Here is a 72,089-nt window from a genome sequence, read left to right as displayed (position 1 = left end):
TCATGGAACAATGTGGTATACACACACACACACACCTTCTCGAAACTATTCATGGAACAATGTGGTATACACACACACACACACAACCAACAAACGTATAATCCTTCTCGAAATTATTCATGGAACAATGTGGTATATACAACAACACCTTCTCGAAACTATTCATGGAACAATGTGGTATACACACACACACCTTCTCGATATATATATATATTCCGTCTTTGCCTCCACCACTACCACAACACCTCCACCACTTCATTGCCACCACCACACACGCGCCCACCATTTTCACCACACACAGTCACACACCACCAACCCGGGACATGAGTAGGAATTTTGTTAATGGAGGCCGATAGACTTTGAGTCACAAAAATAAATTTTACTACCAAAAAATATGAAAATAATTGTACCCCCGCCCTACTTTTATAATTTATTCATTAATTTAATGATAGCTTAAAAAATACTTCAAAGGTTGCTAAATCCTATTAAGACAGCGAGTCTGAAGTGCATCCATTATGCATAGATAAAATGATAGTGTGCCTTACAGTCAGTTCAATTTTGTGCCGACGGTCAACCAAACTATCATGTACGGTTCCTAAATTTTCCTTAAATGCATTTTAACTTTGACAGGTCGTTTGCATCTTTCATACTAATGACTCAACACATTAATATGTTTATGACGGTCTCAAACAATCCCATGAAATAGAAAACAAAATAGCGGCAAGGTTACAAATTACTCGGCCAGAGTTTTTTATGCGTGATTGACGACTATAGACACTATGTAACTAATAGTGATAAGCGATGAGAGATAAATTGCAGATACTATACGACTGATATGTTTAACTAGAAAGAAAATAACCTGCACATTTTTAAACGAAGCTTGCCTTTTTGACCATCCAATTTCTTCCCCCCTTCACCTCAATAATCATGTTATCATGCAATTCAATATCAGAAAAGCATCATATTTTGTCAGATGTTATATGAACTTTTTACTTTTTCTTTAGAAATAACTAATCTATACGTCATAAGAAATCCAACTATAAAATTGAAAAACTAACACATAGGAGGAGTAGTCAAAACTCAAGAAGAAAAATCTATAAAGATGCTCTGTCAATTCCACTCAATCTTTCAAGAGCAAACTGAGATCGGATATTCTTGTTCAAGCGGTTAATTGATGAACAACTGCAGGCAGGTCTTAGGTGTCTAGTCAATATTTCAAGTTATTAGTGTTGACTACAACTTGGATGAACTTTTACACCCGAGCGCCATTGATTTTATTTGCCGACCTGTGCAGGTACAGTCTAGATAAGGCTTCCGGTTACCGCGACTGTGAAGGATTTGGCACAATCTGGTTCAGGCTGAAACCCCCACCCCCTCTAACTATAATTCTATTTAAAACCATAAAGTCGAGTAAACAAATTTCTAGAAACACAAAATAGCAAATAACAAAAATGGAATTTGGGATAATTATCAGTAAAAGTAGAATTTCGCAAGAAGAATCCAACTTCATCAATTATTGTGAATGCATCTACCTGGATAAGCTACGTGACTTGTAACCAAAGAGACATTAGGCGATAAGCTTGTGCTATGGAAGGGTTACAGCAAATAAACAAATATTTGGTTAGGTTAGTCCCAGTATGAGGAGCCAACTACCGTAATGTAACATAGTATTGTTGAGCAGCTTGAGGCTTAGAGTTGATATAATTGGAATATTCACGACCTCAATAGACCACTACCCGTCTCTAGCAATTTATTCTTCTATTTAGAAATCAGAAAGGATTGGTAACGAAATAAATTTCAGTTCCAACTTCCAAACTAATGAGCAAACCTCGTAGTGGAGTTCCGCAGTGGAAAACTTATGGGCCACACTATTTTACGAGTGATGGATCCCAATCCCCAGGCATATATCTTTAACCTTGAGCAGTTGAAAAGCAAAACTAGAATAAATGGTAGATACTATACCATTAATCTTAGCTTACTAGGTAATACGATTCAACTAAACAGAGAACTCACCTTTGATTTGTGAGGTGTTATTTTTGTCTGCTTTTTGTTTTTTTGTGCATTTTTGCGGTTCCCTTTGTGTTTGTTTGAGCTTGTGAGTCTGTTTGTGTATCACATATTTTGGTTTGTAATTGTGTTTCTCTTATTGTTTGGTTTTGTTATTTTATAGTTATAGCTATTGTTATCGCTATTGCTATGTTGTTCTTGTTCATATTCGTGTTTGTATTTGTCATGGTGTTTGTGTTTGTGTTTGTTATTTGTCTTTGTGTAAGCTTTTGTTTTTGTGTTTGAGTTTGGAGTTTATTGTTTGTTGGTTGTATTTGGTTGTGTATTATCTTGTATCTGTTCGTAGGTGAGGTGCATGCATATCTGTGTTATTGTACTGCTTGGTAGTGTATTTTCTTGCCGACATGGTCATGCACGAGCGGTTTTGGTTCTTGTTGAGAGTCGCCCACTATTATTTTCTTTCGGCGCACATGCATTCATTAACACACTCATGCACGAAAACACATTGTAATGTCTGTTGCGCTTCCTGATAGCAAAATCCTAAAAGGAAATAGATTGGATTGCATAGCTCTGCGATCCACATTCATTGATTAACTGCATAGCTTTGAAGGTCAACTCTAGTGATTGACTGCATAACTTGACATCCACTTTATTGTTAACGCCTTAGGTGAATTTTTTTAATTTAAGCATTTTGGCAGATCCGACTCCTTGCAACTCTTGCTGAGAAGGTATGCTTCCATTTTGTGGAATTTTTATGGGGTTTCCTACACAAGTCGCTGTACTAGATTTTTTTTACTGAAATAGTATTTTTCTTTGTAAAGCATCTGGAAAGGTTCTTTGATACAAGTAAATGGTGGTTTGAAGGTGCAAGCTCCAAAAAGATGCATTATTGATATGGGGATTTGCTGCGACTGTGGTTTCGTCATTTGCTGAAATATGAGTAGCAAGAATTCATGAACAAAATCTCTAAAGTCACCAAGACCTGCTTATTAGACCATGTAAATTCACACCCAGAATAGGCACAATCAAATAAATTAGTCTCATGAACAAAATCTCTAAAGTCACCAAGACCTCCTTCTCTAACAGCAGCTCCACCCACCTTATCCTTTACCTCAAGAATGTTATTAAAGTCCCCCAGAACAGTCCAAGGACCCTGAATCAAACTGGCCACCTGAGATAAAGAACTCCAAAGGACTTTCCTAACATAAACATCATTACTAGCATATACAAAACTAAGAGAAAAAGACTTCCTATCCACAAAAGCAGCCTTAACAGAAATGTGTTGAGCATTCATATCAATAACATGAAAACCATCAAAGCATCAAAAAGCTATAGATGGGTCACAATAGGGTTCTTGCACCTAGGATGGAGCTGAAAAGTACCAGAACTATGCTTCCTAAGGAGGAGGACAGCAAAAACCTCCATCACCATCACAAAGAGATAAGGGGATATGGGACACCCCTGTCTGAGCCCCCTCTTCCCTCCAAAATACCCATTGGCAGCACCATTGACAACCACAAAAAACTTAGAAGTTGTGATACATACCTCAATCCAATGGACAAATCTATCAGGTAAGCCAAACTTCTTAAGAATCTTGAGAAGAGAGCTCCACCTAACAGTATCATAAGCCTTTTGCAAGTCTATCTTAACAGTGCACCTAGGCTGGCCATCCTTCCTACCATAAGCCCTCACAAGCTCATGGGCAAGCATAATATTATCTTGAATGGATCTCCCTAAGATAAAAGCTGATTGATTCTCACTGACTAAGGTCTTAACTACACTTTTGAGCCTCACAGTTAAGATCTTAGTGATAGTTTTATAGATAACATTACAACAAGCAATGGATCTAAAATCAGACATGGTATTCACATTAGGAACTTTTGGAACCAAAGATAAAAGAGTAGCATTCACCTCACCCAACAACTTCCATGACTTAAAGAAGCTTAGGATAGCTCAAGTGAAATCATCACCCACCACAGACCAGCATCTCTTGAAGAAATAAGAAGAAAACCCATCAGGACCAGGAGCTTTGTCAGAACCAATTGTAGAGAGAGCAAAAGTAACTTCATCTCTAGTCACTAGAGCCACAAGGACCTGCTCATCACAAGGAGAAAGAGAATTAGCAAAAGAAAAAGAATAAAGAATTTCATCCTCTCCCTCCCCTCCATCCTCCTGACCAAAGAAAGACCTATAGAATGAGACACATTCATCAACCACAAGCTGCTGCTCCTCCAACACCACCCCCTCACTGTTGGTAATCTTGAAGATACTGTTCCTGGCCCTTCTTTCTTTATAGTATGATGAAAGAACTTAGTATTGCTATCATCCTCAGTTAACCATTGGATTCTAGCTTTCTGCCTCAAGCGGGAAGCCTCGACACCAACCAAATGAGAGAGATCAGAAACAGCTTGCCTCTCAATTCTCCTAAGCTCAACATTCTGTGGACTAGAGTGAAGCTGCTCCTGCACTTCCTCCACCACCCTCCTAGCCTCAGAAACTTTACCAGAAACATTCAAATAATTGGCAACCTTCCATTGAACAAGTCTAGCCTTAACCCTCTTCAATTTAGAGACAAGCTGAAACATTGGAGTGCCCTGAATCTTCCTTCCCCACTCCTCTTTCACAAGATCAAGGAAGCCAGGCTCATCACACCAAAAATTGAAGAACTTGAAAGGTCTCCTCCCAATACAAACCACATCCTCTAAAGATAAGATAGTAGGAGAGTGATCCACCATCCCAGGAGGGAGGAAACACACTCTAGAAGCAGGGAAGAGGCTCAGTCAATCAACATTAATCAGAACTCTGTCTAATTTACAATATACACTTGCATTCCCCTCTTGTAAGTTGTACCAATTAATAAATTTTCACAGTCACGAATCTCATCCTCAAATTCTTCTAACACAATCTCAGGAAGTTCTCCATTCTTAATAGTCGAAGGTGGAGAATACGCTAGCTTCGTCCGACATCTCCTCTCGTCAGGACGAAAGAGGAAAGCCCAACTAGAATCTTTCTTCTGTTCAGATGAACCACCAGATTGAACCGAGGACCCCTCACCAAAACCACTCTGTTTTGGTAGAGATTCAGATCCCAAAGAATATGAACCTCCACCACCAGGGGGAGGAAGGAGAAACTTTGCCTCCCTATCAGCTAACATTTCTTTCGAAAAAGAATATGCTGGCTACAGGGAAACACTCGGACACGGAAAACAAGTCGGAGAGTGATCCAAGAAAAACGGAGAAGAAAGGAAAAAAGGAAGCGGCGCCGCCAAACCCTTAATGGTGAGAAGGTTGCTCTGGTTTCTATGTTAGTCTAACCGCACCCACTCTATGTTGATCGAAGCTTTATCAAGCTTTTTAGTCACAGCTCCATCACCCACTCTATGTTGATCGAAGCTTTATCAAGCTTTTTAGTCACAGCTCCATCACCCACTCAATTAATACGAATATTGTAGCCCATTAACGGGTATATTCGGGATCTTCAATAATCATAACGTCTCCCAACGGATATGCGAAGGGAGGTCTGCTGGAGAGGACGGACCTCTTCTTCCAGGGCTGGAAGTGGTTACGTATTTCAGCCTGGTGAGGAGGCGACGACAGACCTCTTCCTCCAGGACTGGAAGTGCTTCTTTACTTTGGCGTTGCTTTGGGGTTCCTGAAGATAAATGGGTTGGGCCCATTAGTCATTAATTCGCGGGCTCGGTCACCGTGTAGGCCCACTAAAGGTGAGTAACTTTCGGAACTCGACACTTAAGGGTGTAACAGAAATCGACATGCTCTTTCCTCTCGATCACTAAGAACCGCGAATACCTCCATCATTAACACAAATAGGTATGGAGAAATCGGATAACCATGGGCTTCACCATTAACCATAATCGAGAACATAGACGCTGTAACACAGGCCCGTATCCATTCTATGAATATCCTTGGAACATGAAACTTACCAAGGACTGAGAATAGAGAAGACCAACGAACTGTGTCATACGCCTCCTTAAGGTCAATCTTAATCGTACACCTAGCCGAGATGTCTGGTCAGTGGTAATTCCGAACAATTTCATGGACTAGCATGATATTGTCCTGAATAATATAGCCAGATATAAAGGCTGATTGGTTCGGACTGATCATCGAATAAATAACTCCCTTCAGCCATATAGTAAGAATCTTGGTAATGCATTTATACAACACATTACAACAAGATATCGGTCTGAAATCTGACACTGAAGAAGCATTATTTATTTTAGGAATAAGAGTCACAAAAGTAGAGTTTACCTCTTTGAGAAGTTTTCCTGAGCTGAAGAACCTCTGGATAGCGTCCAGAAAGTCATCTCCCACGATGTCCCAACACACCTTAAAAAAATGGGAAGAGAACCCATCCGGCCCCGGCGATCGATCAGAACCAATAGTCTGTAAGGCAGCAAAGATCTCATCTCTCGTCACCCTCGTAATGAGAAGAGCTCCTTCAGCTTCCGTTAGCGAGCATGAGAACTCCACATTAGATATGGGATCTAATGCTTCATTATCCTCATCCTCTCGACCAAATAAGTCTCGATAGAAGTCCATACTCGTATTAGCTATCTTCGCTGGATCCTGGGCCACCGAACCATCCTCCTTGGTGAGTCGAGTAGTAGCATTCCTAGACTTCCGCTCTTTGATAGAGTTGTGAAAATAAGTTGTATTATCGTCATCAAGAGTAAGACATCCAACTTTAGCACGTTGTCGGAGAATTGCTGTTTCAGCCTGAACAACGTTGCTATAGTTTCCAGTAGCTTCTCTCTCTTGCCTCCGTGGATCTCCCTGCAATCGGACCTGCACTGAATGTAAGAAATTCCGGTTAATGGTTACCTGATTCGTCACCCCATTGAACCAAACTTTCTTCCATTCATTCAACCGAGATTTTAAAGCCTTGAGTTTTGTCACCATTCGAAACATCGGGTTACCCCGTACTGACTCCTTCCATACATCAGCAACAAGAGCTTTAAACGTGGGAACCTCCGTCCAGGCATTAAAGAACCAAAACAGAGTTCGCTGGTGTATGTTAGGTGCAGCAAGCGGTATCATAATAGGAGAGTGATCTGAGTCCCCAGCCGGTAGAAAGTCTGCATTAGCCAGAGGAAAACAGGTCAGCCACCCACTATTAATAAGAGCCCGATCAATCTTGGAACTGATGTTCGCCACTCTCATCTGCCTGTTAGACCAACTATAGAAACAATCTGTATACAAGCAGTCAAACAGTCCCAAATCGGTAACACAGTCAAACATCTCATTCGAACCTTGAGATGGTGAGTTGTTACCAACTCTCTTCTCATTGGCCAACATCGTGGTGTTAAAGTCACATAGGACCAGCCACGGAGCCTCAAACCCGTCATAAGAAACTGAAGGTCTCTCCAAAGCTCCCAGCGATGAATAATACTATTACTTCTGTGCACCACTGCCAAATGAAAACCCGAACCATCTGTAAACCTAACACCACTTTCAATAACTTGCCCTCCAATATGGGACACAGTAAAATCGACCCTACCAGGGTCCCAGCCAATCCAAATCCAGCCTCCTGAAACAGCCGCATAGTTATCATAAAGGTCCAGTTGGAAAAGACTTCGCTGAGTACGAGTCTTTTTAACCTCCTGAACATGAGTTTCTAACAATCCACACAAACCAATTCTATTCAATCGCACAAAATCACGCACACTCTTCATACGGAGAGCGTCATTAAAACCTCTCACGTTCCAACAAGCTAGATTAATCATAAAAACTATTGGGAGGTTGTGTCGACCTCCATGGAGGTCTCGACACGACTATCCATACACATAGTAATCCGGTTAGGTCCAGTCTCTTCATTAGGCCGAGTCAATAGAGATTCCCGGTTCGGCTCATAGTCATTATCTTCAACCATATCATCGGAATTAGAAAGTAGCGAAAAAGAATTACCTGTTAGTGCTCCATTCAGACCTGGTTTATCATTGAGAATAATTCCCTTTTTAGCTAACTTCCTTCGTGGCTGATCTGATTTCTCTGGTCGGCTGACTCTCTTCATGAATTTGTTGGTCTTTGAAAGCACCACTGACCAACCGCCATTTATTGGCATGTTCCTCCTCCGAGTTATTTTGGACTAGATCTCGGTTAGGCAACATTGCTGGCCGTTTCCTCCCTCCTTTCTGTCTATTAGTGTCAAGTCCCCTAGCACGTTGTGAACCCATTTGCTGACCAGAATTTTTATTCACATTCGCCACCAAAACTGTTGCCCCCTATCCAGCCCGAGTCCCTTTTGAATTGTTTAAGTTGCCATTCACCCTCACTTACCTATTATTTTCGAGTGGGACAACACCTTGGTTAACTTGTTTCGGCCGATTAGGACACACCGAATCCATGTGACCAAATACCTTACACGCCCGTACATCTTTCCGGTTTCCACGAAAACTCCACTTGTTTTTTAACCATGTGTTCAAGAAGTCCATCTTTGACCCGGATAGAGATTTCATTGGGTAAGCTTTTATCGGCTTTGACTTCTGCACAGACACGTGCGAATGCTATTCGTTCTTCCGATTCTGTACGACCGTCTTGCATGAGGGGAACACCCAACACACTAGCAATGTGTGAAATTCCTTTGGAGTTCCAGAATAGAAGAGGTATATTTCTCAAAGTAACCCAGATCGGCATAGTCTTCATCTCCTGCAAATCCTGTTCCACGTTAAGTTTCCAAGGTCGCACAATGAAGAGCCTTCCTGTAATGAAAATGGGTTCGTGTTCCAAAGATAGGCGTCTATCTTCCGATGACAAAAATGAAATGACATAAGCTGAGTTACCATGTACTGTGAGCTTGAATTCTCCTTTAGGTCTCCACTGTTTTGTAAGCACACTATACACAAGTCCATACCCCAATCTCTCACCTACAAAGCTGCCGATGAGTATGTTCTCAAAAGATTCAATTTCAGGAAAAAAAATCAGAGGTGTCCAGTTCAGCTATGGTGCAGCCCTCGAACTCTTTTGGTGGGATATAGGTTAGTGTTGCTCCATTACCAACTTTCTAGGAGTTAAAGAGTGTTGTCCATTTTGAAGAACTATTTGCACACCCCCCCCCCCTGAGTACTAGGGCCACCAAGAGAAGACGCACCAATTCCCTGTTGTTGCCGACTCGCTTAAACCCCAATTGACGCCGGAACCCTAGCTGCATCAGGTGACAATTTTTGTTGTTCAGTCGATCTGTTGGTGTTCATGGTTAACCCAACAGTAGGGTTATGAAGAACCTTTTCAAACAGGTTGGTTCTGATATCATCGGCCAGTGGATTTGGACCAAAACTCGTCTTCCTCCCTTGCCCATTACCTCCATTAAATGCACAATCATAACTTTGTATTTTCCCATTCAAAATACGACCAGAACTTTGTACTGTAGCTTCAGCACTCAACTGAGTTGTTGTTGTTGTTGTTCTTGTTGCCTGAAACATAAGACCGACAGAGTTTAGGGTTCCCTTACCTATGTTCGGTTGATCTTTATTAACCACTGACGGGTTCTCCTCTACCATCTCTTCTTCCTCATCTTCACTTAATAATTGATTCCCAGCCAGCAAAAAACGACCTTCGCCTATTTCTCCTTCATCCCTTAGAACTTGCTTGCCGTGGGGAAGCTCCTCCATGGCCGAAGAGAAAGAACCAATCCGGACAGCAAGATTTCCGATCAAAAACCTAGAAGACAAACAGCAAAACCCTAGAAAAACACCACTTTCTCTCTCCTCGTATTAGTGTTTCAAACAAGAAGGTTACCAAATGAGCTACACCTAAGTTATCAAAAAATAATAGTAATAATACTAAGAGCATAACAGCTCACTGAAACTCTATCAGTTGCCACCAACACATTATCAAACCCATGAGCCAAGGCAAAGCTAAGACCCACCTCAATACCCTGCAATTCATGATGAAGAACACTAACAGGAACATCACCTCCTTGAACAACCATAATAACAGAACCTGTAAAGTCTCTCAAAACACAACCAAAGCCAGCATGGTCTATGGTATATGAACCATCATTATTAATCAAAATAACCCCAGGTTTAGGAGCAACCCAAACACAAGGAGTAAGTTTAGGAGGAGAAATATCAAATTGCATATTCCAATAACTAGCAATTCTATCCAACCTAAGACTTCTAACAGTACAACACTTCAACCCAGCCAACTTCATTCTAACTTCTTCAATAATTAGTCTCAACAGATTCTCCTTGCTCTTAGAATGGCCAGAAAAAAAATCCTTCTGTTCCTCTCACACCAAATGTGGTAGATAAAGGCATTGAAAGTTAGCTTCCCAAGAATGGCAACCTTGTCCTTACCACTGAAAAGCCTCACACACCAGCTTATCATATCAGCCCAGGAAGAGCAAAAAGGTTGCCTAAGGACCAACATCTTCAATAATTCCTTCAGGATACCTCTAGAGTAGCTGTATTTGGAGAAGAGATGAACATCATCCTCCTCCCCTTGAGAACATAGGCAACAATTGACATCAATATTCATGCCCCATTTATAAAGTTTCATCTTAGTTTTAACTGCTCTGTGCAAAACCACCCAAGTAATGAAACTATACCTAGGGATGTTATGACTGAACCAGACTAAGGAGACCAAGGAACAGGAGGCAACTCCCCTCTCAAAGCCTCATAAGAGCATTTCAAGTTAAAATCACCCTTATCATGGGCCACCCAGATTTTAGAGTCCTCATAACTCTCTGCCACCCTCACCTCCTGGAGTCTACTAGCCACAGGACCCAAATAAATGGACTGTAAGGTAGATGACTCCCAATTACCATCCACCAAACAGTCACTTACCCTTGCATTCAAATGAAACTTCCTGTCATACCTAAGATGCTCAGAAAAGAAAAGCATAAGAATACCCATAGGGTGCCAAAGATCCTTCCAAAACCAGGTATCCTGCCCATTCCCAATCAAGACAGAACAGAACTTCAACCCATAATGCATGTTCTGTAAAATCCTGCGCCAGCACCAAGAAGCATCACATTTAACTGACATGAGCCAAAAACACTTATCCTTAATCAAGTTCAGCTCAACCCACTGGACTCAGAGAGTGTTTTTATGGATAAAAAACTCTCAAATATGTCTATGAGTGCAAGCAACATTCAAAGTAGATAAGTCTCTTAAGTTGAGACCCCCCCCCCCCCTTAAAAGGGTGGCAGACCACTAACCAGCTAACAAGGGCTCCTTTAGCAGACATCTTTGGCCCATCCTAAAGGAATCTCATAAATATTCTATCAAGATCCTGAATAACCCTTTTAGGAAGAAAGAAGACACTAAATCAGAAAATAACCATACCATTGAGAACAGATCTAAGAAGAGTTAACCTCCCAGCATAGGACAAAAACCTCATCTTCCAAGATTGAATCCTGCTCAAAACCTTATCAACAAGAGGCTGGCAATCATTGTAACTAAATCTAGAAGAAATAAGGGGAACACCCAAATATTTAACAGGAAGGGAAACACAGTTAAAGCCAAGACACCCATGTAACTCCTGGGTCCTTTCATCAGAAAGGCCAGCAGTAAACAGAGAGCTTTTTGCGCTATTCATTTTCAGGCCAGTGCAATCAGCAAATAAGTCCAGCACTCTAGAAAGGGCCTTAGCTGAACCTAAGTCACCCTCTAGGGTGGAGAAGGAACCTGTCAAAAGCTTGCTCAACATCAACTAACCTGTCAAAAGTAATAGAATCAAGCATAATTAAACCATCCTCAGACAATAAAGAAGTTCCAAACAGCTTGCTATAGAAGTCCACACTCATTTGCCACATCATGAATATGAACCAACTTCACACCCTCATCATTGTAAAGGAATGGAATATTTGTACAAAGAGATATCATCGTATTTTTCGGGTGCAACAAGCACATGGCAGATACTTCTTAAGGTGATTTGTAGTGAGGTCAAATTAAAGGTAGCATCATGGAAGAAGAGGCCCAGTTCGGCAGGTGGGGGTCAGCAGATTCTCAAGAATCGGAACATTACTATACTGTTTTCTCTACAAACACCCAAAATGTGTAAATGGCAAGGCCCATCGCCAGGTTAAATACTAATTAATACTGATGATGCGTTTGCTGACTTAGCAGGAGGATATGGTGCTATACTCAGGGACTCGAATGGGGACCCGATAGTTGCGGCAGCATCTCGGATTGAAACAGAGTCGGTGTTGAAACATGAACTTCAGGGTGTCAAGTTAGGACTGAGGTGATGACCAAAGGAGGAGAGAGAAAGAGTCGGGCGGAGGGATTTTGTGGGTTCTTTTTCCGACAGCTTTTCTCCTTGGTTTTAGGGTTTGACGGCGGTGCTTCCTATCTTTTGGGGTGGCGATTGTCTGATTTCAGGGAACTTTTCTCTGGTTTCTTCTTTCTGTTTTCATCTTCTCTCCTGGTAGCTTCACTAATTCCTGGGTTTACTTCTTTGGAGTAGATCTGGAGGTTAGAGAGGCGAAAGTTTATCTCCCAAACTCTGGTGATGGAGTCTTTGGACCTGGTTCCGGAGCTTCATCGAAACAGAGTATGAGTGAGGGAAAATTAGGAAATCTGTGGTTTGCTGCTGCTTCGTCTGATGGAGCAGAGGGTAAGGGTCGCTGGGGCCCTTATCGGGTGTTGGTCCCTGAAGGAAATGTTAACGCAGAGATTTCTAGATCTGGTATTCATACAGAACTCCCTTCAAACCAGATGATCTCTGATGCTGAGATTAGAGATACTTTGGATGCTAGGATAGATGTTTCATCTGCTAACATAGAGAAGGGAAGCTCGAGTTATGAAGAAGTTGATACTGGTGCTCGGTTGGGTGGTAAGGTTGCTAATTGGGCAAATTTGTTTAAACAAAAAACTGCACAGGGTCGAAAGGGCAAAAACTAGATTCACTAAATATTAACCAGTAATAAGGATCCCAAGTAAATTGCAGCACATCATTTCCATCAGGCCCTGGGGCTTTGACAGATCCAATAGAAGAAAGGGCAAAAACAATTTCATCCCTAGTCACTGGCCTTTCCAGCTCCTCTCTTCCATCCAGCAAAGGGGCAGGAAATTGGAAAGACCCTAACACCTCATCCTCCTCAGGGCAAGGCTGATCAGATCCTAACAGATCCTCAAAAAACCCCACACATTCATCAATTATATCCTGCTGGTCCTCCAGCTTATTCCCATTACCATCCATCAAAGAATAAATACTATTTCTAGCTCTCCTTTCTTTGGTAGAACAATGAAAGAAAGAAGTATTGTGATCATCTAGAGTGAGCCACTTCACCCTTGATTTTTGATGCAACTGAGAAGCCTCAGCCTTGGCCAAATGAGCATAAGACTTAATAGCCTCTCTTTCTGCCTTTCTGAAATCTACATTCTGAGGATCAGCCTGAAAAACAACCTGGACATCCTCAAGATTTCTCCTAGCTTGCTCTACCTGGCTAGGCAAGTCTACAACCATGTCTTTCCTCCACTGCACCAACCTAGCTTTCACTGCCGTCAGCTTTGTAACCAATCTAAACATAGGGTTCCCCACAACCTTTTCACTCCAAACCTCCTCAATCATATCCATAAATCTAGGCTCATCCAGCCACCAATTGAAGAACTTGAAAGGTTTCCTACCTCTACAAATTGGTCCCATAAGAGAAGTCACAGCAGGAGAGTGGTCTGATGTACCAGGGAGCAAAAAATCAGTTTTAGCCTCAGGAAAAAGGAGTAGCCACTCCATGTTAACAAGTACCCTATCAAGTTTAGCACAAACATTAGCAGAATCACTCTGCTTATTGGTCCAGGTATAGTAACAGCCAGTAAAAGCACAATCAAAGAGCTGAGAATCTTGTGTGCATTCCAAAAAATCAATGAAATGGTCAGTCCTCACTTGCTCTCCTCCTAATTTCTCTTCAGCAACTAAGGATGGCATTGAAATCCCCAAGGAACATCCAAGGGCAATCAAAATTAAAAGTGAGTCTTCTCATGTCATTCCACATTTCTCTCCTTAGAATAGCCTCATTCTTAGCATAGACCATGCCAAGCATGAACTTCTAGCCAGAACCCAGAAGAATACTAACTACCACACATTGGCTAGACCTATACATAAGGTCAACAGTAGCAAGATGGGGGTCCCACCCAACCCAAATTCTTCCCCCTTCATCTTCATCATAATTATCAAGATAGTGCCAAAATGGATTTATGCTCCTCTGGACTCTATCCTTATTCTTTCTCAAAACTCTAGTCTCCACTAAACCACACATGCTAAGTTTATTAATTCTTATGAGGTCTCTGACCTCCTTTATTCTAAGGGATCTATTAAGCCCCCTCACATTCCAACAAGCAATCTTATCAATCTAAGGTGTGTGGAGAGGATCCCCCCTCCATAATATCACTGACCTGATCCCTACTCAAGCTCCCTTGGTTTTCTCTCAAAGCCTTGCCCAGAGCACTAAACATGGCTATCTTGCCAGCAATGCCTTTAGGACCACCCTCTGCTTCAACTCTACTCACCTGCAAATCCATCTTGACAGGTTGAGGTTGTCCACCAACACCTTTGCCTGGACATGGGCTACCATGAGCAGCACCAGAACAATGCCTTTTACTAGCAGACAATGGCTCACCCTCCTGGGCATCCCCCAACATATGTAAAGAGTTAGCCTTACCCTTCTTCTTCTTATAACTAACCACTGACCAATCTCCTTCCCCTCCTTGACTAGTCATGGGAGGGTCAGGATCAAGCATTAGCTGATCTTCTGAACCTGTACCCATACTCCCAAGACTAATCAGCTTAGTACTCACAATGGTCTGGGGAGCCTGCACATCCCTTTTGACCTCCACTACCTTACTAGTATTGCCCTTTTCTTGAGTCCTACCTTTAGGCTCAATAGGCCACTGGCCTTGCTGAGCACGACTTGCTCTTCTCTGTCGAGCATTATCTCGAACAGTTTGAGGGCATCTGTTACTCGAGTGGCCAAATACATCACAAGTAGAGCACCGACCAGGCTTCCACAAGTATTCCACAACTACATCAATAACCTTATCCTCATCAATCATGAGCTTCACTGAATTAGGCATAGGGTGGTCAAGCTCCATCTCTATACAAACCCTGGCAAACGACATCCTAGTCTGTTTCTCAGTAGGTTCATCAAAAATAATCGGGACCCCCAAAATACTAGCTACCATGCTAATACCCTTAGCATTAAACATCACATAGGGAAGATTCCTGAGGTTAACCCAAATGGGGACTGTAGCCAACTCCTCAATTTCCTCCTCGATATTCAACTTCCAAGGAGGAACAACAAAGAGCCTGTTAGCAATATACACTGGTCCAAACTCCAGCACCATCTTCCTATCTTCCTCCAAATCAAATTTCATCACAAAAGCTGAAGCTCCATGAGCAGTAAGGGTCATTTCTCCCTTCAAACGCCACACCCTCCTCAATGTACTATTGACAACAGGGAACGATAACCTATCTCCCAAGAAGTACCAAATAAAACCTTCTCACATTCATGAATCTGCTCTGTGAAATCCCTCATAGACACCATCGCCACCTTCTCACCATTAATAACCACTGGGGGAGAGTATATCAGCTTAGCCTTTGTAGAAGACTTGCCTCGTCGGAATAGATGAGCCCAGCTCGAACCCCTAGAGCTGAGTGGGTTCAAGGATTCTGTTCTGCTAGAGCTGAGTTTCTTAACAGAGGAATATCTGATCATTCCCCTTGTGTTATTAGTTTATATGAGGTTAGTGATGTGGGTCCTAGACCATTCAAGTTTTTTAATTGCTGGACTGAGGAAGAGGGATTCATGAAGCTAGTGGATAAGGCTTGGAGCATTAAGGTCACTGGTAATCCTATGTTTAGGTTGGTTTGTAAGTTGAAGAGAGTGAAAGCTGATCTTTTATTGTGGAAAAAGGAGAGTTTTAGGGACTATTCTCTTCAAGTGCAGGAGGCTAGGCAGGAGATGGAAGTGCTTCAAACTAAACTTCAAGAAACACCACTCTGTGAGAATACTAGAGTTGCTGAGAGAAGAGCTGTAGCTGCTTTTTCTGCTAAAGCTAGAATGGAAGAGTCTATGTTGAAGCAGAAATCTAGAATGCAAAAGATTGATCTTGGAGACAGTAATACTAAGTTTTTTCATGCATCCTTGAGGGAAAGGACTTCTGACTTGTGTTGATTATTATCAAAACTTGTTTGGTGTTTCAGATTTCCAGGGAAGGACTTCTGACTTGTTGGAGTAGATGGAGTTTAGTACTGTGCTGGATGAGCAAGATGCTGAACAGCTAGTGAGGGGAGTCACTAGAGAGGAGGTTGTTCATGCTCTATCCACCATTGGTTCTGATAAATCCCCAACCCTGATGGTTTCACTGCCCATTTCTTCAAGTCTTGTTGGAAGATTGTTGGAGATGATTTCACCAAGGCTGTGTTGAGATTCTTCTCCTCTGGAAAGCTTTTAGGTGAGGTCAACTCTACTTTGGTGACTTTGGTTCCAAAGTGTAAGGATTCTTCTAAGGTAAGTGAGTTTAGACCTATATCCTGTTGCAATGTTATATATAAATGCATCTCTAAAATTCTTACCTTAAGGATGAAGGATTGTATTTTTAAGTTGGTTAGTCCTTGTCAATCTGGGTTCATATCTGGCAGATGTATTCAGGACAACATTCTTTTAGCTCATGAGTTGGCTAGGGATTATCATAAAACTTTGGGCCCTTCTAGGTGTGCTTTTAAGATTGATTTGCAAAAAGCATACGATACTATAGAGTGGGATGCCTTGCTGATGGTAATGGAAAGAATGGGGTTTCCTAATACATTCGGAAGGTGGGTGTACACCTGTATTGCTTCCTCCAGGTTTTCTATAATGGTCAATGGTAGTTTTTATGGATATTTCAGTGGTAAGAGGGGAATTAGACAAGGTTGTCCCATGTCCTCTTACTTATTTGTTCTTGTTATGGAGGTATTCAATTTGTTGTTGCTGGACATGGTGAAGAATGGAAGGTTTCAGGTGCATCCTAAGTGCTCTAAATCCTTGATTACTCATCTTGCTTTTGCAGATGATGTCCTTGTCTTTTCAAAAGGTGACATTGATTCAGCTCTAGCTTTAGCTGAGGTACTGGAGATGTTTTATAGGTGTACTGGGTTGAAGGTTAATCAGAGGAAGATTTCTATGTTTTTGGCAGGTGTCTCTGATGATGTTGGGAGTGTTATCACAGAATGTCTTGGCTTTCCTCAAGATGCTCTTCCAAGTTGCTGTTAGAATTCACTCCTGGAAGGCTAAATTTTTTTTATTTGTTGGGAGACTCACTATTATCAAGTCTATCTTTCAGGGCATGGTTCTTTTTTGGCTTAGTGTTTTTGATCTTCCTAAAAGGGTTCTCAAGGAGCTGCAATCTTTATTCAACAAGTTTCTGTGGACAGGGTCTGATACTAGTTTGAAGAAGGCTGCAGTTGGTTGGGTTCATGTGTGCTTCCCCTTTGCAGAAGGAGGGTTGGGTATTAGGGACTTCAAGGTTTTAAATGTGTCATGCTGTCTTAGACACATATGGGACATTTTTTGTGAAAAGGATACTCTATGGGTTCAATGGGTGCAGGTCAATTTGATCAAAAAGAAGAATTTTTGGGACATGGGAGTGCCTAGTAATGCTTCTTGGATTTGGAGGAGACTTCTTTATATCAGAGACATTGGTGTTCAATTTGCTTTTCATGTAGTAGGTAATGGTGAGACTACTAAGTTTTGGTTAGATAATTGGCATCCCTTGGGTCCTCTTTCTAAGTTCTTTACTCAGATGTTTAGATATGATAGCACTCTTCATCTCAATACCAATGTTAGTTCCTGTATTAAGAATGGAGTTTGGCACATTCCTTCTCATCTTGCTGTTTTCATTCCTTCAATTCTTGATGGATTGAATGAAGTTCTTATAGATATTGCTAAGGAGGATTTGAAAGTGTGGAAGGTCAGTGAAAAAGGGGAGTTCACTCTGAAAAGTACTTATGATGCCTTAAGAAAGACAAAGACTATTATATCATGGCATGGGTTAGTGTGGTTTGCTCATAACATTCCTAGACAAAGTTTCATTGCTTGGGTTGCTCTTAAAGAAGGACTTAAAACTAAGTGAAAGCTTCTCTTTTGGGGTATAGAAGTGGATCCTTGTTGTTTGTTGTGTAATGGGGAGAGTGAAGATGAGTTGCATCTGTTCTTTCATTGCCCTTATTCTAAGTTTATTTGGGACAACATTCTTCATATGCTTGGATTGATTAAGGTCTCTAAAGCTGATTGGGATAAGGAGATTGAGTGGTGTTTCAAAATGTTTCAAGGCAGAGAGGGTATTGGGCTGTTAGGGAGGTTAGCTTTCAATGTTATCTTCTATCATTTATGGTGGGAAAGGAACAAAAGGCTTCATGATAATTGTTGTCAAAGTAGAGAGGGAGTGTTAGCTCTTATTATTCAGGATGTTAGAATGAAAGTGCTGGCCTCTCATGCAAAATTTTCTGCTTGTGTCAAGAATAGGAAGTTGGCCAGTGTGTGGAATGTTGATTTTCCGTATTCTTTAAAGGCTTCTGTGAATTGTGTGTGGCAAAAGCCTGAGCTGGGGGCTGATTCTTATCAATACTGATGGTGCTTATTCTTTAGCCGGTGGAGGATATGGGTGTGTTCTAAGAAATCATCAAGGTTCTGTTATAGCTGCAGCTAGAGGGAGATCTCTTTCCAAATCAGTGTTGTGGCATGAGCTTCAAGGTATTGAGGTCGGTTTAAGACTTGCTAGAGATCTTCATTTGCCTAGGGTGAGTATAGCTACTGACTCTATGAATTCTTATGCTCTACTTAGCTCGGATAGGGTGGTTCCTCCTTGGAGAGTGGTGTTTCTTTGCCAGAAAATCAAGCAGCTTATGAGTGGGTTTGCTTCTTGCACTATTCATCATGTGTTTAGGGAAACAAATCGAGTTGCAGATTGGCTCTCTAAGCATTGGCCGGATGTTGAGGAAGAAGTGTTGCTCCCTGGCTCCTTGGATTCAAGGTTGGAGCAGCTTATTGATGAGGATAGGTGTGGAATTGTTCACACTAGATGTACATAATGAGTGTTATTTCTTTTTTGATGTCCCTCTTGGGAATGGGGTTATATGTTTTTCTGATGTATTTCCTTTTGGTGTATTTTTTTGCTACCCTGTTAAAGGGTTGGGGTGGGCTTGCTCCGACTGGCGTCGGCTAAGTTGTCTTGTTTGTCTTTGTTTTTTGGTCTGGCGCCTTTAGCCTGCTTATTCATGCAAAAAAAAAAAAAAATTGATCCGCACTTCGTCACAAATAGTGTGGATAGTCAGCCCCGGTGACATGACATCGCTTCTAAACACCCTGTTATTCTGCTCCTTCCAAATATGATAAACAAAGGCATTTAAAAGCAAATGACCCACTTGAGCAGCAATAGAGAGTCCACCTAAGTGATTAATACACCACTGTAATTCCTCTTCTCAATTAACAGCACATACTCTCTGAAATTCCATCTTGAGTAATAGCGATTCCCATATGTTCTTTGTTACCGAACACCCAAAGAGTAAGGGGAAATCCGTTTCTTCATCTCCCCCACAGAATACACAGGAAGTGTCTATAACCATACCCCAACTAGCCAGAAAAGCTCTGGTTATGAGACGTCGTCGAAAAGCAAGCCACGTTATGAAGCAATGTTTGGGTATATGATGCACCCGAAAAGGTTGCACACCCAAGCGGAGGTATCAAGTAGTAACCGGTAAAACCGGGATCGATCCAAGGATAGGAAGGTAGCTTGGATATTGTAGGGTCTTATCCCTCGGTCTAGATATTACAAGCTAACTTAGACTAAAAAGGAAAGAAACAAAGATAAATGGGGGTTTTGATCGAAAGAGTAGCAAAAGAAGAAAACAAGTAAAGCTAAACTAAACAATCAAAGTAAACGGGCGAGAGAGATTCGAGAAAAGAGTCGAAGGAACAAGAGTCGGGAGACGGTAAGACTCGATTCGGGCAACAAATAGGTCAGAGAGGTGTCGAAGTCCGGGAATCCATAATGATAAACCTATGACTATGTATAGTCCGATTTGATGTGTCGAGGTACAATCGATATTCGACTCCTAAAGTAGATGTCTCTAAGTACTATGTATATCCGGATATCATACTTAGTCAAACAAACGTCTAAATCGGTTAATCCCGAGTCATCGAAAGTGTTGTCTAGTCGCCTAACTATGTGAAGTGCATGACAAGACACATGAAATTATGACTTAGACTACGATCGATATCGAATACTTCGTTTCGTCTATTAACTATGCCAAGTGCTTGACAAGACACATGAAAATACGATCAAAACGATAATCGAAATAAATGAACATCAATTTATAATCAAAACATCAAATCATATTAAACATAGTCACAAATTCATCACATTTCATCTCATATAATCGACAAACTAAAGTTAGCTAAACATGGTAATTGAATAAGAAATGGAAAGGAAATGGTGAGAGAATCCTCCTTTTTCGATGTGGTTCGAGGCTAAGATCGTCGGAAAATATGAGTTTTTAGTTGCAGCCGATCTCCCCTTAGCAATTTTATGGGTTCCCCATAGCGACCACCATCATCTTCTCCATTTATCACAAACCTCCATTAAAGCTAAACCCTAGCTTTCTCTCTCTACAAATTTCTAACCCAAAATCAAATCAAACCAAATGAGAAGCAAGATCATGGCATGGGGAGTAAAAGCCCTAAGATTTCCGGCCAAGAAGGTGGCCGGAATCCTAGAAATCCGGCAAAATAACTTCCGGCCAAGAAAGAAGGTGACTAAATCCGGCCAAGAGATGTACTGTTCCGAGCCGAGTGCAGCCGTCCCGTGCTTGTGAGCTTCGTCCCGAGCAAGATAGCTTCCAGCCGAGCTCACCAATGCCCGTCCCGAGCAGGTACACTTCATCCCGAGCTCATGAAGAAACCCGAGCTGCTGTCCCTCCACACGAGCAACTGTCCCGAGCCTTGGAATGTGCACAACCGAGCTCAGACGCGTCCCGTGGAAGCTGCTGCTGCTGAGGACGCGTCTTGCTCGTGCTTCATGCTTTCCCGAGCAGCTCGAGCTGCTGCCGTGCAACCCGAGCTGCTGCCGGCCAAGGCTAGGCCGGCCTTGCCTTGGCCGGCACTCCTCCTTCTCCTTCTTCTCTTTTTCTCTCTCTCAAGCTCTACTTGTTGATGAAAAACCCTAACCCTCTTGCCTCTTTTTCTCTCTCCTCTCTTGGTTCCCTTTTCAAGCTTGAAGATGATTGAAGAGTAGCCTTTGACCCCTTTCTCAAACTTGAGTCAAACCCTAGACTTAGTCAAACTTGACTAAGTCTTTAGACCACAAATGGGTGCCCATAAAATCTCTACACAATTCTTCTTATCTTAATATTTCTTGTGCTTGGACTTGGTTTTGGGCTTTGATTTAGAAACCAAGAGGGTGCCTCCATCCTTGTCCCTACATCTTCAAATTCTCACAAAGGACTAAAATACCCTCAGACTTCTTTCTTCCATAACTTTCCCATCCGAACTCGGAATTGACTTCCGTTTTCACCGTCGGACTCGTCATTGCCTCCACTTGTAATTTGATTTGCTTGAAGTCTTTTTCTCTCGTTTTCGGCACATGAAATGATAGTGACAATTCGTTCCCTTTATTCCGATTTACATCTTTATCTCAAAAAATGATACCTAACAAGAAAAACACATAAAATATTATTGATAACACTCGATAAAGACTAATTAGTCTAAGTTAGGCTGTCCAAATGTGACATTTTCATGTCACATCAGTATACCACCCGGTGACCACACTAAAGAAATCCAGCTCAGGCGAGGAGGTCCTCGGGGTCGAATTGCTTCATACGTCTCTTTGAGAGTAAAACTCTCCATTCTGACTAGGCATCCAGATTACCTCGTCCTTGAGCGTACTATCTACCACCACCTCTCTAGCCTCGACCTCGATAGTCCCTAACATGGCTGCAATATGAGTGGGAAAAACCCAGCCTGACTACCCAATAAACTGAGAAACACGTGCTTGTAAATGAAGGTGAAAATCATATCTATGTGTCTCATCAAAAGCATCATAAAAAAAGACCGCGAGGATGCCATAAATAGGTCCAGAATTTAGTATCCTGGCCATCTCCCAAAGAAGTAAGTACACATGAGTCGCTGAGCCGTGGGTTTACTGGCTAGAATCCTACGCCAACACCAAGAACTTCTACTCGGAGCTAAAAGAGTCCAGAAATGATGATCTTAGATAAGATTATTTCTCACCCAGTCAGCCCACAAAGTCCTCTTACCACTGACCAAATCCGATATATGACGAAGGTTTGATGCCTCAAACAACACCTCGATGTTGCGAAAACCTAGTCCCCCTTCATCTGTAGGGTAACATAGGCTTTCCCAGCCAATGGGAGCTCTCTTACACCCCATATCCACATCAGACCATAGGAACTTGCTAAAGATGGAGTTGATATCATTTATACTCTCTTGGGAATAACAAACACTGTTGCCCAATATAGTAACATATTGTTCAAAACTACCTTGATAAGGAGAACTCGTCCCGCAAACGATAAAAATCGACTCTTCCAAGATCGGATTCGTCCCTTGATTTTATCAATCAGCGGAATACAATGACTATAGGTGAGACAAGACGATATAAGAGGTAAACCCAAGTACCGGATAGGCAGAGAACCAATACCGAATTCTAGAATGGTAGTGATATCACTCTGACCTTGAGCCGAAAGACCCACAAAGAAAACAGTGCTCTTGAGCACATTGGCCTGCAACCCCGTCGCCCGATGAAAGCCAGTTAACACATCTTTTGAGATTGGGCCGAACCCGCGTCTCCTCGAAAGATTGGGCAAGCATTATGTTATCTTGTATTGATCTACCAGATATAAATGCAGACTGATTTTCACTAACTAAAGTCTTAACCACCCTCTTGAGTCTGACAGTCAAGATTTTAGTAAAGGTCTTGTATATCACATTACAACAGGCAATAGGTCTAAGATTGAGCTATTCAAGGGGCCAAACCTTGATGTGCTATGTTGGGCATTAGGTAGCTTATTAGAGATGGATGCTACTATGCCCAATGTCCGGATGGTAAGCCGAGATGTAAGGTGCCGGATGCTTGAGACTAGATGGCAAGATCCGCATATGCGGCTTGGGAACGACCCTCATATTACCATGGTGAGGCGTGCGTCGTGCTAGCATATACCATGTAGTAGCTCACATTAGGAACTTTAGGGACTAATGATAATAAGGTGGCATTCACCTCTCCCAACAACTTCCCTGATTTGAAGAAGCTGATAATAGCTCTAGTGAAATCATCTCCCACCACTGACCAACACTTCTTGAAGAAGTTACTCGGAAAAGAATAGGAGAGAGAAAGAGCCGGGTGGTGGGTCTTTTGAGGGGATATTTTCCAACAACTTTCTTCCTTGTTTTTAGGGTTTGTGGCGGAGGCTCCTTGTTTCCCGGTGACATTTGTTGCTGGTGGACTGGCGGCGACGCTCCAAAGTTCTGGGAGAAGCTCCTTTCTGATTGGTAGTTGATAGTATCCGTGATTTTCTAGCTTCCTTCTTCCCTTTTGTTCGTGTTTTGATCCCTGGTAACTTCTCCCATGTCTGGATATTCTCATTTTGAGTGGATTGGCGGAAAGAGAAGTGAAGGTTCCTCTCCACACTTCTGGTGATGGAGCTTCGGGGCTGGTCCCTGAAGCTTCTTCGAAACAGTTGTTGAGTGAGAGGGAATCAGGTACTAGTTTAATGATGGATGTTCGTAAAGTTTTGTCTGATGAAGCAGGTAAGACGGGTCGTCAATGGGGGCCATCGAGGGTGTTACACTTTGTACTGACTCCTGAGCTGAAGGGTATGGCTGGTGTTAGGAGACATGAAGGGACAAGTGTAGGCAAGGTGTTTGAGGGAATGCCTAAGCCAGAGTTTCCTTCAAACCAACAGAGCAGTGGTTCGAATGGAGCTGTCAACTGGGCTGGTCTTTTCACTCGACACTCTGTAGCAGGTAGGAAGACATTATCCTATATTCCTCATGTTGATATTAATGGTGTTCATGGGGTTCATTTTATGACTGATAAGCTTCAGGCTAGAATTTTTGAATGTGAGACTTGGGTTGTGGGTTGTTTTATGGGTAGTAAGCTAGAATTTTTTTTTATTGATCGAGAGGAAAGGGCAGGTCGGTTTTTGCTACACCCACATTGTCTAGGCCCGAAGGTTACTCACCTCTGTTTTGCAGACGATCTTATGGTCTTCTTTCGAGGGGACACAGGGTCGGCTCAATCCCTAAAAGGTGTGCTAACTGGTTTTCATCGGGCGACGGGGTTGCAGGCCAACGTGCTTAAGAGTACTATCTTCTTCGCTGGACTTTCGGCTCAGGGGCAGAGTGATATTACTACCATCCTGGAATTCAGTACTGGTTCTTTGCCTATTAGATACTTGGGATTGCCTCTTATATCTTCTCGTCTTACCTATAGTCACTGTACCTCGCTGATTGATAAAATCAAGGTACGAATACAGTCTTGGAAGAGTCGTTTTTTATCTTTCGCGGGACGTGTTCTTCTCATCAAGGTGGTGTTGAACAACATGTTCCTATACTGGGCAGCGGTGTTTGTTATTCCCAAACGAGTTATGAATGACATCAACTCTATCTTTAGTAAGTTTCTTTGGTCTGGCGCTGATATGGGATGTAAGCGAGCTCCTATTGGTTGGGAAAGCTTATGTTACCCAACCGACGAAGGAGGACTTGGATTTCGCAATATCGAGAGGCTCTTCGAGGCGTCCAATCTTCGTCATATATGGGACTTGGTTAGTGGTAAGACGACTCTATGGGCTGATTGGGTGAGAAATAATCTCATCAAAGATCAGCATTTCTGGACTCTTTCAGCTACGAGCAGGAGTTCGTGGTGTTGGCATCGGATTCTAGCCAGCAGGCCGACGGCTCGGCGACTTATTGGTACTTCTTTGGGGGATGGTCGTGATACCAAATTTTGGACTAACTTATGGCATCCTCGTGGTCTTCTGTATGATGTTTTCGAGGAGGTTTATAGATATTATTCTCACCTTCATCTAGATGCCCGGGTTTCTCAATTTATAGAGCAGTCAGGCTGGGTCTTTCCTAACCATGTTGCAGCTATGTTAGGGTCTATTGAGGTTGAGGCAAGAGAGGTGGGGGTAGATAGTACTCTCAGAGACGAGGTGATCTGGATGCCTAGCAACAATGGTGATTTCACTCTCAAAGAGACGTATGAAGCAATTCGACCTAGAGGACCCCGATTGAGCTGGACTTCATTAGTATGGTCATCGGGTGGTATACCCAAGCATTGCTTTATCACGTGGCTTGCTTTTCGAAGACGCCTCAAAACTAGATCGTTACTGGCTAGTTGGGGTATGAGTATAGACACTACATGCATATTCTGTGGGGAAGATGAAGAAACGGATTTCCATTTGTTCTTTGGCTGTTCAGTCACAAAGATTATATGGGAATCGCTATTACTCAAGATGGGATTTCAGAGAGTATGTGCTGCTGATTGGGAAGGGGAGCTACAGTGGTGTATTAATCACTTTGGTGGGTTTTCTATTGCTGCCCGAGTGGGTCGTCTGCTTTTAAGTGCCTATATCTATCATGTTTGGAAGGAGCGGAACAACAGGGTATTTAGAAGTAATGTCATGTCACCGGGGCTGATTATACACACTATTTGTGATGAAGTGAGGATAAAGCTAAATACAGTTACCAAACGATTCGAAGATACAGAGGAGAATCAGAGAACCATTAATCGATGGAATCTTACTATCTCGCTCCAAAAGCCGGTCTATACTTCATGTAAATGGACTCGGCCGATGGCAGGGAGATATATGATTAACACGGATGGAGCGCTGAATGAGGTGGAGGCGGGGTATGGAGTCATTATTCGAGACTCGGAGGGGCATGTTGTAAGAGCAGCCACAGGTCAGGTTGATGGGCAGACTATCTTCATACACGAGCTACAGGGTGTCGAGTTGGGTTTAGAGTTAGCACTTAGTGCCGGATTGCAGGAAGTTGAGCTTGGTCTTGACTCGATGAATATCAAGTTACTTCTTGCAAAACCAAATCAGAAATTACCATGGAGGGCGAGGCGGTTGTGGCATAGAATTCAGAGGCTGCGTAGCCAATTTCGGAGTTTTCGGGTTTTCCATGTCTATAAAGAAGCCAATCAGGCTGCTGATTTCTTGTCAAAGATGAAGCTTGGACCGGGTGTCACTCAGTTGAATATTAGTCAACTCCCGGTGGAATTAGTCAACATTGTCAATGCGGATTCTAGAGGAACAGTGAGAATGAGGAAGGCTTGGGGCTAATGAAATGATGTAAATTTGAATTCTTTGCTGTTTTTTGACTTCTTTTTTCCTTGTTTTTGATTCGGGCTTCTCCCGCTTATCATTATAAAAAAAAAAGGTGCCATGATCTGATCTAGCTTTAGAAAGGAGATCAGCCACTCCATTAACCTCCCGATACACATGCTTTACAGTGCATTCCTGAAACTGTTTCATAAGATTACATCACCTTCCTCCAAAGAAATAAGGATCACCAAGGGGGTACCACTCCAAGTTTAGTAAGAAGACTAAGCACATATTTGGAATCAGTGGCAATGACCACTTTCAATGCTCCATAATTAATAGCCTGCTCCAACCCTGCTTTAACACCCCCCAGCTCATGGTGAATAAGGACTCTAAAAATAGCTATTGAGAAAGAGCTGGGTGGTGGGATTTTGTGTTTTCTTTTTCCGACAGTTTTTTTCCTCTTTTTTAGGGTTTGGCGGCGGCTCCTCCTACTTTTTGGGGGTGGCGGCGGTGGTGGTTCTGGTTTTTTCGGGGATTCGCAAGAACTATTAGTCTCCATTGAAGCTCTCTGTCTTCCTTGAAGTATATGCGAGCTTCTAAGGGGACGAATGTCCCTCTTCTTCCTTCTGGTAAGGAGAATCTGGTTTCGTTTGAAGCTGGAAAAGCCTTAAAACAGGGGATGAGTGAGAGGGAAATGGTTCTTCCCCAACCTTTTTGTGGTCGTCTTCGTGGCCCTAGTAGAGTTCTTAATGATATTGAGATTAGTGAGAAGGAAGAGGGTCAGATGGATGATTTGAGGTCGGGTGGAGGTCCTGAAGTGGTATGTGAATCTGAGAAGAACAGAGGAGGTTCTCCGAATGGTAAGCTAGGCAGTACTGGTGAGGGAAGGAAGGGTACTGATACTACTATGGAAGATTTTCCTGAGCTTCCTAGGTCTGATGGGGAGACTGTGAGGAGTAATAGTGGACCAAATTGGGCAGATCTGTTTGCTCGAAGGGAGGTTCCTGGTCGTAAGGCTCTGTTTTCGACCCCTCCTATTAATGTTAATGGGAAATTGGTGGTTCGAATTCCTAGCAATTCAGCTGCTTATCAAAAGCATCTAGAGGAATGTAAGGATCTTATTGTAGGGTGCTTTGTTGGGGGAAAGGTTACTTTTGGTTTTGCTACCAGTACTCTTATGAAGATTTGGAAGCTAAGAGGTAATGTTCGATTCACTTTATTTAGAGATTCGATTTTCATTATTCGTGCTGACCTTGAGGAGGACAGAGAGCTCATCCTAGGCCATGAACCAATTTATGTAGCTAGTAAATTGTTTATAACCCGGCCTTGGCATCCTCATTTTGAGAAGGAGGTTAATCAATTGAAAACCATTCCTATTTGGGTTACATTGAAAGATATTCCTTATAGGCTTTGGTATGAAGAAGGTATTGCTATGTTTGCTAGTTTTATTGGTAAACCTTTATTTGTGGATGGTCCTACTGCTACTAAGAGCAGGATGTCATATGCTAGGGTGTGTGTAGAGGTGGAGGTGGAGAAGGACCTTCCTGATACTGTCCCTGTGGTGGAGGATGATGGAGAGGAGTGTGTTGTGCAGGTTCAATATGCCTGGAAGCCGAGATATTGTCATAAATGTTGCAAATTAGGCCATACATCTGCTAATTGTGTTGTTGGGGCTCCTAAGAGGGTATGGGTTCCTAAACAGAAGCAGGGAGAAACTTCTGGTCAGGCTGCCAATAGTAATGGTCAGAACTTTGAGATTGGTGGGTCAGTAATAGGTCAGGTTAAGGAATCTGCTAGTGTAGTTCAATCTGCTAGTGGTAGTGGTAAGGATAAGATTGTGCTTGGGGAGGCTATGGTAGAGAAGGTAGAGGAATCTGTTAGGAAAGAGAACTCTATGGAGGAGGAAGGGTGGACTGAAGTTAGGAGGAAAGGTGCACTTAAAAGGAAGGAGCAGGATAGAGGGGGTGGGAACTCTGTGTTTCATTTTCATGCTTTTGGTAGTGAGGAGGTAGCTAGAGGTGGTATGTCTTCAGATTCTAACAGAGGTGGTGATTTGAAGAGGGACAGACCAGGTTCTGCTGTGCCTAAATTTAAGAATATGACAGGAAAACCTGGAGAGGTGAACTCAGAAGGGTGGGTACAGAAACATGGTTCAGATGTTGATAGTGGGGCTTTGGTCCCTTATGAACCAAGTCCAGTTTCTACTAATGTTCAAGTGTTTGAGGCTAAGATTCAAGAGGATAGGAGGGCTCTGAAGCTAAAGAGGTTCTCTTATACTGGGTCTAATGATTAATATGGGATGTTGGAACATTAGGGGTTTGAACTCTCCCCCTAAAACAATAGAGGTCACTAGGTTTATTAAAACTAATAAGTTGGGTATTTGTGGTATTTTAGAGACTCAAGTAGATGTTAGAAAAAAGGAGTTGATTAGGCAGAGGCTTATGCCTACTTGGAGTTGGCTTCACAACTATACTAGTGATGTGGGAGGAAGGATATGGATTCTTTGGGACCCTGGTTTGGTTCAGCTTACAGTTGTGGCTGAATCCAAACAAATGATTGTTACTATGGCTTGCTTGAGGGATGGGAGAAGTTTTTTGCTGTGTGTGGTATATGTTAGCTATGATGGTGTTGAGAGAAGAAGGATATGGGCTTATCTCACATCCCTGGGGGCTGTTTATGATTGTCCTTGGGTGGTTATGGGTGACTTTAATGTAGTTTTGGAAGCTAGAGATTTTATGGGAGGTGTTGTGGCTAGGCCTAACTATGTTCTGGAATTCAAGGAGTGCTTGGAGCAGACCAAGCTCTTTGATTGTCCTTTCACTGGGCATCACTACACCTGGTCCAATAAGCAGGAGGGTGAGGGTGCCATAGCTAAGAAGCTAGATAGAGCTTTGATTAATATAGAATGGGTGGATATGTTCACAAATGCAAAAGCAGAGTTTTTTAATATGGGGGTATCTGATCATTCCCCTTGTGTTGTCTGTTTGTTTGAGCATAGTGGGGGTGGTCCTAGGCCTTTTAAATTTTTCAACTGCTGGACTGAAGAGGAGGGGTTCTATAAAATAGTTGACAAGGCTTGGAGTATACAAGTTATGGGGAATCCCATGTACAGACTTGTAACTAAATTAAAGAATGTTAAGTCTGCCTTAAACAAATGGAAGAAAGAGAAGTTTGTGCACTTTCCCTCACAGGTTCAGGAGGCTAGAAGGGTCATGGATGAAGTTCAGGTTGAGCTACAACACAGGCCTTTATGTCCCTTTGCTAGAGCCAGAGAGAAGGAATCTGTTTCTGATTTCTCTTATAAAGCCAGAATGGAGGAGTCCATGCTTAAGCAAAAATCAAGAGTTCAATTTGTTGACTTGGGTGACAGTAACTCTAAGTTTTTCCATAATTCTATTAAGGAGAGGAGGTCTAGGAATAATATTCCTTATCTTTATAATAATGAGGGTGTTAAGTTGTTGCAGGTTCAGGACATAGCTGCTGAATGTGTTGGTTACTACCAACAAATGTTTGGAACTTCTAACTTTGGAGGTGAGGGCCTTGAGGCCTTGGATGGTATTCTTCTTGGAGGCAGGGTGTCAGCTGATCAGGCTTTGGAGTTGACCAGAAAGGTTACAAGGGAGGAAATCACTTATGCTCTTTCTACCATTCTCTCTGATAAAGCTCCTGGCCCTGATGGGTTTTCCTCTCATTTTTTCAAAAGCTGTTGGAAGGTGGTTGGAGATGATTTTGTGGCAGCTGTCTCCAGATTTTTCTCTTCAGGCAAGCTTCTAGGTGAAGTTAACTCCACTCTTATTACTTTGGTTCCTAAGAGTGCTAATGCTGATAAAGTTTCTGAGTTCAGACCCATTGCTTGTTGTAATGTGATTTACTGTATCACAAAGATTCTTACCTTGAGGATGAAGGAGGTAGTTGTGGGCTTGGTTAGCCCTTGTCAATCAGCTTTCATTTCAGGAAGGGCTATACAAGATAATATACTTTTAGCCCATGAGCTCACTAGGAACTACCACAGAGATAAAGGTCCCCCTAGATGTGCTATCAAGATAGATTTACAATAAGCATATGATACTGTGGAGTGGGATGCCCTCTTTAAGGTTCTTGAGAAGTTTGAATTCCCTCCACAGTTCAGGTCAAATTCCTTTCTTATGCTGGTAGATTGACTTTGATTGCTACTGTAGTGTATGGTATGGTGCAATTCTGGTTCAGTGTGTTTGTTCTTCCTCTCAGGGCTATTGATGAACTCAATAGGATTATTATGAGATTTTTGTGGAGTGGTCCTGATTTGAAGATTGGCAATTCAATAGTGAAATGGAGTTCAGTTTGTCATCCTTATGCTGAAGGGGGTCTGAATCTCAGGAATCTTAGGAAGCTCAATGTTGCAGCCAATCTAAGATTGCTTTGGGACATTGTGAGAGGTAAGGACACTATCTGGGTGGCTTGGGTGGAGAGTCATCTTATCAGGGTAGATGTTTCTGGTCTATTGCTGTTCCTGATAATGCCTCTTGGAGTTGGAGGAGAATCTTGCAGTTTAGGAACTTGGGGATGAAGTTTGCAGTCTTTCTTGTGGGAAATGGTCAGAATATCAGGTTCTGGGCTGACAACTGGCATCCTTTGGGGGTGTTGGAATGCTACTTGAATGACTTTCTCAGAATGGATAGTAGGTTGCACAAGGATGCTAAAGTGGAATGCTGCATTACCCATGGTACTTGGAAGATCCCTATAATGGTTGCTGGTGAGCTTGGGCCTATAGCAGAGAGACTATCTGAAGTTGAAATTGGGGGAGGAGATGATATTCTTGTGTGGGCTGCTGGTGAGAGTGGAGATTATACTTTGAAAAGCACTTACTTGGCTCTGAGGGAGGTGTCAAGTGTTGTACCCTGGCATGGTCTAGTCTGGTTTAGCCACAACATTCCAAGACACAGCTTCATCTCATGGGTTTGCATGAATAGAGCTTTGAGAACAAAAGTTAAGCTGCAGGGATGGGGATTGGCAATCAATGTCACTTGTCCTTTGTGTTGTGCCTATGAGGAGGATGATTATCATATATTATTTGGTTGTGAATTCTCTAGAGCCATTTGGGCTAAGCTTCTGGGTATGTTGAACATCTCAAAGCTTAGCTGGAATAGCTGGGATGATGAGATTGCTTGGTTTGTGGCTGTTTTTGCAGGTAGGGGGCCTCTTGGGACTTTATATAAGCTTGTGTTCAATGCCTGCATTTGCCATTTATGGGGTGAAAGAAATAAAAGGGTCTTCTCTGGCCAAGTTAGTAAATGGGAAGATGTCTGTCTCCATATAACCTCTGTGGTGAAGATGAAGATGTCCAGGGTTGATAAAAAGGTAAGGGATTGTGGTGCAGCTAGATTGGTCTCTTTGAATTGGAATTTGGGTTGGGTTTTTATCCCCCAGAAGGCTGTCTTCTGTCATTGGCAGAAAACTGAGAGAGGCTCCTTCATGATTAATACAGATGGGTCTTTTGGCCAGAGTACAGCTGGGTATGGTTGTGTGATCAGGGACTGCCATGGTGATGTGGTTGTGGCTGCCTGTGGAGAATCTGCTCCTATTAGTGTTCTCCACCATGAGTTTGAGGGAGTGTTGGCTGGATTGGAATTGGTTGTTGAGTATGGGTTATCCAAAATTGTCCTAGCTACTGATTCTATGCTGGTTTGGGGTTTTCTTACTAAGAAGGGGGTGGTTCCTCCATGGAAGTCCCTTTTTATTTGGCGAAAAATTAAGAAGATCATGGAGTCCCTAGAGACATGTGATGTCAAGCATATATTTAGAGAGACAAACCAGGTTGCTGATCTGCTCTCCAAAGCCAGGACTCACATAGGCAGGCAGGTTGTTATGGCTCTAGAGTTGGGCCCTATCATAGGGAAGGTGGTTAGAGAGGATAAGCATGGTGTGTTGAGGAAAAGAGTGAAATAGGTGTTTTTTTGTTGTTGTTTGTTTTGATTCTTGTGTAAGTCGCCTATTTTTAGGGACTGCTCTTTTTTTCTTTCTTGTTGTTCGGGTCTGGCGCCCTTTAGCCTGCTGATCTTTGCAAATAAAAAAAAAAAGCTCATGGTGAATAACACTCACAGGAACTGAACCACCACAAGATGCAACCATAACATCACCATGATGGTCCCTCAGCACACAACCAAACCCAGCTCTTTGCTGCCCATATGAACCATCAGAATTGATTTGAATATAACCAGCAGTAGGAGGAAGCCACTTGCAAACAGTAACCTATTGAGAAACAAAAACCCAAGGGAGATTCCAATTGAGAGCAACAACTATGTTTCTACTGCAGTCAATAGATTTCATATCCACCCTAGACATTTTAAGCTTCACATCATGAATAATATGGTAAAAACCCTCATCCCTGCTCCCTATAGCCCCAGAGAAGACCCTCTTGTTCCTCTCCCTCCAGATGTGGCATAAGAACCCATTGAAGACCAGCTTACCAAGGATAGCCAAGTTATCCTTCCCAGCAAACACAGAGATACACCAAGAGATTTCATCTTCCCAAGTATGCCACCCTTCCCTATGTAAATTTAGCATATCCAAAAGTCTCTTCCAAATAGCCCTAGAGAAATCACATCTGAAAAACAAATGGAGATCATCCTCCTCAAACTCACAGCAAAGGGAACAGCTCACCTCCAAAACCATACTCCACCCCTGAAGTTTCTTTTTGGTCTTTAGAGCTCTATGCATACCCAACCAAGAGATGAAGCTATGTCTAGGGATATTATGGCTAAACCAGACCAGCTTATGCCAAGAGACCTCACAAGTAGCATCTCTAATAGCAAAATAAGTGCTTTTAACAGAAAATTCAACTGTCTCACTAGGAACCCACACCAGCTTATCATGACCACCACCAATAGGCACCTCAGAAAGCCTAGCAGTAATGGGTTCCATAGGTCCAGCAACCATGGAAGGAATCTCCCACTTCCCATCAACAATACAGCTCACCTTGCCTTCCTTATGCATTCTACTATCATACCTGAAAAAAGCACTCTGAAATTGGTCCAGGACACCAAGAGGATGCCAATTATCCATCCAAAAGTTGATGCTCTGACCATCCCCAACCAAGTACAATGCAAACTTCTGCCCATGATGTCTAAATTGAAGAATTCTTCTCCAACTCCAGGAAACATCACTAGGAATACTTAAAGACCAGAAACACCTCCCTCTTATGAGATGTTTCTTAACCCAGGCTACCCACACTGTTTGCTTATCAGAGACAATGTTCCAAAGATGCCTAAGGACAGCAGCAACATTCAGAAGTCTTAAGTTTCTCAACTGTAACCCACCCTCAGCAAAAGGAGAGCAGACCACAGTCCATTTAACAGCAGCATTGCCAATCCTCAAATCTGCACCACTCCAAAGGAATCCCATAATAATTCTATTAAGTTCATCAATAGCCTTCATAGGGATAGTGAACACACTAAGCCAAAATTGAATCATGCCATACAACACAGAAGTAACCAAGGTGAGCCTTCCAGCATAGGAGGGGAACTTCACCTTCCAAGATTTAACCCTGAGAAGGACTCTATCAATAAGAGGAAGGCAATCAGAGTATTTAAGCTTGGTGGAAAGCAAGGGGAAACCAAGGTACCTAACAGGAAGTTTACTGCAATCAAACTGCAGTAAAGATTTGATCAGAGCAAGGGTCCCATCATCAATACCAGAGGCAAATATAGTGCTTTTATTCTGATTCACTCTGAGGCCAGTACAGATATGAAACTGCTTCAACACCTGAGTAAGAGCTATAGCAGACTTCACATCACCCTTCATAAACACCAGGAGATCATCTGCAAAACAGAGATGAGTAATAAGAGGATTAGAGCAGTTAGTATGGAGATGAAAATCTCCATTCCTCACTTTATCCAAGAGCAGGACATTTAGCACCTCCATCAAAAGCACAAAGAGACAGGGAGACATAGGACAGCCTTGTCTAATACCCCTCTTCCCCTCAAAATAACCATAAGAGCTACCATTCACCATATTAGAGTACTTGGGAGAGGTCACACAAACAAACACCCGATCAATGAAGAGTTTAGGGAACACAAAGAGCTCCAAAACCTTCCTTAGAGCACCCCACTCCACTGTATCATAAGCTTTTTGAAGATCAATCTTCACAGCACATCTAGGAGGGCCCCTCAGCTTATGGTAATTCCTTGTAAGTTCATGAGCCAAGAGAATATTGTCCTGGATAGTTCTACCAGAGATGAAGGCTGACTGGCAAGGACTCACCAAGCTATCAATAATTCCTTTCATCCTAAGAGTCAGGATCTTAGTGATGCACTTATACACCACATTACAACAAGCAATAGGCCTAAACTCTTGAATTCTAGAGGCAGTAGGGGTTTTAGGAACCAAACTAACCAATGTAGAATTGACCTCTCCAAGAAGCTTCCTAGAAGAGAAAAATCTAGAAACAGCAGCCACAAAATCATCCCCCACTATACTCCAACAAGACTTAAAAAAGTGTGAGGAGAATCCATCAGGACCAGGAGCTTTATCAGAGTGTATGGTGGAAAGAGCATAAACTATCTCCTCCCTAGTGACCTTCCTAATCAAATCAGCAGCTTGAATATCAGTAACTTTGCTGCTAAAATTGATCCTGTCAAGAGCATTGAGACCATCTTGGGAATAATTAGAAACCCCAAACATAAGCTTGTAATAACCAACACACTCCTCAGCAACCTCAGAAGGTTTAAGAAGTTTTTCCCCTTGCTCATTAAAGAGGAAAGGAATATTATTCCTGCTCCTTTTCTCCTTAAGAGAGTTATGGAAAAATTTAGTATTACTGTCCCCCAGATCAATGTACTGAACTCTTGATTTTTGCCTCATAGACTCCTCAAGACCAGCTTTATAAACAAAGTCCTCAGCAGCTTCCTTCTCCCTGAGCCTAGTTTGAGCACACAAAGGATTAGTTCTCAATTCAGTCTGAACAGCTTCAAGCACCACTCTAGCAGCCTGCACCTGAGAAGGAAATGAGGATAACTTTTCATTCTTCCACCCTACCAGAGAGGACTTCAATTTTTTAAGCTTAGTAACCAGCCTAAACATAGGAGACCCCATAACTATAGTAAGCCATACCTTTTTGACAGTGGGAAGGAAGTCCACATCCTCAGTCCAACAGTTAAAAAAACTTGAAAGGCCTAGGACCCACACTAGCCAACTCAAACAAAGAAACAACACAAGGGGAATGGTCTGAAACTCCCATATTCTGAAATTAAGCCTTAGCATTAGTGTAGAATTCTACCCATTCAATGTTAACTAAGGCTCTGTCTAGCTTCTTAGCAATGGCACCCTCACCCACCTGCTTATTAGTCCAAGTGAAATGGCAACCTGAGAAGGGGCAATCAAAAAGTTTACAATCATCTAAGCATTCCTTAAACTCAAAAACATTATTTTGTTTAGCAACCACCCCACCCAATTGGTCTCTAGCTTCCAACACCACATTGAAATCCCCCAAAACAAGCCAAGGTAAGGTATAGTTACTAGCCAATGTACTGAGTTCCTGCCAAAGTTCTCTTCTAAGCACACCATTATTGCTGGCATACACAAAACAAACCAAAAAACATCTCTGATCCCTCAAAAAAGGCAATAGCTGAAATCATCTGAGCAGACTCACCTATCTTACATAAAGTAAGAAGCCCAGCATCCCACAACACCCAAATCCTACCATTCCCATTACTATCATAATTATGAAACCAGTCCCAAGAAGGCATAACTTTCCTTCTAATAATATTCTTATTCACAACAGCAACCTGAGTCTCAATAACACCACAAATCCCCAAATTATTATGCTTAACAAACCTAGTAACTTCACCCAACTTATGGGGGGAGTTCATGCCCCTAATATTCCAACAGCCCACACTAATCATTGGAGCCAGAATAGGTAACCCTCTTAACCTTGGCACCCCTCTTGCCTTCAAGAATCTTTGCCTCAAAAGTTTGTACATTGGTAGCAACAGGCCTGCTCCCATAAGGAATAAGAGCATTACATCCATCTTTATCCCCTTGCACTCCCACCCAAGGACCTGGATCCTCTTGAATGAATACACTCTTAGAATTAGACTACTCAAGAATAGAATCTTCCTTCACTTCAGAACTCCCAGGACAAGAATTCTTAGAAATGAGGCCATCATTTGTCCCAAGAATATGGGACTGAGAACTTCCATTATCCCTATCTTTCCCTTTCCTTTTCAAAGATCCCTTCCTTTTAACCTCAGTCCAACCATCATCCTCAGACATAAGCCCAACCTTGCTTCCATCCTCCTCTAAACCTTTCTCCAAGGGAGTCTCCTCAGCATCCATTGTGCCCATAGTAGCATCACCTCCCTTAGCTTGAACTGTACCAGGTTGTTGTTTAGGAACCCACACCTGCTTAGGTTTAGGTACTGCCTTAGAACATCTACCAATGGAATGTCCCAAGACCTTGCAATTAGAACAGTACAGAGGCTTCCAAGCATACTCCACCCTAACCACCAATTCTTCCTCATCATCCACCACAACAGGTATAAGAGTAGGCAGCTCAACACCCACCTCCACCTCCACACAAACTCTAGCATAGGACATCCTAGATCTAGAAGCAGTAGGACCATCCATAAACAGGGGTTTACCAACAAAACTGGCTATATGAGCAATACCCTCCTCATACCATAGATAAGTAGGTAAATCCTTCAACACAATCCAAATAGGAATAGAAGAAAGGTGATTACCTCCCTTTCAATTCCTGGTTGCCATTGTCTAGCAATAAACAATTTACTAGCCACATACACTGGCTCATGACCCAGAATAAGCTCTCTATCTTCCATCAAATCAGCCCTAATAATAAAGATAGAGTCTCCATACAAAGTAAACTTAACACTACCCTTAGGCTTCTAGATACGTAAAAGGGAGGTAGTAGCATAACCAAAAGGAACCCTACCTCCAACAAAATTACCAACTATCCAATTCTGACATTCTTTAAGATGATCTTGATGTGTACGAGTAGAACTCACAACACGAGCAACTAATTTACCATTAACATCAACAGGAGGAGTTCTGTATGAATACCAGATCTAGGGCAAAAACATCATTTGTCGAAAGGGCAAAAACATCATTTGTCGCATACTAACACCAGATGATCTTGAAAGTAAATTGGGCAAATTTACTTTCAGTTTTTTTATCATCACTAAATATTAACCAGTAATAAGGATCCCAATTAAATTAGGGTTTCTAATTTTAAAACTAGATTCACTTTCTGTTTTTTATTACTTTGAATTTTTTGGTTTAGATTCACTTGGATAAATTTACGTATTTATGACTTTGGGATACAACCAAGTAGTTTTAGATTTACCGACCTTACTCTATGTCTATAAATACATGCATGTAAACTTGACTTATTGTTTCAATGAGAAATTTCTATTTATCTCTTAGGTCTCGGTTATTCCCTCTGGGTCACCATACCATCCCTCCATTATTGGAACAATCAAGCTCGGGTATTTATATTCTACACTTCCTAAAAAGTACTTACTGTGATTTTATTACATGTCATTAGGAAGACTAGTACACCACATTAAAATTTCATTTCTTAAGCATCACAACCACAATTATATAATCCTTCCCCCGACTTTGATGGAAAAATATACCACGTTAGAGTTATGTTTTTTAGGCATCACTACACAGGTATGTAAAATCTTTCCCTCGATTATTGATGGAAATATATGGTAAACCACATCAAAGTTCAATTTCTTAATCATCACAACTGACAAATGTATATTCTTTCCTAAAACTATTGATGAAACAATGTGGTATACCATATTAAAGTTTCATTCCTTAGGCATCACAACCAACAAATGTATAAGCCTTCCCGAAAAATATTGATGGAGCAATGTGGTATTCCACATTAAAGTTTCATTTGTTAGGCTCATAACCGACAAATATATGACCCTTCCCTGGATTACTGACTGATATATATATATATATATAGTATACCACATTAAAGTTCCTTTTCTCAAGCATCACAACCGACAAATGTATAATCATTTCCTCGAATATTGAAGGAAATATATAGTATACCACATTAAAGTTCCATTTCAAGCATCAATACCAACAAATGTATAATTCTTCCTGAAAGTATTGATTGAACAATGTGGTAGACTACATTAAAGTTCCTTTTCTTAGGCATCACAATCGACAAATGTATAATCCTTCACTAAATTATTTATGAAAACATATGGTATACTACATTGAAGTTCCATTCTTAACAAACATAACTGACAAATGTATAGTCCTTCCCTCGATTATCAATAGAACAAAGTGGTATACAAAATTAGAGTTCAATATCTTAGGCATCACAACCGACAAAATTTACAAGTCATAACCTTTCTCAAGAATATTGATGGAACAATGGGGTATGCGTATGCCATGTTAAAGTTTCATTTCTTACGTATCACAACCAACAAAAGTATAATTCTTCCCGAAAATGTTGATGGAACAATGTGGTATATACCACATTAAATTTCCATTTCTTAGGCATCACAACAGATAAATGTATATTCCTTTCCACAAAATATTGATGACATAAGGTGGTATACCACATAAAAGTTCCATTTCCTACGCATCACAACAGACAAATGTATAAGCCTTCTGAAAATATTGATGGAACAATGCAGTATACCACATTAAAGTTCCATTTCCTAGGCACCACAACCGACATATGTATAATTCTTCTCGAGAATATACCGACAAATGAATAATTCTTCCCGAGAATATTATGCAACAATGTAGAGTACTCTTGGAAACCGGCTAAGTGTGGGGTTTGTCTTGTTTTTGGGCACGATGAGGTGACATGTCCGAAGCAACCGAAACCTAATGTTGAAACAAGTGCTGCTGCTAGTGGTCAATTGAGACCTAAAGAAGTCAGATTGGTCAACAATAACTCTAACGTTCGTTTAGGGTCGAAGAGGCAGAATCTGCAACACCAACCTCAAGTTAATGTGAGTAAAGATGGCAACAAATCTGATTGGAGTAACAACTCTGGCCGAAGAGGTGGGGGTAAAAAGAGACCAGCAGTGGTTAATCGAGATTCAGGTTCAAATAGCATGGAGGAAGGCCGGGAGAGAGAAAGAGGATGGTCGGTGGTACTTTCGAAAGCTAATACGTTCACTATTGGAGCAGGCCACTCGGGAAAGGATGACCAACAATGTAGGAAGATAGCAAAAAAAAATGAATCATTACATGGCAAATCAACGCAGCATGGTCCACTCTCAGGTAACTCTTTTTCGGTTTTAGCTAATTCCGATGTTCTCAATTCTGACACTTTGGGCCGAGAATCTGATGTGGACGATTTGGAAAGGGACCACAACTTTTATGAGGGATACATATTAGGTACTGACTTACAATCTGATCATGTTCTTTCTTTGCCAAATATGAGATTAGATAGTACCAACGAGGTCTCCGAGGAGGCTGAGAACTACCCCAATAGATTTTATGATTAATATTGCATGTTGGAACGTGAGAGGTCTTAATGACGCTCTCCGTATGAAGAGTGTGAGAGATTTTTTGAGATTGAATAGAATTGGGTTGTGTGGTCTTCTAAAAACTCATGTCCAGGAGATTAATAAGACTCGTATACATCATAGTCTTAATTCTGGCTGGATTTTTCTTGATAATTATGTGGCTGTTCCGCGGGGACGAATTTGTATTGGATGGGACCCGAGTAGGGTTGACTTTGTTGTGTCTCATATTGGAGGGCAAGTTATTGCAGGTGGTGTTCGGTTTCCAGACGGCGCGTGTTTTCATATGGCAGTGGTGTACGGAAGTAATAGTACTGTTTATCGCCGGGAGCTTTGGAGTGACCTTGAGTATCTTATGACAGGTTCTGAGGCTCCGTGGCTAGTACTAGGTGACTTCAATACCACGATGTTGGTTAGTGAGAAGAGAGGTGGCAATAACTCATCATCTCAAGGTTCTAATGAGATGTTTGATTGTGTTACCAATTTGGGACTGTTAAACTGCTCGTCTACAGGTTGTTTCTATACTTGGTCTAACAGGCAGATGGGAGTTGCGAACATCAGTTCCAAGATTGATCAGGTTCTTATTAATAGTGGGTGGCTGACCTGTTTTCCTCTAGCTAAAGCAGAATTTCTACCGGCTGGGGACTCAGATCACTCTCCTATTATTGTACCGCTTGCTGCACCTAACATACACCGGTGAACTCCGTTTCGGTTCTTTAATGCCTGGACAGAGATTCCCACGTTTAGCTCTTGTTGCTGATGTATGGAAGGAGTCAGTAAGGGGTACCCTATGTTTCGAATGGTGACAAAGCTCAAGGTTTTTGAAAGCTCGGTTGAATGATTGGAAGAAAGTTCGGTTCAATGGGGTGACGAATCAGGTAACCATTAAACGGAATATTTTACACTCAGTGCAGGTCCGATTGCAGGGTGATCCAGCAAACTCGGTTTTATGGAGGCAAGAGAGAGAAGCTACTGAAAACTATAGTAACGTTGTTCGGGCTGAAACGGCAATTCTCCGACAACGTGCTAAAGTTGAATGGCTTACTCTTGATGACAGCAATACAGCTTACTTTCGCAACTCTATCAAAGAGCGGAAGTCTAGGAATGCGATTACTCGACTCACCAGGGAGGATGGTTCGGTGGCCGAGGATCCAGCGGAGATAGCTAACATGCGAGTGGACTTCTATCGGGACTTATTTGGTCGAGAGGATGAGGATAATGAAGCATTAGATCCTATATCTAATGTGGAGTTCTCACGCCCGCTTACGGAAGTTGAAGGAACTCTTCTCATTACGAGGGTGACTAGAGATGAGATTTTTGCTACTTTGCAGACTATTGGTTCTGATCGATCGCCGGGACCGGATGGGTTCTCTTCCCATTTTTTTAAGGCGTGTTGGGACATCGTGAGAGATGATTTTGTGGAAGCTATCCAGAGGTTCTTCAGCTCAGGAAAACTTCTCAAAGAGGTAAACTCTACTTTTCGGACTCTTATTCCTAAAATAGATAATGCTTCTTCAGTGTCAGATTTCAGACCGATATCTTGTTGTAATGTGTTGTATAAATGCATTACCAAGATTCTTACTATACGACTGAAGGGAGTTATTTATTCGATGATTAGTCCGAACCAATCAGCCTTTATTTGTGGTCATACTATTCAGGACAATATCATGCTAGTCCATGAGATTGTTCGGAATTACCACCGACCAGATACCTCGGCTAGGTGTACGGTTAAGATTGACCTTAAGAAGGCGTATGACACAGTTCGTTGGTCTTCACTATTCTCAGTCCTTGGTAAGTTTCCCTTTCCAAGGATATTCATAGAATGGATACGGACCTATGTAACCACGTCTAAGTTCTCGTTTATGGTTAATGGTGAAGCCCATGGTTATTTTGACGGGAAGCGAGGTCTACGGCAAGGCTGCCCGATTTCTCCGTATCTGTTTGTCCTAATGATGGACGTATTCGCGGTTCTTTTTGATCGAGAGGAAAGAGTAGGTCGGTTCCTGCTACACCCTAAGTGTCGCGTTCCGAAAGTTACTCACCTTTGTTTCGCCGACGATCTCATGGTCTTCTTTTGAGGAGACGGTGGTTCGGCTCAATCTCTAAAAGGTGTGTTAACAGGTTTTCATCGGACGACGGGGTTGCAGGCCAATGTGACGAAGAACACGGTTTTCTTTGCAGGTCTTTCGACCCAAGGTCAGAGTGATATTACAAGTATTCTGGAATTCGGTACTGGTTCTCTACCTATCCGTTATTTAGGTTTACCTCTTATATCGTCTCGTCTCACCTATAGTCATTGTCTTCCGCTGATTGATAAAATCAAGGGACGAATCCAATCTTGGAAGAGTCGATTTCTATCGTTCGTGGGGTGAGTTCTCCTCGTAAAGGTGGTTTTGAACAGTATGTTACTATATTGGGCAGCAGTGTTCGTTATTCCCAAGAGAGTAATAAATGACATCAACTCCATCTTTAGTAAGTTCTTGTGGTCTGGCGTGGATATGGGGTGTAAGAGAGCTCCCATTGACTAGGAAAGCCTTTGTTACCCCACTGATGAAGGGGAACTTGGTTTTCGTAATATCGAGGTGTTGTTCGAGGCGTCAAATCTTCGTCATATATGGGACCTGGTTAGTGGTAAGACGACTTTGTGGGCTGAGTGGGTGAGAAATAATCTCATCAAAGATCAACACTTCTGGACTTTCTCGGCTTCGAGTAGAAGTTCTTGGTGTTGGCGTCGGATTCTAGCCAGCAGGCCGACGGCTCGGCGACTCTTTTGCACTTCTCTGGGGGATGGTCATGATACCAATTTTTGGACTGATCTATGGCATCCTCGGGGCCTTCTTTATGATGCTTTCGTGGAGGGGTATAGATATGATTCTCACCTACATTTAGATGCACGGGTATCTCAGTTTATTGGGCAGTCGGGCTGGGTTTTTCCTACTCATATCACAGCTTTGTTGGGGACTATCGCGGGCGAGGCAAGAGAGGTGGTGGTCGATAGTACTCTTAGAGACGAGGTGATCTAGATGCCCAGCCAGAATGAAGAGTTTACTCTCAAAGAGACGTATGAAGCAAATCGACTAAGAGGAACTCGTCGGAGCTGGACTTCTTTAGTATGGTCCCTAAAAGGTGTGCTAACTAGCTTTCATCGGGCGACGGGGTTGCAGGCCAACGTGCTTAAGAGTACTATCTTCTTTGCTGGTCTTTCGGCTCAAGGTCAGAGTGATATCACCACCATCCTGGAATTCGGTACTGGTTCTCTGCCTATTCGATACTTGGGACTACCCCTCATATCACCTCGTCTTACCTATAGTCATTGCATACCGCTGATAGATAAAATCAAGGGACGAATCCAATCTTGGAAGAGTCGCTTTTTATCGTTTGCGGGGCGTGTTCTTCTCATTAAGGTGGTATTGAACAGTATGTTACTATATTGGGCAGCGGTGTTTGTTATTCCCAAAAGGGTCATGAACGACATTAACTCCATCTTTAGTAAGTTCCTTTGGTCAGGTGCTGATATGGGGTGTAAGAGAGCTCCTATTGGCTGGGAAAGCCTTTGTTACCCGACTGATGAAGGGGGCCTCGGATTTCGTAATATCGAGGTGTTGTTTGAGGCGTCTAACCTTCGCCATATATGGGATCTGGTTAGTGGTAAGAAGACTTTGTGGGCTGATTGGGTGAGAAATAATCTCATCAAAGATCAACACTTCTGGACTTTATCGGCTTCGAGTAGAAGTTCTTGGTGTTGGCGTCGGATTCTAGCCAGCAGACCGATGGCCCTTCGACTCATTTGCACTTCTTTGGGAGATGGTCATGATACCAAATTCTGGATTGATGTATGGCATCCTCGTGGTCTTCTGTTTGATGCTTTTGAGGAGACACATAGATACGACTCTTACCTTCATTTAGATGCCCGGGTTTCTCAGTTTATCGGGCTTTCAGGCTGGGTTTTCCCTATACATGTGGTGGTAGATAGTACTCTTAGAGATGAGGTGATCTGGACGCCTAGCCAGAATGGAGAGTTTACTCTCAAAGAGACGTATGAAGCTATTCGACCTAGGGGAACTCGATCGAGCTGGATTTCATTAGTATGGTCACCGGGTGGTATACCAAAACATTGCTTCATCACGTGGCTTGCCTTCCGACAACGCCTCAAAACCAGATCGCTCCTGGCTAGTTGGGGTATGGCTATAGACACTTCTTGTGTATTCTGTGGGGGAGACGAAGAAACGGTTTTCCACTTATTCTTTGGTTGTCCGGTTACAAAGATTATATGGGAATCGTTATTACTCAAGATGGGATATCAGAGAGTAAGTGCTGCAGATTGGGAAGGGGAGCTACAGTGGTGTATTAATCACTTTGGTGGGCTTTCTATTGCTGCCCGAGTGGGCCGTATGCTTCTAAATGCCTATGTTTATCATCATATTTGGAAGGAGCGGAATAATAGGGTATTTAGAAGTAATGTCATGTCACCGGAGCTGATTATCCACACTATTTGTGATGAAGTGAGGATCAAGCTGAATACTGTTACCAAACGGTTTGAAGATACGGAGGAGAATCGGAGAACCATCGAGCGCTGGAATCTTACTATCTCTCTCCAGAAGCCGGTTTACACTTTATGCAAATGGACTCGGCCGATGGCTGGGAGATATATGATTAATACAGATGGTGCACTTAACGAGGTGGATGCTGGGTATGGAGCTATTATTCGAGACTCGGAGGGGACTGTTGTGAGAGCAGCTACAGGTCAGGTTGATGGACAGACTATTTTCATACACGAGCTACAGGGTGTTGAGTTGGGATTGGAGTTAGCACTTAGTGCCGGATTGCAGGAAGTTGAACTTGGTCTTGACTCGATGAATATCGAGTTACTTCTTGCAAAACCACATCAGAAATTACCATGGAGGGCGAGGCGTTTGTGGAGGAGGGTTCAAAGGCTCCGGAGTCAATTTCGGAGTTTTCGTGTCTTTCATGTCTATAGAGAAGCCAATCAGGCTGCAGATTTCCTGTCGAAGATGAAGCTTGGACCGGGGGTGACTCACTTGAATATTAGTCAACTTCCGGTGGAATTAGTCAATATCGTTAATGCGGACTCTAGAGGTACAGTGAGAATGAGGAAAGGGTGGGGCTAATGAGATGATGTAATTTGACTTCCTTGCTGTTTTTTTGATTTTTTTTTTATTTTTTATTTCTTTGTACTCGTTTCGGGCTTCTCCCGCTTATCAAAAAAAAAAAAACAACAACTAGGAAGGATGACGGATAGTAGTATGGAAGACTTCATTAGGGGTTTTCCAAATTTTTTCCTTTCTAGTTTAGCACTTTCTAACTTTACGAAATTATTATTTCATTTTTCCTTAGGGTTGGTCGGTTCGGTTTGGCGGTTTCTAGAAATTCAAGTCGAGGCCAAACCAGACCGATTTTAGGTTGTTCAATTTTTCGGCCAAACCGAGTCGAACGGTGATCGATTCGGCCCAAAAATTGATCAGTGCGGTTCGACTTGGTTTGGTTCGGCCAATTGGTTCGGTTTGTGCTCACCCCTACCAGCATTTCTAATGTGTCTCGATCTTACCTGAGACACACGGACAGCACCAGACGCGTCTAAAAGCGTCTGGTGGCTCGGGCAATCCGAGCACGTCTGGAAGCTTCCACCAGACGCGATGGGAAGCGTCTGGTGCATCCTAGGCATCTTGGTAGTAACCGAGATGCTAGGAGCTGCGACCAGATGCATCGAGGTGCATCTGGGACGGCCTAGGATGTCCCGGGCACCACCCGAGACACCCCATAAGGCTTGGCAAGGCCCAGACGCATCTAAAAGCGTTTGGACCTAGGCCAAACGTCCTGTTTGCGGCCAGGATGCGTCCTAGACCTCGGTCGAGGCCGAGATGCATCCAAAAGCGTCTGGCTCGACCAAACCAATAATAGGTCAGTCTGAGACCGAGCCTATCATGGACCCGACTATCTTTGGACCGAACCATCTTTGTGGGCTTGACTTCCGAGTCTTGGGCTTTGACTAATGGATGGTTTTGGGCTATTCCAGAGATGGCTAGGGTCTATGGGCCAAAGTTCCACGAGTCTTGACTCGAGTAGGAGTTTTTTTTTTACGAAAGTCTCAACTTTTTGTCCCTGTCCCACCAAAATATTACCGAAATTATATCGGGCCATCCGAAGGCCCGAAGAAGGTTTTTCTTAAAATTGATTTGGGAAATCATTAAGAATCAAACCAATTTTTTTTCCGAAATTGACACGGGCTTTCAAAACCCAAAATGGAGTTTTTCTTAAAATTGATTTTAATAATCATAAAGGATAAAACCGGAACGCACCATTAGTCGAATTCTTTGAATTTAGACTTAAGGTACATAATGTTTACATGGAATGTCGACAAAAGTATCTCCCGGATCATCATGCATATATTATATGAATGCATGTGATGTGAATGCGGGAAACTAGTATGACCCTATAAATTGTTTCTTTTATTTCTTGTTTAAAGCACGGATGAGTGCAAATTTGTAATTAAATTAATTTCAAGTTTATACGATCTGCGTATCGTTAGAGTCTTGTAGTTAGAGTTTAGGGTTTATAAGTTCATTGAAGAAGCTCGAGGATAAGATCCAAAGGCGAATGGGAGAAATTAATGGAGGTTCAATGATGACGATCTAAGACGAACCAAAGATGAAACATGAAGAAATCAAAGAAGATTAGATCTTCTAGGGTAGGGGTACACTAGGATCCATGTATGCTTGATTTACATTCTCGCGCGCATTTACTTACTTACACTTTATGTCGTGGATGTTAGACTAAGTAGTTCACTATAATACGCGCCAGACTAGCGTAAAAGTCCCCAAAAGTAATTTTGAGTGTAGTGCCTATCCAGATTAAGACACTCGTTGCGGCCTTGTTCGTGATGGTGGGTCGGCCTTCGCAGAGTACCATCTCTACCTCGGGACAAGCTGGTAGGCCTATTGCAGAGGCATACATGTCTAAATGGTTCCACTCAACGAGATCAGCAAGAGAGTTTTGGATACTCGAGGCAAAAGGATAGATTAGTCATTCATCGATGAAATCTATCAACCGAGAGTCATAAGGGTATGATCAGTGAAGTAGTTCGCTCACCTGGAACGACAGAGTCGAGGGCAGGGCCCTAGTCCGCTCTACTCCGAAGAACTGGAATCTTGGAATCACGTTATTCCATCGGGGACGGTTTTATATTGAATAATGTGGGAAAACTGAATTTTTCCAAAAACGATAACGGGTTTAAAACTTTGCAATTCTTTTATGTAGGTTTAAGATGACGAAAGAGAAATTCAAGTTCCACTCACTTCTCGACAAAGAGAAACTGAATGAGCACAACTTCCTTGAATGGGAGAGGAACCTGGGAATAGTTCTCAGGATGGAAGGCAAGCTGAATGTGCTAGAAACTCCAATTCAAATATTGGATGCTACTTCGACTCATGAGGAAAGGAGCATGAAAAGAATGTTCGGAAGAGGGCATAGCCAGTTACGTGCTTAATGTTGGCAACCATGGAACCTACTCTAGCAGTTCATAGACATGGATGCTTACTTCATGATTCGATAACTTCGGGAAATGTTCCAGAAACAGTCGAGATTGGAGAGGTTTGAAACCTCTAGGGCACTTCTGGACATGCGCCTCGAAAAAGGAAAACCAGTTGGTCCTCATGTTCGTCAGATGATTAGGCTCATTGGCAAGTTGGCTAAACTGTGATATCCTTATTGTCAACCTAGGCTACCGACACTATCCTTCACTCCCTCCATAGTGGTTTCAATCAATTTAAGATGAATTACAACATGAATTGATGGGATAAAACGTTGGAGGAACTTCATGCGATGCTTCAGACAGCCGAACAAGATGTAGCAATAGTGGAACATAAGAAGGATGTTTATGGTACAAAAGGACAAAGGGTTCAAGAAAGGTGGAAAGCAGAAGAAGAAACCTGCGTCAAAAGGAAAAGGCAAACGGGCTGCCAAACCCCAAAGACAAAGGGACTCCTCCTGACACCAAATGTTTCTACTGTGATGGCAAGGGCCACTGGAGAGAAACCGCCCTAAGTTCTTGGAGGACAAGAAAAACAGAATAGTAGTTTCCGGTTCAGGTATTAACAGTTAATTTATCAAATACTGAAAATTCCCAAATTTTGGTATGATACCTAAAATGCCCTATCATTGTGAATGTACAGGAGCAGCTGGGAACTAAGTATTTGGATAAAGGAGATAAGATCCAAGAGGGAGCAGAAGCCTAGACTGCTAAGGACGCTGAAAGGGATCAGAGTCTTCTTTAGGCACAAATCTTGATTAAGAATTTTTCTAGTTTAACATCATCTCTATACTAAGTATTATGGAGAATCAATAAAGAAGTTTATTTCTATATTGAGATATTATAAAAGTGCTAAATTAACAAATTATACCGAAAGATTCTAAACTTGGTTAAATTTGCAAAGAGACATGAGACTCTCATAACAGACTCATCTCAATGGCAAAGGGATGTCCAATATAACCAAGAATGCAAGCGATGAATCGACTGACAAGAAAGAAGATCTTGAGTCAGAAACAGGGGTTGAATGTCGTCATACTTCCAACCTATACAATTTGGACTGTCCAAAAGGATAAAAATGAAGAATACGAGTCAAACCCTGCCCTCCAAAATCCACTAAGTCTAGACACAGCTTCCCACATATTACCAAAAATCTGTCCAAAAGCTAAGTCTGTGTAAAACATTTTACAAGGATACAAAATTAGCTAAAAAGTCTGACGCAATTTCTTTAGAAATTTGGGTTTTTCCACAATCGATCAGAGAACAAAGTGTTTGTTGCTCATGATGGTATTCTTGTAGCAGTTAGCGTAACAAGGTACTAAGTTTTACAAGAATAAGTGGGAGAAAAGTACAAGTCGATTTAATTCGACCATGAGAAAAGTCATCAGAAGTCTACTCTGCCGTGACCAGAAGTCTACTCTGCCGTGACCAGAAGTCTACTCTGTCACCAGAAGTCTACTCTACCGTCCGAGTAGACCAGAAGCTATCCGACTCATCTTTCCGTAGAACCGAGCTCCAGCCACTCTACGAGTCGCGCCACCTCCGATACTACAACGACTCCACTATCATTAGTAACTCTACTTTCGGTTTATTCATTTACTTTATCGAACAAAGTTACTGACTTGACCGTTGGAGGGTCCTTGGCCGACACCATCTCCGGTGCCCCCTTGGACTTCACGGTTTTGTTTCTCTTGTGCAGGTCAACAGGTCTCCAGTACCCGCTTCCTACCCAGACGTTGGTCTACCAGTAGACGTTCTTTACTCAGACGTTCGTCTACCCATCTACCCGACTACCAGACCCGATCTTCTGCCCGTCAACCTGTCTATTTGAAGGCCCGAAGCCTAGTTGCTGGTGCCCACCTAACGATCTCTCTAACCGTGTGACTTTCTACCCATCCACACTTTTCCTTAAACATAGAGACACACCAATCCACTTCCTTAGACCAATCACCTCTAGAAGCTTTAACAAGGCCTAACATTGAAAGCAACTTGTTCCAGATGAATAAAGAAAACTCACACTGGAAGAAAAGATGCATTTCATCTTCACTAGCTTTCCCACACAAAACACACAGAGGGTCCACTTCAATTCCCCAAAAGAGGAGCTTACATTTGGTAATAAGACCACCTCTCAACACCACCCAAGTTATAAAGCTGTGCCTGGAGATGTTGTGAGAAAACCAAACCATACTATGCCAAGGAACCACCATTTTGCTCTGCCTTAAAGCCTCATAGGTGCTCTTGAGAGTGAATATACCCTTTTCATTAGCTTTCCAGACTCTCCTGTCCTCACAATCCTCCTCAATGGGAATTTCATGCAATCTAGAAGCTATAGGACCCAGCTGGCCATAAGTATGGCTAGGCAAGGACCAGGAACCATTAGCAATACAAGCACTAACAGTGGTTCTAGCATTAAGCTTACTGTCATATCTCCAGGCCACATCAAAATGCTCAGCCAAAACCCCCATTGGATGCCAGTAATCAAACCAGAAGCTGGTCTGAGTGGAGTCGGAAACTTTCACGTTATCAAACTAATTTTTTACTTTTCTACTTAAATAAGAAAAAAAGTAACTTATTTTAGCGTTGCCAAACGACTCCTAAATGTCACGTAGGAGTGAGGAGTATATAAAACGTAGGAGTTACTCGGAGAAGTTTTAAAAGGCCAGCGCTTCGGGGAAAGCTAAATAGTTTTCAGGGTGTGAAATTTTAAAGGGAATATGCAAAATTTTGAAAATTTTCCACGAAAACATATTTTATGGGGAATTTGTTTCAAAATAAAAATAAAAACAAAAAACCCTCTACCTTCACCTCTCTCTCTATCCACCTTACCTCTCTCTCTCTCTCTCCCCACCTCACCTCTCTCTCTCCCCACCCCTCTCTTGTCTTCTCCGACCAGGTCGCCACCCCTCTCTCTCCCCGCATTTTATGGGGAAACCGCTTCGCCGGAGTTCCGGTCTGTTGAAGAACAAGCCAGATCGGTCTGTTCTTCAACAGATCGGAACTCCGGCGAAGGAAAACCCCTTCACCAGAGTTTCTAGAGAAAGAGAGTGATTTTTTTTTTATCTTTCCAGGTCGCCGGTCGGAAAATTTTCCGGCCGGCAACTTAGTCGGAGAAGACAGAGATAGTGGTGGGGAGAGAGAGAGGTGAGGTGGGGAGAAAGAGAGGCGAGGTGGGAAGAAAGAGAGGTGAGGTGGAGAGAGAGAGAGGTGAGGTGGAGAGAGAGAGTGAGGTGAGGTGGAGGTTTTTTATTTTTATTTCCCTAAATTTGAAATTGTTTTTTAAAGTTCTGTTTGATAGGCACTTTCTCCGGAGAAAAGAGAATTATTTTCCCTTAAATATTACTTTTCCCACTGTTTGATAGGTTATTGTGGGGAGAGAAAAAAAAGAGGCACGTGACCATTTTTTCTCACTTTTCCCCACTTTCCCTTAAAAGTGGGGAATTTCGTGACCCAGGTTTCGCACGAGAAAGATTTTCTCTGACGAAGGTTTGACGCTTCGAAGAGCATCTCGATATTGTGAAATCCAATCCCTCCTTCGTCAGTTGGGTAACATAAGTTTTCCAAACCAATGGGAGCCATCTTACACCCCATATCAGCACCTAACCAAAGGAACTTACTGAAGATGGAGTTGATGTCGTTCATAACCCTTTTGGGAATAACAAACACCGCTGCCCAATATAGTAACATGCTGTTCAAAACCACCTTAATGAGAAGGACACGCCCCGCAAACGATAAAAAGCGACTCTTCCAAGATTGGATTCGTCCCTTGATTTTATCGATTAACGGGATGCAATGACTATAGGTAAGACGAGGAGATATGAGGGGCAATCCCAGGTATCGAATAGGCAGAGAACCAGTACCAAATTCCAGGATAGTGGTGATATCACTATGACCTTGAGCCGAAAGACCAGCAAAGAAGATAGTGCTCTTAAGCACGTTGGCCTGCAACCCCGTTGCCCGATGAAAACCAATTTGCACACCTTTTAGAGCTTGAGCCGAACCCGTGTCTCCTCGAAAGAAGTCCATGAGGTTGTCTGCAAAACAAAGGTGAGTAACCTTCGGGACTAGACACTGAGGGTGTAACAGGAACCGACCTGCCCTTTCCTCTCGATCAATAAGAACCGCGAATACCTCCATCATTAAAACAAACAAATATGGAGATATCGGACAGCCTTGCCGTAAGCCCCGTTTCCCATCAAAATAACCATGGGCTTCACCATTGACCAGAATAGAGAACTTAGACGTAGTAACACAAGCCCGTATCCATTCTATAAATATCCTTAGAAAATGAAACTTACCGAGGACTGAGAATAGTGAAGACCAACGGACTGTGTCATATGCCTTCTTAAGGTCAATCTTAACCGTACACCGAGCTGGACCTGTGGGTCGATGGTAATTCCGGACAATCTCATGGGCTAACATGATATTGTCCTGAATGGTACGGCCAGAAATAAAGGCTGACTGGTTCAGTCTAATCATCGAATAAATAACTCCTTTCAGTCGTATAGTGAGTATCTTGGTAATGCATTTATACAACACATTACAACAAGATATAGGTCTAAAGTCTGAAACTGAAGAAGCATTATCGATTTTAGGAATAAGAGTCACAAAAGTAGAGTTTACCTCTTTGAGAACTTTCCCAGAGCTGAAGAAGTTCTGAATAGCCTCCACAAAGTCATCTCCCACGATCGACCAACACGCCTTAAAAAAGTGAGAAGAGAACCCATCCGGCCCCGGCGATCGATCAGAACCGATAGTTTGCAAAGCAGCATATATTTCATCTCTGGTCGCCCTCAGAGTAAGAAGAGCTCCTTCAGCTTCCGTCAGCGGGCGTGAGAACTCCACATTAAATATGTGGTCTAATGCTTCATTGTCCTCATCATCCCGACCGAATAAGTCCCGATAGAAATCCACACACATATTGGCTATTTCCACTGGATCCTCAGCCACCGAACCATCCTCTCTGGTGAGTCGAGTGATAGTGTTCCGTGACTTCCGCTCCTTAATAGAGTTGTGGAAATAAGCTGTATTGCTGTCATCGAGAGTGAGCCATTCAACTTTAGCACGTTGTCGGAGCATTGCTGTTTCAGCCCGTACAACGTTACTATAGTTTTCAGTAGCTACTCTCTCTTGCCTTCGTATAACCGGGTTTGCTGGATCTCCCTGCAATCTGACCTGCACTGAATGTAAAAAATTCCGGTTAATGGTTACCTGGTTCGTCACCCCATTGAACCGATCTTTCTTCCATTCATTCAACCGAGCCTTCAAAGCCTTAAGTTTAGTCACCATTCGAAACATCGGATTACCCCGCACTGACACCTTCCATACATCAGCAACAAGAGCTCGGAACGTGGAATCCTCCGTCCAGGCATTGAAGAACCGAAACAGAGTACGCCGGTGTATGTTAGGTGCAGCAAGAGGAATAATGATAGGAGAGTGATCTGAATCCCCAGGCGGTGGGAAATTTGCCTTAGCTAGAGGAAAACAGGTCAACCAACCACTATTAATGAGAGCCCGATCAATCTTGGTACTCACATTAGCAGCTCCCATCTGCCTGTTAGACCATGTGTAGAAACAACCTGTAAACGGGCAATCGAACAATCCCAGGTCGGTAACACAATCAAACATCTCATTGGAGCCTTGAGACGGTGAGCAATTACCGCCTCTCTTCTCGTTGGCCAGCATCGTGGTGTTAAAGTCACCTAGCACTAGCCACGGAGCCTCAGAACCCATCATAAGAAACTCAAGGTCCCTCCAAAGTTCCCGACGACGAACGGTGCTATTGCTTCCATACACCACTGCCAAGAGAAAACCCGAACCATCTGGAAACCGAACACCACCTGCAATAACTTGTCCCCCAACATGGGACACAGAGAAATCAACCCTACTCGGGTCCCATCCAATCCAAATCCGACCTCCCGGGACAGCCACATAGTTATCAATAAAAGTCCAGCTAGAATTAAGGCTTCGCTGAATGCGAGTCTTATTGATTTCCTGGACATGAGTTTCTAGAAATCCACATAAACCAATTCTATTCAATCGCATAAAATCACGCACACTCTTCATACGGAGAGAGTCATTAAGACCTCTCACGTTCCAACATGCAAGATTAATCATTAAAACTATTGGGAGGGTTTTTCGACCTCCGTGGAGGTCTCTAGGTTGCTGTCTTCTCTCGTAATACTCATGTGAGGGTCTAGTTCAGATTGTGAGCTATGCATCAAGTGATCTTCTTCATCATGAAAATTGTGATCTCTTCCCGAGGCCTCCCCCTCTGGCTCTCGGAGACGAGTTTCCGAGTCGGTATCATCTGAATTTGACAAAGCTAAGAAAGAATTACCTGATAAGATACCAGCCGAACAATGTTGTGCAATTGGAATCAACGCCTTCTTTGCCATCTTTCTACGTGGTTGATTTGACTTTTCCATTTGACCCGCACCTATTGTGAACTGATTTGATTTCGATGGAACCACCAACCAATCACCATTTCTGTCTCGTCCCTCCTCCACACTATGTTGGCCTGATTCTCAGTTTGTCAATGTTGCTGGGCGTTTACGACCACCACCAGCTCGGTTTGCTGCAGCCCCATGGACGTTTTGAGTACCTTGTTGCCTCCCAATTAAGTTATTATTACTCTTCCCCGAGGATATCAAAACCCGTTGGTCAGATTGTTGCTTATGAGAACTTGCTGTTCGGTTATCACCCTTTGGTTGGTTTGTATCGCTAGTAGGGACAGTAGGGTGACCAAAAGATTTTGGTTGTTTAGGACAATCTGAATCAGCATGACCGAATACTTGACACCCTTCACACCTATCCGGCTTCCATGAATACTCCACTTGCACTTTTACCATGTAATCGGAAGACCCCTCTTTAACTCGAATGTTTACTTCATCCGGTAAACTCTTATCAACTTTTACCTCCACACACACACGTGCGAATGCCATCCTCTCTTTCGATTCCGTACGACTGTCTTGCATGAGAGGTACACCCACCACGCTAGCAATATAAGAGATTCCTTTCGTATTCCAAAGCAAAAGTGGAATGTTCCGAAAACAGACCCAAATAGGTATAGTTTTCAATTCTTGAAGCTCTTGTTCAACATTATGTTTCCATTGTCGAACTACAAAGAGTCTCCCCGCAATAAATATCGGCTCATGTTCCAATGCCCTTCGTCTATCATCCGACGAAGAAAACTTTATAACGTAAGCTGAATTACCATGCACAGTGAGCTTTATATCCCCTCTCGATTTCCATTGTTTCAACAGCACACTATGCACCAAATTCATACCCCAACCTTTCACCAACAAAGCTGCCAATAAGAATATCTTCGAAAGTTTTAATTTCATGTGTGAATTCAGTAGCATTCACTTCAGCAATTAGGTTTCCATCTCTCTCCTTAGGTGGGAAATAACTCAGTTCAGCACGTTTTAAGACTTGCTGTTTTGTAAATAGAGAACTCCAATTAACAGGTCCGTGTAAATTACCATGGATATTTTTAGAAGCACTCACCTGATCAGGCACAACACCTTGTCGTCCCTCTCCATTGGAAAACCTAGTTTCTGCCGAAACCCTAATTCCCTCTGAGTTTTCAATCGGTGTTGCACATAGTGAGTATTCAGCCGAGTTTGTTATGATTCTAGTTGTTTCGCTTGTTGGATTCCGAAGAACTCCCGAGAACATGTTGTTACGTATAGCATTTGCTAGTGGACTATTACCCAAGACCATCTTCTTCCCCATTACTGTTCTTTTTTCTTTTGCACGAACAGGAGTTGTAGTTACTCCTTGCTGAACTTGTGATGTAGACCCATCACCATTCAGTTTTGATTTTGATGTTGCCTTAAAGAGAAGACCAACTGAATGAGTAGTATCCATGACTGTTTCTGGTTGTTCTTCACATGAAACCAGTGAGGTTTCCTCATTCATCTCTTCCTCTTCATCTTCACTTGGTAAACGGTTTGCAGCCAATAAAAACCTTCCTTCACCGATTTCTCCTTCATCCCTCATACTAGGATCAATTCCAATATGAGAATCAATCATTGCCGGAGAGAAACCAGACCAGAAATCAAGATTTCTGATCACAAAAACCTAGAAAACGTCCAAAAATCACCACTTTCTCTCTCCTCACGGGATTTTCTCTCTCCTCTCAGCTTGTTATTCCGGAGTTGCTTACAGTTTGGTGTAGTTTCATTCTGTTATAGTTTCTTTTACAATTTGAGGGGTCGAAATTGAGGTAAAACCTCAAAAACATCAAATGGAATGGATTTTTAGGACATGAAACAAAATGGATGAAAAAAATACAAACTCGTGCGAAAAAATTTGTTGCACAGTTTGGTGCAGTTTCATATTGCTACAGTTTCGTTTACAATTTGACGGGTTGATACAGTTTTTTTTACAATTTGAGGGGTCGAAATTGAGGTAAAAGTCCAAAAACATCATATGGAATGGATTTTTAGGACATATGAAACATTTTAGATGATAGAAAATTACAACTCATGCGAAAAAATTTGTTACACAGTTTGGTGCAGTTTCATATTGCTACAGTTCCTTCTACAACTTTAGGAGCCGATACTATTTTGTTTACAATTTGAGGGGTCGTAAAACCCAAAAAACATCACATGCAATGGAATTTTAGGACATATGAAACATATTGGATGAAAAAATCAAAACACATGCGAAAACATTTATTACACAGTTTGGTGCAGTTTCATATTGCTACAGTTACGTTTACAATTTGAGGGGTCGAAATTGAGGTAAAACCCCCAAAACATCATATGGAATGGATTTTTAAGACATTTGAAACATATTGGATGAAAAAGTCAAACCTCGTGCGAAAAATTTGTTACACAGTTTCATATTGTTACAGTTTCTTTTACAATTTTAAGAGTCGATACAGTTTTGTTTATAATTTGAGGGGTCGAAATTGAGGTAAAACCCCAAAAACATCATATGGAATGGATTTTTAGGACATATGAAACATATTGGATGAAAAAAGTCACAACTCATGCGAAAACATTTGTTACACAGTTTGGTGCAGTTTCATATTATTACAGTTTCTTTTACAATTTCAGGTGTCGATACAGTTTTGTTTATAATTTGAGGGGTCGAAATTGAGGTAAAACCATAAAAACATCATACATAATTGAGTTTTAGGACATATGAAACATATTGGATGAAAAAAAGTCACAACTCGTGCGATAAAATTATTTACACAGTTCGGTGCAGTTCTTTTTTATAATGATAAGCGGGAGGAGGAGCTCGAACCGCATACAAAGAAATAAAAAAGAAACAACAAAGAAATCAAATTACATCATATCATTAGCCCTACCCTTTCCTCATTCTCACTGTTCCTCTAGAGTCCGCATTAGCAATATTGACTAATTCCACCGGGAGTTGACTAATATTCAAGTGAGTTACCCCTGGTCCGAGCTTCATCTGCGACAAGAAATCAGCAGCCTGATTGGCTTCTCTATAGACATGAAAAACCCGAAAATCCCGAAATTGGCTCTGAAGCCTCTGATCTCTCTTCCACAAACGCCTCGCCCTCCATGGTAGTTTCTGATGTGGTTTTGCAAGAAGTAACTTGACATTCATCGAGTCAAGACCAAGTTCGACTTCCTGCAGTCCAGCACTAAGTGCTAGCTCCAATCCCAACTCAACACCCTGTAGCTCATGTATGAAGATAGTCTGTCCATCAACTTGACCTGTTGCTGCTCTCACCACCGTTCTCTCCGAATTTCGAATAATGGCTCCATATCCCGCATCCACCTCGTTCAGTGCACCATCCGTGTTAATCATATATCTCCCTGCCGTCGGCCGAGTCCATTTACATGGAGTGTAAACCGGCTTTTGGAGAGAGATAGTAAGATTCCAGCAATCGATAGTTCTCCGATCTCCTCCGTATCTTCAAACTGTTTGGTAACGGTATTCATCTTGATCCGCACTTCATCGTAAATAGTAGGAATAATCAGCCCCGGTGACATAACATCGCCTCTAAATACCTTGTTATTCCGCTCCTTCCAAATATGATAGACATAGGCATTTAGAAGCATACGACCCACTCGGGCAGCAATAGAAAGCCCACCAAAGTGATTAATACACCACTGTTGCTTCCCTTTCCAATCAGCAGCACATACTCTCTGAAATCCCATCTTGAGTAATAGCGATTCCCATATAATCTTTGTGACCGAACAACCAAAGAATAGGTGGAAATCCGTTTCTTCATCTCCCCCACAGAATACAGATGTAGTATCTATAACCATACCCCAACTAGCTAGGAGCGATCTAGTTTTGAGGCGTCTTCGGTGACCATACTAATGACGTCCAGCTCAATCGAGTTCCTCTAGGTCGAATTGCATCATACGTCTCTTTGAGAGTAAACTCTCCACTCTGGCAAGGCATCCAGATCACCTCATCTCTGAGAGTACTATCTACCACCACCTCTCTAGCTTCGACCTCGATAGTCCCTAACATGGCTGCACTGAGAAACCCGGGCATCTAGGTGAAGGTGAGAATCATATCTATACCCCTCCTCAAAAGCATCATAAAGAAGACCACGAGGATGCCATAAGTCAGTCCAAAATTTGGTATCATGACCATCCCCCAAAGAAGTACCAATGAGTCGCCGAGCCGTCGGTCTGCGGGCCAAAATCCGATGCCAACACCATGAACTAGTACTCGGAGCTGAAAGGGCCCAGAAATGCCGATCTTTGATAAGATTATTTCTCACCCAATTAGCCCACAAGGTCGTCTTACCACTGACCAAATCCCATATATGACGAAGGTTTGACGCCTCGAAAAGCATCTCGATATTGCGAAATCCAAGCCCTCCTTCGTCAGTTGGGTAACATAAGCAACCAATGAGAGCTCTCTTACACCCCATATCAGCACCAGACCAAAGGAACTTACTAAAGATGGGCCCGTTTGCAGTAGCTACTGCAGGTGACTTCAAGCTGATTTGCTCAGATCTACAGCTCGGTTATCTTGCTTCTTTGCTTATCTTGCTGCTTGGAGGGATTGATTTGGTTATTATGGGTTAGATTTGTGGGTTTGTTGCTGTTTGGTGTTCATAGTTTAGAGAGAGAAAGTAGCTCGTGAGTATCTGGGTTTCAATTTAGAGAGAGCTGGGTTTTCTTTATTTTGTTCTAGCGGGTGATTCTTGTTTCTTGTTCTCTTGTTCTGACCATGGAGTTGTCATCTCCTAGTTCTATTGGTGGTAGTAGCAAGATTAATGCCACTGTAGGTTCTTGTTGTGATGGTGGTTTTGGAGCTGGGTTTCAATCTGGTTTCTTAAACAAAAAAGTCCAGCCTAATTTGGGGAAGATTTCTTCTCGTGTGTTAAGTAAGGAGATAAGTGTTAAGGATTCAACGGATAGTTCTTGTTTGATTTTAGAATCCATGAACGGAGCTTCCATGGCGGCTGGGTTCTCTGCGATGAATAGCCTTGGAATCGAGAAGGCCAATTTTGGTTCTAGGGTTGGTCTTGTTTCTAGTTCTTCTAAGGATGGTTCCGGTTCTGTTTCCACTGGTTCTGACCCTACTAGTTCTGGTTCTTTTAATTTTTGTTCTGGCCTAACTAATTCTGGTTCTGGTGATAGGGTATTTAATTTTGGTTCTGGTTCTTCTTCTCTTGCTTGCAAGGCTCATAGTGGGCTTCGTCCTAGAAGAGTCAAATCAGGGGCTAAAGTAACATCTTATGCTTGTTCTGAAGTTAATTTTGGGACTAATTCTCAATCTGATTTCAGTATTGGAGTTACCACGAGGGCTAATGTTCAGGAACAGAATAATCCTACAGTTAGTTCAGGGGCTAATGTGCAATCAGGAGCTTTTTCCGGAGTCAATTCAGGAGCTAATGATCAATTTGGGAGTTCTCCTAGATGTGTTTCAAGGACTAATTTGCAAGGTAATCCTAATTGGGCTAGTCTTTTTTCTAAAAAAGAAGTGCCGGGTCGAGAAAAACTTAAGTTCATCCCTCCTTCTCGAATTGATGGTAAGTTATGTGCTTCAATTCCTTCTTCTTCTTTAGATACACATATTAAGTTTTGTGAGAAACTTGTGATTGGCAATTTTGTTGGTAGACGTCTTGATTTTGGTTTTGTGAGAGACACCTTGCTTAAATTATGGAAGCCTAAGGGTGATGTGCAATTTTCATTACATGGCAAGTCTGTTTTTGTTATTCGAATTGCGCTAGAGGAAGATAGAATTGCAATCTTAGATCATGAACCTATCTTTATTGGAGGTAATCTATTCCTTGTTCGACCTTGGCATCCTTTTATTGAAAAAGAGGTTGCAAAGTTGAAGTCTGTTCCAATTTGGGCAAATTTTTATGGTGTACCAATTCATATGTGGAATCGTGATGGTATAGCAGCTATTGCTAGTGTTGTTGGTACGCCTTTGTTTTCTGATGCACATACGGTCGCTTGGAGTCGTATGGCTTTTGCAAGGGTTTGTATTGAGGTAGAATTAGGGAAAGAGCTTCCTATCAACTTTCCAGTGGAAATAGGTGGGGTTATTTGTGATTATATTGATGTTGAGTACCCTTGGAAGCCACTTTATTGCAATAACTGTCATGTTGTGGGACATATTCTCTCTAAGTGTTCTAAGCTAGTTACGGAGCCTAAGGTGAAGCAAGTTTGGGTGCCTAAGGGGAAGGGAAATGTCAATGAGAAGGTTGCTTCTATGGAGTGTGATGATGGAGTGGTTCCTCCAAATCTGAAGGAGGTTCCAGTGGAGGGTGACGCGGTTATTGAGACGAGTGCTCCTATGGAGACTACCATACCTGTTGGGTTAACGGCTCCGGTCCAGTCTATGAGTTCTACCGTTGTGGTTGGGTCTGATGAGGGGTGGCAAGATGTCAAGAGCAAGAATGTGGCGAAGCGAAAGGGAAGGTCTAGTGAGCCCTCTTCTCCCGATGATAGGCATAAGAAGGTGAGTACTCATGTTGATACCTCACAGTGGTTAGTCCTTGCTGATAAGGATGAGTCTGGGTGTAAAATGGTTGAAGGTTCCGGGTTAGTAGGTGCAGAGAGGGATGAGGGGAGTCGGATGGCGCAAGTAGCGGTGCATGATGATAGGCTTTCTATTCTGCCTGCGTCTGATGATGGTATTGCTTCTTGCCATCAAGTTAAGGCTACTCGTAGTCTTGATTTTGGTAAGATGAAGGCTAAGGATGGTGATATTCTTGCTTCAAATAATGTCTCTATTATAGCTTCGCGACTTGCTTCAGTTGGTTCGAATGTTAAGAAATTTGAAGCTAAGATTTCTCAAACTAAGAGAATGGCCCGCGGGGTTGCTAGTGTTCCGCCTAATGATTAGGTGGATTTGATCTTAATTTTGTTTTTATTATGTATGAGATATAGCCTTAGGGTTTAGAGGGCATGACTTGAGCACCTTGTTGGTGTTAGATTTTTACTCTTTATTTTTGATGTAGTGGGCGTGAAGCCTATCTTTTCTTTGTTTGGGTTCAGGTTTCCCTTCAGCCTGCTGATTTATGCAAAAAAAAAAAAACTTACTAAAGATGGTATTGATGTCGTTCATAACTCTCTTGGGAATAACAAACACCGCTGCCCAGTATAGTAACATACTGTTCAAAACCACCTTTATAAGCAGAACTCGCCCCGCAAACGATAAAAAGCGACTATTCCAAGACTGGATTCGTCCCTTGATTTTATCAATCAGCGGAATACAGTGACTATAGGTAAAGATGAGAAGATATAAGAGGCAATCCCAGGTATCGAATAGGCAGAGATCCAGTACCGAATTCCAGGATGGTGGTAATATCACTCTGACCTTGAGCCGAAAGACTAGCAAAGAACATAGTACTCTTAAGCACGTTGGCCTGCAACCCCTTCGCTCGATGAAAACCAGTTAGCACACCTTTTAGAGATTGAGCCGAACCCGTGTCTCCTCGAAAGAAGACCATGAGGTCGTCTGCAAAACAAAGGTGAGTAACCTTCGGGACTAGATTGAGGGTGTAGCAGAAATCGACCAGCCCTTTCTTCTCGATCAATAAGAATCGCGGATACCTCCATCATTAAAACAAACAGATATGGAGATATCGGGACAGCCTTGCCGTAAACCCCGTTTCCCATCAAAATAACCATGGGTTTCGCCATTGACCAAAATAGAGAACTTAGACGTAGTAACACTAGCCCGTATCCATTCTATAAATATCCTTGGAAAATGGAACTTACCAAGGACTGAGAATAGTGAAGACCAACGGACTGTGTCATACGCCTTCTTAAGGTTAATCTTAACCGTACACCGAGCTGGACCAGTAGGTCGATGGTAATTCCGGACAATCTCGTGGGCTAGCATGATACAGTTCGGTGAGTTTCATAGTGTTACAGTTTCTTTTACAATTTCAGGAGTCGATACAGTTCTGTTTATTATTTGAGGGTCCGAAATTGAGGTAAAACCATAAAAACATCATATGTAATGGAGTTTTAGGACATATGAAACATATTGGAGTTTTAGGACACCCTGCAACTCATGTATAAAGATAGTCTGTCCATCAACCTGACCCGTGGCTGCTCTAACAACAATCCCCTCCGAGTCTCGAATAATGGCTCCATACCCCGCATCCAACTCGTTCAGAGCACCATCGGTATTAATCATAAATATCCCTGTCATCGGCCGAGTCCATTTACATGAAATATAAATCGCCTTTTGAAGAGAGATAGTAAGATTCCATCGATCAATGGTCCTCCGATTCTCCTCAGTATCTTCAAACCGTTTGGTAATAGTATTCAGCTTGATCCGCACTTCATCGCAAATAGTATAAATAATTAGCCCCGGTGACATAACATCACCTCTAAATACCCTGTTATTCCGCTCCTTCCAGATATGATAGACGTAGGCATTTAGAAGCAAACGCCCCACCCAGGCAGCAATGGAAAACCCACCAAAGTGATTAAGACACCACTGTAACTCCTCTTCCCAATCAACATCACATACTCTCTGAAATCCCATCTTGCGTAATAGTGATTCTCATATATTCTTTGTGACCGAACAGCCAAAGAATAAATGGAAATCCGTTTCTTCATCTCCCCACAGAAAACACATGTAGTGTCTATAACCATACCCCAACTAGCCAGAAGGGATCTAGTTTTGAGGCGTCTTCGAAAGACAAGTCACGTGATGAAACAATGTTTGGGTATTCCACCCGGTGACCATACTAAAGAAGTCCAGCTCCGTCGAGTTCCTCTGGGTCGAATTGCTTCATACGTCTCTTTGAGAGTAAACTTCTCCATTTTGGTTGGGCATCCAGATCACCTAGTCTCGGAGAGTACTATCCACCACCACCTCTCTAGCCTCGACCGCGATAGTCCCTAACATAGCTGTGATATGAGTTGGAAAAACCCAGCCCGACTGCTCATGGGTATTTTCATGGGAAAAGGGGATTGAGACAGGGTGACCCTATATCCCCTTATTTGTTTGTTATGGTGATGGAGGTGTTCTCAGCCTTGTTGCTCAAAGAGGAAAATGAGGGTAGATTCCACCTTCATCCTAAATGCAAAGATCCAAAAATTACTCACCTATGCTTTGCAGATGATTTGATGGTGTTTTTTAGAGGTGATGAAGAGTCTGCTTCAGCCCTTAATAGGGTGTTATTGAGCCTAAAGAAGGGTACTGGTCTTGGTGCTAACTGTCATAAGAGCTCCATGTTTTGGGCTGGGTCTGATTGTAGGGAGAAAGAGCAAGTTCAGACTGTGTTGGGGTTTCAATGGAGCTCTTTGCCAATTTAGATATCTTGGTTTGCCTTTAGTTGCTAGCAGGCTTTCCTGTAATGATTGTACTCCCCTCATCCATAAGATTCAAGGGAGGATTAAGTCTTGGAAAGCTAGGTTTCTGTCTTTTGCTGGAAGGTGCTTGTTGATAAAAGCAGTTCTTTGTAGTGTACTTATCTATTGGACAGCAGTGTTTGTGCTTCCTAAGAGGGTGTTTAGGGAGATTAATGCTCTATTCTTCAGATTCCTATGGTCTGGGGTGGAGATGGGTGTCAAGAGGCCTACTATTAAGAGAGATGTTGTTTTCTTGCCTAAGGAGGAGGGAGGTTAAGGTATTAGAAGCATTGAAACTCTTAATGAGGCTATGAACCTCAGGCATGTTTGGGAGCTGGTGAGTGGTAAGAATTCTCTATGGGTTAGATGGGTCAAGAAGAATTTGGTGAAGGGGAAGAGTTTTTGGGTGATGGAGATACCTCATGACTGCTCCTGGTGTTGGAGAAGAATCCTAGGCAGTAGGGAGAGATCCAAATCCATTATCTTTTATATGATAGGTAAGGGTGATAAAGTTCAGGTTTGGCTTGATGTATGGCATCCTAAGGGGCTTCTTTACTCTGATTTTAAGGAGAATGCAAGGTTTGCTTCTAATCTTAAGCTAGATATGAAGGTGGCTGAGATTATTAAGGATGGGATGTGGAACTTTCCTAACCACTTGAGACACTTATTGGATCCTATTCTAGGTTCCATGGAGAATGTCTCTATAGGGAAGGTTGATGAAGATGGAGCTGTGTGGACAGTTAGCAGTAATGGGGAATTTAATGTGAAAGCTACTTATGACCATGTGAGACAGAGGTGTGCTGCTGTTGAATGGCATAGGTTGGTATGGTCTGGGTGCTCTATCCCTAGACACTGTTTTATTGCTTGGGTGGCTATGCAGAGGGGGCTGAAGACAAACATGAAGTTGAACTCTTGGGGCTTTCTTGTTCAGAGGAGGTGTCATCTCTGTGGGACAGTAGATGAAACTGATTTTCATGTCTTATTTGAGTGTCCTTTCTCAGTTAGAGTTTGGAAGGGGCTCATGCTTCTGCTGGGTATTAGTCCATGTGTGTTTGTTGATTGGGAGGCTGCTATCAGGTGGTGTATCATTAACTTTCAGGGAGATAAGTTCTGTAATAAGATGGGTAGAATGGTGTTTTCAGCTTTCATTTATCACATATGGAGGGAGAGAAATTTGAGAGCTTTTCAAAGTTGTAGTAGGAGTGATGAGGCTGTGATTCTTATTATAAAGAAGGAGATGGTGATCAAAGTGAGTTTTTGGGAAGGCAGGATTGAGTTTACTTCTGAGAATCATAGGTTATTGGCTGAGTTGAATGTTGATAAACCTATGGTTAGGAAGGGATTCAAGGGGTTGAGATGGAAGGCTCCTAATGAAGGGATAGTGCTGATCAACACAGATGGTGCTTTGGATGGCATTAGGGCAGGATATGGTGCAATCCTTCGAAATAATAGAGGAGAGGTCATGGCTGCTAGTGCTGGTTGTACTTTACCATGTGATGTTCTTACTCATGAGCTGCAGGGAGTTTTACTTGGGCTTGAGGCTGCTAAGAGGTTGGGTCTTAAGAGGATTGAAGTGGCTTCGGATTCTGCTTTGGTGGTGATGCTACTGTCTGATGTCAACAGGGAAGCTCCATGGAAAGTATGGGGTCTTCTTGGAGAGGTGACAGATATGTGGAAGACTTTTGAGAGCTGCAAGGTACTCATGTGTATAGGGAGACAAATGAGGCTGCTGATTTCTTGTCCAGGCTGAGCAGCAGTGGAGTGATTCACTTAAATGTTAAGCAGTTGCCAAGCAGACTTGCTGATATTGTTTCACAGGATGTGAGAGGTGTCATTAGACTTAGGAAATTTTGGCATGTAGAGTCTTAATTGTTGGTTTTTTCTTTGGGGTTGTTTGGTTCATTATAGTTTTGCTATAATGAGAGTTGTATGAACAGTAGTGTTTTTTGTTTCAATAAAAGGGTCGGGGTCCCTTTAATCCCCGCTGACTCTTTCAAAAAAAAAAAACATCACATACTCTCTGAAATCCCATCTTGCGTAATAGTGATTCCCATATATTCTTTGTAACCGAACAGCCAAAGAATAGATGGAAATCCGTTTCTTCATCTCCCCCACAGAAAACACATGTAGTGTCTATAACCATACCCCAACTAGCCAGAAGGGATCTATTTTTGAGGCACCTTCGAAAGGCAAGCCACGTGATGAAACAATGTTTGGGTATTCCACCTGGTAACCATACTAAAGAAGTCCAGCTCCGTCGAATTGCTCAGGGTCGAATTGCTTCATACGTCTCTTTGAGAGTAAACTCTCCATTCTGGCTGGGCATCCAGATCACCTCGTCTCTGAGAGAACTATCCACCACTACCACCACCTATCTAGCCTCGACCGCGATAGTCCCTAACATAGCTGTGATATGAGTAGGAAAACCCAGCCCGACTGCCCAATAAACTGAGATACCCGTGCATCTAAATGTAGGTGAGAATCATATCTATACCCCTCCGCGAAAGCATCATAAAGAGGACCCCGAGGATGCCATAGATCAGTCCAAAAATTGGTATCATGACCATCCCCTAGAGTAGTGCAAATGAGTCGCTGAGTGATGAGTCATGAAAATGCCTCATCTGAATATCTTAATTTGGGTTAGTTAGTCTATTTCGAGCAGTTACTGTGATAAGTTATTTGTTTTTCTTACGCAGGTGTCTTCTACGGAATTTGGTGCGAAAAATAGCTAAAATCGGGAGAAATACACGTTAGGGACATTATGGTCATTTGATGGTCCTGGAAATCTCAGCCAATGTTGGTGCTCGGATGGGAAGTGGAGTCCATGACGAGTTCGTTGGCAAAAACAGAGGTTAAATCGGAGTCTGGACGAGAAAACTAAGACGTGTCAAATCGTGGTTCAAAACCCGTTCACCAAGTCAACTGAGGACACGTGGCGCAAGAAGGGACTGAATCGCACGGCAAAGAGGGCTCTCAGGATTTTATTTGAAATGATTCAGTACTTTGGAGCTATTATTCACGGGATTCTAAAGGGTCCGGTACGGTGCTTGAAGACGTGGCAGCTTCCCTGAAGTGCATCTCGCCCTCGTAAGTTGTTGTGCGACTCACCAAATCGCTCCTTACTTGACACGTGACAACCATGAATTGGCAATACTCCACGCCTTTTTATTAGGTATGAATTGGTTGTCCTCTTAATATCTTTCTCATTTTATTATCTCTCAAGGCCATTAGAGAGAGAGCGAAATAAATTGAAAAACAAGAAAGATAGTGAGAGATCTTCTAGGCTGGAGATTTAGGTGAACATAGATGGAAAGGAGGAATCAAGGTGGGATTCGATTAAGAGGATTGCTACCAAAATGGAGATTTATAGAAATGGAAATAGAGATTGACTGATGATTTCTAGAGAGAGAATCGACCATTGGAATATAAAAAGGAACATAATTTCATCAAGTGGGTGTATCATCTCTCGGCTGGGGATCATCCTCTCTCAAGCTCAACTAAACCAGAATATTTTAGAGAAAGGGAGAGAAGGAAAAACAGAGATTGGTGCTATTGGTTAGAAAGAATCATCACCATCATCTACTTTGTTCTTTTCTTTGTATTTTATTTCTTTTTGTGAGAGAAAGAAGTGATTGTAGAGAGAGAGATTAACAGAAAAGTCAGAAACAATTCAGAGCATATTATCCATTTTTTCTTCTTCAATTTTTTGATTTTCACACCTTTAGTGAGAGAAGAAGAAAACAGAAAGAGTGAGAAGAGAAAGAGAAAACAGAAAAAAAAAATCAATTGAGGAAGACGAGAAAAATGGTTGGAAAATAATTTTCTCAGAAAGAAAATATTTTCGAGAATACGAGAAAACTACTCCCTTAGGGCGCGTTTGGTTGCCAGACGGGAAATTCAGCAAGAAACAATTTCCAGCGAGATAAAAGTTTAGTTTTTCTTCCATCCTCTCTTATTCTTCATATTTATTTAAATCTTTAATCATGATTAGCTAACCATCTCTAATCTAGGGTTTAGATGAAACCTTGATCATGTTTAATATATATATATATATCGCTTTTTCATCATAACATCGTTGTTTAAACTTTTACCATAATCTTAGTGATTTCCTTTCATTGTTTATGCTTCTAGGCTTGATCCACCATCATTAGATTAAGTTCTTTTATGGTTGATGCTTGATAGGTTGATAGACAATAGTTAGTATCCATGATGTGGTAGATGAACTCCAACTTGTCGAAGATATAGTTTTCATTAGTTATGACTTCGATTTGATATATAATCATTAGGTTAGATTCTTTTATGGTTGATACTTATCAGTTGTAGCTTAATAGTTGACTTATCATCGTGCGAGAAATTTAGTTATGTAATGTCATTTGATGATTAGGTTGGTATTTGACCATGATTAGGTGGATTCGAAACCCTAGGCCTTTCCCCCATTGACCCGTTTACTGTTATTATTTGTCCTTATTATTTTAATATCTATCACCAAAAATAATTTTGAAAAGAAAATATTTTAGTTCTAGGTTTAGTATAGGTTTCACTTAGTCCCAGCGGATCGACCCGGTCTTACCATTACTATTACTTGGCGCCCGTATACTTGCGGGTGGTGACCTATTTAGGAAACTTTATAGACCCATCAAGTTTTTGGCGCTACTAGGTTTTAAATTTGTTCTACTCTTGGAAACGTTATTTTCTTTACATTGTAACAAATAATTATTCATTTGTATTTTTGAGCGGAACATAAACTAGAATTTGGTAGTAGTGTTAGAGATTGTTGTTGGAACTTTAATCATTTTATGACTACATTATGTCGCTTCAATCTAAGGTTTGTACTTTTCATAACTTTTGCTTCTCTTGATGTGTTTCAGGAAAGATGCGTTTAACAAATTCATATTTTCACCAATTCACTTTTTGATTTGTCTTGATGGCTATCTTTCTTAATTACAAATGAACGATTATTACCATCTACTAATTTTGAGTAGTTCTCTTTACTTTTAATTCAATAATATAGAGACAATGTTTCCATTCAAATATTTTTTTTCAACGCTTGTCATCCATCTGGGACCGGTAGTTTATTTTTTTTCCTGTTGTATTGTTTTGGAAATTAGATACTCTATTTGTTTTGTCAAAAGAACATATCAGAAAAATGTTTATTCTTTTTTGCAATTGCAAGTAAATCATAACACAATAAATTTATCACAGTGAAAGTTAATCCCATTAGACTCAAAACATAGTAAAGCATACGGTCGTAATGTACTAAAGTCCTAAGGCCAATCGATCACAAATGCGGGCATAGACCTTTAGTTTCCATTATTTCGTCATGGTTAATAACATGTAGCTATATTAGATGTACTTATAGTAAGAGAGTGGATATATTATTGTCTGGACAATCTCATTTCTTTCGTACAACTACAACAATGAAGTTTTATCATAGTTATTTTAGCACGCTTCTTTTTGTGACTTTTAAAATCTTTTTGTAAGATGTTTTTATATCAAAAATCTCTCACATTATTATTAATATTAGTATTATTATTATTGTGTGACCTAAAATTAAAATAATACTTCAACTAATGAAAGACAGTTGTTAAGTAGATTTCTCAAGGCTACTGTATAAAAATTATGTTAAATAATATCTTTTGAAAAATGCTAGAATCACAAAGGATTTTGAGAAAAGAAGTTGTCCAACTGATGTGGTGGGTGTGATTTGAAATTTGACTAAATTTGGGCCGTTGAGAGATGAATATGACAACCGCCACATCAGCTGGGCAACTTCTTTTCTCAAAATCCTTTGTGATTCTTATGCTCAATTAAACATTTCATGTCGAATGCACGAGTCATACCTAGTAATATAAATAGGTTACAATTATCTTATGTCTTATTTTTGTGTACACAAGGTATAGATTGCAAAAATACAATATCGAAAGATGATGAGGACATATGTGTGGTTGATAGCGGAACTACAAACTCTATCTTTCGAAATAATAAGTATTTTAGACCTTGAGGTTATACAAGGCTAATGCGATAACAATCGTCTCGTTCATCTAGTCTCATTGAGGACTCTGGTAGAACTACTATAATATTATCACATGGTCACATAAATAACCATTGGCGACACATTGTTTTCAACTAAATCTTTGAAAGACATTCGTAGTTATCACATTGAAACTATAGATGAAAATAATGAGGAATTTTTATACATTACTTTAAATGCTTCTGGTGAGAAACATGATCTAGAGAGTCTGTCGACTTTCTCTTTTGGATTATATCTTGTGAAGATAAAAACAGTTGAATCTTATATTATCGTTAATTAGAAGTTTTACGACCCTGGTGTGGTGACACTTTAGCATGACCGTTTGGGACATCCTGGATTACCATGATGAGTAGAATAATCCAAAATTATTAAGGGCCACAGAACCTGAAGTTTCTAATGACTAAGGATTTTACTTGTAAATCCTGCTCTCTGGGTAAATTGATTGTAAAATCATTCACAAAATTTTATATAGAATCTCCTAAATTTTTTGAAATGATTCAAGGAGACATTTGTGCTCCTATTCATCCATCTTGTGGACTATTTAGATATTTTATGGTATTAGTTGATGCATCTACTAAATGTCCCATGTTAATCTTTTATCTACTCGTAATAATGCATTTGTACGGTTACTAGCTCAAATGATTAGGGTGGGAATCGGTCCGGACCGGTCGGTATCGGACTCTAACTTCATCGAACCGGTCGACTCGGACATAAACTGTTGGTGACCACCTATTTACTCGGGCGGACTCGGACGGTCACTCTCAAGAATTCTTTGTCTATTGACCGTCCAAGACCGTTTATTTTACCGGTCCAGTCGGACACCGGACGGTCTCGGTCCGGACTTTCCGATAAATTTACTTAATTCAGAACTTTATTTTTGTTACCACAAACAAAATTACTTACAAGTGAAGATGAGCCATTCACTAATGTTTGGTCTTCCAGAGGACTATATGACTATAGCCAACGATCATCATATATTTATATGTCTATAAAATTCAACAATCAACTTGTAAAAATGAGGACAGTTTAGTCGGTCAACCTATTCGGTCACTCGTACCGGTCGGTCAACGGTCGGTCCTTCGACATAAAATTTTGACCGTGACCGTCCGCCAATTCTTTCGGGCCGGTCGGACACTGACCGTTATGACCATCGGGTGTCCATAGACACTTTTTATCTCGGTCGAACGGGTCGGATAGCGGTCTTCCGGATCTTTTTCCCACCCCTTTATTACGTGCTCATTTTCCAGATTTTCCTATTAAAAGGATACGTCTTTTGAAATCTAAGGTCATGATGTCATGCGACTAAATGGTCGTATCCCCATCCCCAAACTTAAAACTAACATTGTCCTCAATGTTCTAAGCATATACTCACCAAAAGATAAGAGGTACAATAAGTTAAAGAGAAGAGTGGAAGGATATTACCATAGCCGACGGAGATAAAAATTTATACTACCAAGACTTGTGTATTCGAGTTTCAAGTTGATGATAAGCCCATCGCCATCCCCAAACTTGGAACGAATCACGTCCCAAAAGTATACCAAGTGAGAAACACTCCTAACACATCAATATAAAACATAAGAATGAAGCATAAGCATGACCACATAAAAATGACCACTCACGCAGGATCACTCGATTGCATCGAACCATGCAATTGGTCATTGATTCTCTTGCTTTCACAAGAGCACGAGTTAGGTCTCGTGGAGGGTTTCCAGAGATGATACCCACAAACATCAAACCCATCTCAATAGACCAACCAATCATATAACAAAAGACGAAATATTTGGGGGTCTACCCATACGAAAGTTTTAACTGGTAAGAACCGTCTCACAACAATGTAATGGTATGGGTTTATACGTGAGACGGCAAAAAATAAGAGGTAATCCCCAAACTTGGATGACGACAAGGCAACAAAGTTTGACATAATAACAGGGAGGACATGCATTTCACTAAAGGGGTCTACGTATGTATGAGATATTGGTTTAGATGTCGAACTAAAACTTAAGGATTTGTCCATACGGCTCGAGACTAAGTCAGAAGTTTCCTTAAGTGAAGGTTCAACCAATCGTTTAAACATTATTCTCGTCTCGATATCATACGTGTCCTTAGAGAAATCTATAGCTCCGCTCAAGAGGGCATCCACATCTAGTCCATCTTTAATAGCTACAACGGTCTCAGGTAACAAACTAGTCATGTCGTTATGGTTCTCCTGAGCACTACTAGTATTGTCCCTCTTAACTATCGATGCCAGCATATTCATATCATTGGTAGGGAACAATTGTTGAGGGAAAGCGGAATGAGGTTTATCAACCAGTTCAGACTCAGATTTCGATTTTAAAACCTTGTTATTCCCATTACCATTCTCAAAAGTTGCACGATCCTCGGGTATGTCTACCGTCATGGGAGTATCCAAGCTAATCATTTCATCACTTTTGAGACTGGAATTGGACTTAACATTAGCATTAGGTGTATTACCTTCACCTATACCCTTGGGATTTATTGGAGTTTGGGGTTGTAAAACCCCTTTCTCGATGTCTTTCAATTTTTCCTCCAACTCATTAAGGGCGTGCAAAGTGTTTTGGCTAATCTGAGTTTCTGGCTCATAAAATGATTTCGAAACATCTTCAAGATTCCTCTCATGATGAGACGCATAAGTGAAACCGACTAAGGGCTCTTGAAGATTCTCATAATCATTTGTAAAGACATCACTCCTCGAACCTACGTGTTTCATATGAGTGTCTACGACATTTGTGCATCCTAGTGAGAAACCTCGACAAAGAGAAATAGTAGGGCATTCACCCGCTAGGTGTTCTCGACTTGCACAAATGCTACAGACACTATCAATCACCAAATCACCATCATGCATATCTGTTAATTCTTTCCGAGACAAGTTGAAAACTTCATCATGTACTTCCCCATTTTCCTTGAAAAAGCATATGCCTCTTTTTGAGTAATGGTTTC

At 41.9% G+C, this 72,089-nt stretch overlaps 2 protein-coding genes across 2 annotated transcripts; both read right to left on the bottom strand.

The window, feature by feature from the left end:
- Positions 1-12,880: 12,880 nt before the first annotated feature.
- Positions 12,881-13,892, bottom strand: LOC147567759 (uncharacterized). Its single transcript, XM_086657965.1, has 2 exons — positions 13,056-13,892; positions 12,881-12,940 (listed from the first exon to the last, which is right to left on the bottom strand). The coding sequence occupies exons 1-2, from the start codon at positions 13,890-13,892 to the stop codon at positions 12,881-12,883; spliced, it is 897 nt and encodes a 298-aa protein (XP_086514091.1).
- Positions 13,893-36,356: 22,464 nt separating this feature from the next.
- LOC147567758 (uncharacterized) lies at positions 36,357-37,244 on the bottom strand. The gene is made up of 3 exons (XM_086657936.1): positions 37,225-37,244; positions 37,001-37,106; positions 36,357-36,959 (listed from the first exon to the last, which is right to left on the bottom strand). The coding sequence occupies exons 1-3, from the start codon at positions 37,242-37,244 to the stop codon at positions 36,357-36,359; spliced, it is 729 nt and encodes a 242-aa protein (XP_086514062.1).
- Positions 37,245-72,089: the final 34,845 nt, after the last annotated feature.

This window comes from Eschscholzia californica, unplaced genomic scaffold (genome assembly GCF_041429995.1).
Source record: "Eschscholzia californica isolate CP2 unplaced genomic scaffold, dmEscCali1.0.p SCAF_1, whole genome shotgun sequence".
Taxonomy (NCBI): domain Eukaryota; kingdom Viridiplantae; phylum Streptophyta; class Magnoliopsida; order Ranunculales; family Papaveraceae; genus Eschscholzia; species Eschscholzia californica.
Note: the sequence above shows the minus strand (reverse complement) of the source record. Positions and strands in the feature narration are given on the sequence as shown.

Excerpts from the sequence above, each read along its gene's own strand:
- LOC147567759 (XM_086657965.1), bottom strand. The coding sequence starts at position 13,892 with ATGCCATCCTTAGTTGCTGAAGAGAAATTAGGAGGAGAGCAAGTGAGG. Across the intron at positions 12,941-13,055 it reads CTTGCCCTGAGGAGGATGAG|CCCCAGGGCCTGATGGAAAT; the intron begins GTGTTAGGGTCT and ends GATCTGTCAAAG.
- LOC147567758 (XM_086657936.1), bottom strand. The coding sequence starts at position 37,244 with ATGTCAGAATTGGATAGTTG. Across the intron at positions 37,107-37,224 it reads ATGTCAGAATTGGATAGTTG|GGCTGATTTGATGGAAGATA; the intron begins GTAATTTTGTTG and ends CTTTATTATTAG. Across the intron at positions 36,960-37,000 it reads AACCAGGAATTGAAAGGGAG|GATTTACCTACTTATCTATG; the intron begins GTAATCACCTTT and ends ATTGTGTTGAAG.